Here is a 72,089-nt window from a genome sequence, read left to right as displayed (position 1 = left end):
TATAGTGGTGTGAGTGTGTGGGTGTGGTGTGTGTATGTGTATCAGGTGTGTGCATTTGGAATTGTCCAATGTGGTTGTGTTTTGTAAATGTGTGTGTATTTTGAGCGCAGCGGTGTGTACTGCCAATGGATTACCGCGGTTGAATGACCGCCGCGTTGAATCGTGGGTCATGATAGTGTGGGCGTATTCCTGTTGGCGTGACGGTGTAGGTTTTGCTATCGCCAATTTATCACTGACCTTCGGTGTGGCGGACTTGTGTGGGTGTCTGTTTTGTGGCGGATTATGAGATGTGGGTCGTAATACCTGTAGCAGATTTCCGCCATGGCCATAGTATCTTGACGGCCATCAGCACGGCGGTAAGCAGGATTTACCGCCAGGGTTGGAATGAGGGCCTATATGTCTTTTAGATCTCCTCCTTGTTGCTAATTAGAGGTCAGGCTGGCTCCTTGGAAGAATCTTGGTTTGTGGCAACCGAACATATGTTCAGTTTGCATTTGGTGTAAAGTATATGCTTCTTGCCCTTTTCTGGTAGTACCTAATTAGACTGCTGTCTAGCCTTAAAAATCTTAAACTCCAGGCATAATTCATAAGAGTCCTGTTTTAGAGATGTAGAATGTATCGCATATCACGATTTAGTCGTGTCAATACATATTATGCATTTTCCACAACAATTCTGGCTGATGATGAAAGCAAGACAATTCTGGCAAAGGAAAGCAAGGTTTTCACGCCTCCGCGTGCAAAGATTCACTGCTCTTGGTCCATAAGGTTTATTAATGCACAATTGTTCTACTATTTGCCTTCCAAAGGCCAGAATAGGAATTCCTCGGCAATATCATGATCGTAAACCTGTGCAAATGTACCTTAGTGTTTCCAGTTTTGTAAGTTATGTGCACATTTATTTGTGTAAGAGAAAAGAAAGTATTTTGATCTCATTTCTTTACCGTGGTTTAACTACGCTGTATGCTCGTTTTCCGCACCCAGTGATGGTTGATGAGGTTGCCTTTTCGATTAACAATGGCTGACGTAATCACGCCTGACTGTGTTTGTAAATTACCCATTAACACAAAGCACTTGTCCTTGGAATTCTCTATTAGGCACCCAAGGATCTTGACCCAGAAAGCTCCGAATGAGACCTGTCCGATGTTGCTTTAAAAAGGTCAATTAAGGATGGAATAATACCTGGAAAAGGTTATACTGGAACAAAAGGAGCCAATCTCAAAAGAGCCTCAACAAAGTAAATATAGAAGTAGAAAGCAAATTCGGCCTCTACGTCTCCACACATCATGGAATGAACTTATTTGATTGAATACAGAGGTTTCTGTTCAGTGTTATAATTCGGAGACTGTGTGCTTGTATCCATCTTTGCTGTTTAGGAATAGAGGAATTAGTAGGCTTTTCAGCTAATGCCAATGAGTTGTGACTGGCAAAGTATGGACTCATGATGGATTCGAAAGAACAAGAGGATCTGGCAGGTGAAGAAGAACGTATTCCTTCTTCTAACAGCACGTTCTTGAAGATATGTCTCTGTTAAGAAAGATCGAATTATCTTTTCATGATAAATGTTGTGGACTGGCATACGCATTAGGCTATATTTCTTCATCTTCTGATTAAGAAAATGAAGATGTAGAATTATACCTAATTACTAAAGAGGTGAAAAGTAGTAACACGGGTACAAACAGCACTCTTATTAATTGCATTTTGATATTTGTTAAATACTATTGCCCTGATTTAAGCCAAAGTGGCACAGCGTGCTGCTGCGCCAAAAATAACAGTGCCGCACCACTTTTAAAATGCAGGGATGCGGCATATTTACAGGAATGCATTTCCCCCTGTGCCAGTGATAAATTAAGCTGCCTATGCCAACGCAGGCATCCTTGCTCCAAAGTGTAAGAGCGTCTGCTTTGAGAGGAGTGATTATTTGTGTGCAGGAAGGTGTCCCTTCCTGCACATAAACAATCTATTATGGTGATTGGCATTTCTATGTGTGCTGCAAAATGCAGCACACACAGAAGTACCAAAGTGTCATTTCAGAATAATTGTTCATGTGCAGGACCTGCACATAAACAATTATCCATGGAATTTTGCTTCTTCTATGTGTGCTGCAGAATGCAGCACATAGAAAAAGCAAAAAACGAGGAGGAATAAAAGCCTTCCTTCTCGTTTTGCGATGCTAACGCCACCCTCAGGTTTATGATAACTTGTAAATCTGTGGCAGTGTCAAAAGCAATGATGTTGCTGTGAAAAGCCCACTGCAACACCCATTTCACAACCCTCTGACTCGCACTTGGCATGGGCAGTGCAGGAGCCCCCACACACAGGCCAGTCGCGCATTCCAGTGCCCGAATTACAGGCAGTGGAATGCGCGACGGGTGCTGCTACACCGCTGCACCACCACATTGCAGCCGGCACGATTACGAGCCGGCTGCAATGTTAAGGCCCTGGTCACGGCAGGGCTGGAGGCGGAAACGCTGTTTCTGCCTGCCGGCCCTGCAGTGAACTCCAAATAGGGCCAGCAGTGTTTGGACCGCACAGGTGGTGTCTAGGCAGTTTGAGTTTGGCGGGCGGCATCCGCCGCCCACCAGACTCATACTGTGAGCCACAGTGTGAGGTGTGCACTAAGATGTGCAGTGCAACTACTAAAAGTGTCCGATTGCCTGTCTCTGTCTCAGAGCAAAGCAATCAGGCATGAAGTACATTTGCAATATCTAACTTTATTTATGGCAAAATACTTGAAATAAAAGTGCCACAAAGTGGGTGGACATGGCCCATATGCTCTCAGGCAGTAGCCACCCCTGGTGCACGCATACTTTCTAAAAAATGGGAGGATGACAAAGGTTTTGGTCAAAAAAATGGGAACTGTCCAACTCTTTGGAAGTACCAAACCCTTTGGAAGAGAAATGAAGGGAAGGACAACAGATTACCCTCATTGCTGGACCAATCCATTGATCTAATAATCTAAAACTGGCTTTGAGGGTGTTGACTACCTGTACTCAGTAATACCAGAATCAGAAAAAAAACAATATTAAAGGGTATTAAGATTGCATAACTTGGTATACCCTCTTCCCCATCAATTATGTGAGCAATATATTGGATCAGATAACTATACAATCTCGATTTTTGTTCAGGTAATTACCTCATTATATACATTAGTTATAAATGGTTCCTTTTCTTTTGGCAACAGTAAAGTGCCACAGTTCTTAGATATCTTGGAATATCCTTTTATGTTGTCATCATTCCTAGTGCAATGAGTCCAAAAAGGCTTTAGGCTGACATGCATATCAATTCTTTATTTGTTCATGTAATCTTTTCATACAGGTTTATATTTTTGTATATTCCATGGTAAATTTGTCCAACATAGAATGCAAAACGTCAGGCAGTAGTACATGGGTTCTTTTTCAAAGCTGAAAATACATTGTTTTTCTTTTTTTAAATATCATCCCAAAACATACATATTAAGCTATATTCAATGGTGCATGTAGTCATGTTGTAAGAGGCGCATCAACCTGTGACACTGTAAACTCTTAAAAAAAATTATGAATGGGATTAGTAGTGAGGGAGTGTGCTACAAATGTATTCTATTCTGGCTGATAAATGTCCTAATGGTTTTTGAAGACTCATATTGGAAGAATTAGCATAGTTACAAATGGTGGGGAATGGTGACTACCTTAATACAGGTGAGTACTTTCGCCTTAGTGGAGAAAAAAATATGGACCTAACTTGGGAAATGTAGGTGGTGCCTTTCAATAAAGGACATTCATCGGGATAGAGGTCCTAACATACATATAAGTGGTAAAATGGGTCTTTTAGTCCTGTGGTTTGTCTCAATCAGATAAAGTCTGTATTAAGGCATGGAGCGAATCTGGATTCATCCTCTCCTCCATCCCTTCTTGTGGTCATATGTGCATTGAACTAGGGGCCTCCATCCCATCATATCGGTGGATGTTCAGACTAGTCCTTAGTGTGGTAAAAGTAGTGTTTCTTTTGCGCTTGGAAACATTTATTTGTATGTGAGTTGAACTGGTTATTCAACATTTCACTAACCAAAGTAAGCACAAGTGATGTAGTATTTTGGGTACAGGTTTTGCTTATAGTAGTCATCTATGAGGCACAGTGAGTTTTGTGACCCTCTTACACTCGTAAGTGAGAAACATTACATGGATTTAACCATGCGAGGTGCTCTATCTGGGCTGAGTTTGAGACCACTCATATGGCTCTCCATCTAACCCAAGTTAGCTGAGGCAATGTTGTTTTGCATGAGCTAACTGGTTTTGAGTCAGAGCTTTCATTGAGAAGTGTTTGTTGACTCTTCTTTTTTCCTGTCTGATGTGCATTGTTACTCTTTTAGTTAGAACAGAACTGTCCTTTTTATGACCTGTTTCTGTTGTTCTGAAGTCCATTGACCATTGTGTCCATTGTCAATCTCTGAGTGCCCTTTAGGTCGAGTCTACCATACAGTGAAACTGTCTGATTAGAAAATATTGTGGGCTTACCAAGAACTTACAGTGGACTTGAAGCTCACCTGTTGCTTACGACTGGTTGGCTTAATGTCACTCTCATTTACTTGCTTGTTTTTCAATGTTTTGCCTTGTCCATCTTGTTCCATTTTGCCCCTCCCCTACAGCATAGCCTCTTTACCATCCTCTTTATTTTTCTGACATGCCCTTCCAATGCTCACTTTTAGGGAATTACCTTTTTCTTTTTGCTTAAGGACTACATAAGAGTGCATGTGTTTTCCATCTTGCTTCCTCTCCCTTTCATGCTCCCCAACAGCTCTCAGTGCTCAGTGTCTGTTGTTTACTTATTCTCCAACTCCCACTGCTTGTGTTTTTCTCTTCCTCATGTACCTGTCCCCCACTCCCTGTGTTGCTGTCACCATTGTGTGCTCACTCTCTCGAATGATTCTCACTTTAACCCCCTCACTCAAAGTTCATCTTACCCACACCCTAACTCCACCATATGCTCTTCCTCCCAAGTTGCTCGACCCCCTAATTTCCTAGGGGGGGAAATAAGCCTTGTTTTTTTTAAAGGGAGTCACATGCTGATGTTTGCTTGCCATTTTGTCCACAATATTGTTCATTGGGCTGAATACTTTTACTTTTTTTAGTAAACAATTATCATTGCATGCCACGTGGCACATCCACTGGATTTAAGATCAGCTTTCACACATTCCCCTTATGAAAGCTGTTCTTAGGGGAGCCTGTCAGAGGGTTATGGGACAAAAGAGTAATTTAAACTTACACGTTTGGTTCTGGAAGGCCTGCAATGCCGTTACTTGGAGTGCAAACGCAAACAAAAGGAATTAATTTTCACACTTACCTTCAAGTTCAGAGAATGATTTTTGGGTCGTGCCTAAATGGTTGCAAAGGCATATTTTAGGCTTACCAAGAACATACAGGGGCTTGCAGCCCACCCATTGCTTTCAACGACTGGCCTTCCTTATTTCACCCTGTCCATCTTCTGTTGTCCCTCCCATGGAGCACAGCCTTTTTACCATCTCTTTTATTGGTTGGCTTCTGTGCTTCCTATGCTCGCCTTTAGGTAACTACTTTTTCTTCTTGTTAAAGCAAAACAAGGGGATGTGGTTTGCAGCTGTCACCTTGTGTGCTTTTCTCCACTCAACTCTCTCTCTCTCTTGGCCATGTGCTTCTCTCTCCCCACTTAATCTCTTTTCGCCATGTACTTCTTTCCTCCCACTGGCACCAACTTGCTCTCTCTCACCAGTGTGCTTGTGCTCCCACCTGCACTCACTTGCTTTCTCTCTCGTGTGTGCTTCTGTCCCCACCCAACTTTGCCTGCCCCCGGTTCTTTACATCGCTGTCTTTCACACGCATTCTCTACCTGCCTTGTTGCTTCTCTCCCCGCCTGCCATGTTGCTTCACCCCTCTCCTGTTGTGTTGCTTCAGCCTGGTGTTGCTTCACCCCTACCCAGCCCACTCCCATAACCTTCTCATCCATTTATTTATGTTTATTTACATGCTCCTATTGTGCTACTGTTTCCTTTACTTACCAATTTATCTTGGTTAATAAAAAAGTCTTCTTTTGTAGTCATGTACATGCATGTCTGATGAGTGCACGCTACTACAAAATGATGTGGCAGACAACACAATTGAGTAATCATGTCATTTTGTAGGTTGCAGCCTAAAAACATCTTGGGGACTTTCAGGAAGTTGACCTAGGAATGCAGTTCAATTGAAAATGTGTTGTCTGTAATGGCAGTGTGCCACAAAACCATGCATACTCCGCTCTACGTCACCATGCTCTACTCTGCTCCACTCCACACCACTGCACTCTACTTTGTACCACTCCACTTTACAACACTCCACACCACTGCACTCTGCACCACTCCACTCTATGCCACTGCACTCTATGCCACTTCACGCTTCACCTCTCCACTCTTTCCTATTCAACTCTACTCTATGCCAATGCACTCTTCGTCACTGTTCTCTTCACCACTGCACTCTTTGCCACAGCACTCTACAGCACTTCAGTCTAGGACACACCAATCTACCGTGTACAGCTCCACTCTATGCCACTGTAATGTACGCCACTCTGAAACACCACGCCACTGCACTCTATGACAATACTCTCTATGCCAATACACTTTACTCTGTAACACTCAACTCTGCCACTGCACGCTATATCAATCTACTGTATTCCACTCTAATCTACTCTGCACCATTGCACTCTATGTCACTGCACTCTACAGCACTTTACTCCACTACACTCTATGCCACTACACTCTAGGCCAATCTATGCAACTGCACTTCACCCTGCACCACTCCACGTTACACCACTTCACTCTACTCTGAAATAATCTACTCTGCACTACTGTACTCTATGCCAATACAGTCTACTCTGTCCCACTCCACTCTGTGCCCCTGCACTCTATGCCAATCCACTGTGTGCCACTCTAATCTATTCCACAAATCTGCACTCTATACCACTGCAATTTACACAAGTTAGGTCAAGTTTCATTACAGATTTAGATTTTAAATCGAGATCAACAAAGTATAAAAACAATTCAATACAAATTCATAAAAGAACTAAAAAATGTAAAAAGTTTTTCACACATTAATTCATTCATTGGATAATTTAACAAACCATAGCAGCCTTTGCAGTTCTTACTCCATACCTTTTAAATAATGGTTTTAAAAATATTCATTGTAATGTCCTTAAAACTGGGCAAACAAAAATAACATGCTCAATAGTCTGTATATCTACATGACACAGATTACAAATTATTTCGTTCCTAGGAAAGCCTCTCCAAGCATCATTTATACACAATTCATCCTGAAGAGCAACATGAACCTTCACACCCTATGCTCCAAATTCCAGGTTAAATATGCCCGAGGGGTAGCCAGAAGACATGAATGAATCACATTAACAAAAGTAGGCTTGGCATTACAGATCTTCATATCATACAGCATGGAGGAATTTTTCATATGACACTTTAAAAATGACCTAAGATGAATATAACTCATATGCTGGATGTCTACTATTGACAATGTAAAGTGCTTCAGTGCAAATTGAACATTAAGTAAAATGGCCTAGTACTTATGTATTCAAGAAGGATTTCCAAAGCTATAAAAACACCTAAAGTGTTAGCCTTAGCATGTAAATGACAATGGTACCATCTGGAGATAGCTGCAAATCCTCTAATATACGTACTCACCAATCCTAATTCTAATCGTAAAGCTTCTACCAAGGCCATGAAATTTAAAGTGCAGATAGAGCTTAAAATCTTACTTTCCACCTTATGCATAATGTGCCAACCGCTAACTTTGATTGTTTCAACTGCATAAAGAAGAGTGGAAGGAACCTTAATTTTATATACTGTTAAAATATGTTTAAAATGCCTATAACTTGTTGCCCCATAGAGTGATTTTAGTGCATTTCCATGGGCATAAGCTTCTTTTGAGATATGGGCATTATGATAATTATCAGTCAAATTTGCAGAAATAATTCTGCCTAGATAGGAGTACGATTTTACTATACCCTTTATCTCTCGGACAACCTTTTGCAGGGTATCTCATAACTTAAGTCTTATTGATATTAACCTTCAGGAACTGGGCAACAGAATAAGTTGATAAAGCATCTAAATGCTTCTGAAGTCCTTTAGGAGTCAAATCTAATAAGATAATGTCATCCGCATAAAGCAGAGTCGTCAAGGAGTAACCACCTAAGTTCGGAGCATCCCCCCAATCTTACTCAACACCAAGGGTAAATCCACCATATATAATGAGAAAAGCAAAGGGCCAGTAAACAGTACTGCTTAAGCCTATTTCTAGTTGGACTTTTTGGTGCCATGCCCCGCCTACCCTCTAACATGACATGGCATCAGGTGTATGAAGGGTAATAATAAGTTTTAAAAGGCCCCCAGGAATACCTGTATATGCGATCAAATTCAGTTGAAAAATCTTTAAAAGCAGCGTAGACAGGCATTATCTTCCACTTCACATATTTTTCCATCAACAGATGAATCACCATTATATCACCAAGAGTCGAATTCCCAGCTCTAAACCCAGTCTGTTCCAATGGGATGATATTTTTTTTCTGCCCAGTCTAACAAGTTCTTTAATATACATCTGGCAAAGGATTTTCCTGTACCATCTAATAGGGTGATCTGCCTAGAATTGCCGGGAGAATTTATAGATCCCTTCTTATGAAGCAGCAATATAATACTCCCCCTCCCTGAGCTGGGATCCCTCCCAGTGGAATAACAATAACGAAAAAGCACAAATAGGTAACTGGCCCAACAATCGATATCTAATTTAAAATAGAAATAGGCAATTGATCTGGACCTCTAGCCCCCATGTTTCTAGCAGCCTTAAGTTGACGGGATACTTCCTGTTGCGAAGGGGCAAAAAGTGGAAAGTTCTGTCAGCTACCCCATCAACTTGGAGCTTTTTAATATACCCAACAGACGACTGAGGATTCATGGCATATTGGTGGCTGGTTTCTATTTACGGTGGGTGGATACAATAATAATAATACATATTTTTTTTTTTAAAGAAAAGGCACTAACCTGACTGTGTTGTGTCTCCCTATCCTCATGGCGTCCTCCTCTCGTCAGGTCTCCAACGTGGCCCGGGGACCAGGAAAAAGCGCTACCAAACTCTGAAGCTGGTTTCATGCTGGTAACCAGCATGAAACCAGCGTCAGGACTGGTGGGAGCAGGCTCTCTCAGTGCTCATTAAAGTGCTGGAGGCCTGTGTTTTCTGTAACCCAGCTCTCTTAGGAAAGCTAGGTTAGAGAAGTTTAAAGTGCGCATATCAGGCTGGCTGTCGTAAGATTGCTGGCCAAAGTAACATGCGCACTTTAAACTAAAGTGCACAGCTCCCTGCTGCTGTCATTCAGCTGCAGAGCAGAAGTGGCCCCGCCCACCCTGACACTCTGTTCACAGCAGGGTGGCTGAAAAATAAAATGATAATAAAGAAAGTTTATTACCATTTTATTTTTCAGCTTTGGGGCATTTTAGCGGGCCGATGCTCCTCAGCTCTAGTGAAGGGACCACCCCTGATGGCATATAGGGAAATTATATAATCCTGTCATTCCATACTAGTTATAGTATTTATTTTTGGCTCAACCAGAGAACCTGTGTTTCCCCTAAAATTCTCCAGACAACTTTTGAGTTGTTACACTTTACTGCCTCCGTTAGCTTAATCCAAATATCACCACAACTGCTCCTTTTTAGATTCTTAACCATCCAGTCCTTCTTCTTTTTAGACATGCAATTCATTTATTTCTCTCTTTGGAGTAATGGATGAATTGCATTCTTTGAAGATGATTAATGAATCTATTAAAGATAAACTTTTTTAAGATTATTAGACTGCATTAGATAGTTCTTTCTGATGGGGCCTTCCAAGGTTAAGGTTCTGCACACAAATTTCCTCATTCATATCTTACTCAAAAACATGGATTGGGAGCCAACATGAGGAGGACATGGACTCAGTAATTTTCCTTAATTCGGTGGCGAGCCAATGTTTATCTTTCGTAGTCCACAAAACCTTCCCTTTGCAATGCCAAACAACACCTCCTCATCATCAGATATCTGCTTGGGAAAACTGAGCTCCAGATTCCCTAGGACAGTAGAGAGCATTAAATTATGGTCACTCTAGGTGTTCTTTATTACTTTTAAATCAGACACCCAAAGGGAAACCAGAATAAGAGCTAATAACATAATCAAAAACCATTGCAGATTTTGTTGAGGTTTGAGTATAGCAAGCCGGAGTGTCGCTCTGCAGCCTCTAATTAAGGACAACAAAATTGTGTGTCCTTATCTTTCCCCAGGAGAAGAGCACCCCTTCTATTTGTCCTAGAGGATTGAGGGAACACAGCAGGGATATTGAATTCCTGCTCCCTTTCCTTGTCTTCAAAAAGAACAAGGGAGTGATTAGAAATGGAGGCATTGAAATCTCCCATAATTAAGACCCTAGAAGTCCCCACCTTAGACATTACCATGATAATATAATCCAAAACAAATTCAGTAAATATGTATTTTCTTGACCTAGTAGGATATCCAAATTGGCTAAGATAAAAGGAGCAAGGTGACCTCTATCCCAATTCTCCTCAAGGAATGCAATACAAAGTAATAAATTCGAATGATGACTGAAAACTTGATACACCCAAGAAAATTTCGTAAACAGAAGTGTGGCTATACCACTACTAGCATGGCCACTCTTCGACTTTTCTGCTGGACTACTAATGACATAAACATTTTCAACCTCAAAAGGGGCAGAAGCCCAAGTTTCTTAGAGGCAAATGATTGCGTGATCCCATATGTCTAGATTCCAAATTTTCCCTAAATTAGTCCAGCAGCCAGCAATATTCCAGGAGAGTATTCTAAAATCATCAGACTTACTACTAAACACCCCACTTCAAAAGCCTTGAAGTAAAGGGTTCTCTTGTATTTAAACAACGGGCAAGCGAAGCCCATATAGAAACATCTTTGTTATTGAATAACCATCCTGACTTTTGATCAATGCATTCAACCAGTAGCCTATCATCTTCATAAGACGTTACAGTCAATTTAGCATTAACTTTCATTTCTTCTTGAGACGCTAAACTTTCCTCAAGAGCACATTGCAATTTTGCACATCTCTCCACCACCTCCAGAAAACCTTTCCCTAGAAGAGGAGAGTGAATAATTTATTTTCCTTTGTACAAGAAAAGAAAAAATTCCCATTCATCTGAATCAAATTTACGATTATGGAAGACTTGAAATTGACCCTCACTTTCTTCTCCCTACCAGAATCTAGCAGTTCTACCATTTCTAAATCACTACTCCTAACTAATCTAAGTTCACGTACCTGGGTTAGAAGAGTGATTAAAAAAAAGGAGTCATCATCAAAAAAAGCAATAAAGTCTAAAGATGTTATTTCTTTTATATTATTGAAAGTTGTACTTTGAGAGACTTTATAATTCTGATTGCTATTAAGTGCCTTATCTGAGATATTCTGGGGCACCAAAACTGAAGGGATGGAATCCATAGTCACCAGAGGAGACCCTATCAAATTTCTATGGTCTTTCCTATCTCTTGGTGTAAGAATATTTGGTATTGTAGCCATAGTTTTAAAAGGGTCAATCTCTGACTCTTTGACCAAAGTGACATCCTTTGCCACCTCAAACTCACCAACAGGAACTCTCACATTTTCATTGTTGACATCACCCACACCCCCTTTCACAGAATGAAAAACCAATTGGACCCTCGCTCTGGGGTGGCCTGTACACTTTTCCCAGGAAGGGCTAACGAAGAGGACTCATCTGGGAATTTGATTTTCGTAACTCCTCTTTTCTTAAAGCATCTTAATTTTCTTTTAGCCTTTTTCCCAACTTTTTTTGTTCTTTTCCCTGGAACTACACCTGATTCCAATGATGATGATTTATTTCTTTCACAATTCCCTTTGATTGAAAAATTGAGAATACTTTTACGCCACTGGAATAAGTACGAAGGGACTTTAAGTTCTCTACGCCCTCTAGATCATCAACTGAGGAACAATCTTTCTCCATAAAAAGGAGCTCTAGGGATGATAAATTCATCTCACCATTCCTAGTTTTAGGCTCATCAGCTTGATCTAAAAGTTTCGATGTTGGACAACTAACTTGTACTGCTATATCACATTTTCTGATCCTTTTACTAAAACTCAGCTGCACACCACCAAGACCATCAACACTCTCACATTTCATTGGAAGCTCTTTCAGGATTATTGTTAAGATGTCCAGCATATGATCAGAGCTGTCAGTCGTATTTTCCAGCAGATGCAAAATAGAAGACAAAATTCTCTAGAGACACTGAAGGGTCCTTTACAAACAAACATAGGGCCAGATGTAGGTAGTTCCGATTTTGCGAATCGGATTTTGCAAAATCGGATGCAGAACGGTGTCTCAGACACCATCTGCGATTCACTATGGGGTCGCAAAGACCCACCTCATTAATATTAATGAGGTGGGTCGCATTTTGCGACCCCATTGCGAGTCCCTGCACTCACAGGGATGGTGGCCTGCTGAAGCCAGCAGACCTCCATGTCTGTGACTGCTTTTTAAATAAAGCAGTTTTTTTATTTATTTTGCAGCCTGTTTTCCTTAAAGGAAAACGAGTTGCAACATAAAAATAATACCGAAACCATTTGGTTTTGTTTTTTCAGAGTAGCCAGAAGTCCATTGGACCACTGCCTGCTCTGAAAAAATATTTTGGGCAACATTCACAAAGGGGAAGGGGTCCCATGGGGACCTCTTCCCTTTTGTGAATGGGTTACCACCAGTGTGACACTGGTGGTAACTGCGAATTGCTTTGCGACCGCATTCGCGGTCACAAAGCAATTTAGCATAGCGATGCGAGTCGCAAATAGGAAGGGGACACCCCTTCCTATTTGCGAGTCGCATTCACAATTTGCGAGTCGGTACCGACTCGCAAATTGTGAATGTGCATCGCGATGGGCATTTTGCATGGCGCAAACTGCGATTTTCGCAGTTTGCAACATGCAAAATGCTTGTTACATCTGACCCATAGTCACTAGACGGTTTAACACCTAGATTAAGTGACAGCCCAGGACCAGAGCCTGTAAGAAGAATCCATCTGGAATAGAGATTATTACTAGAAATACTACTAAAAAACTATCTCTTCCTCTGTGAGGGTGACAAAGCATCTGTGGTAGAAGAAGGAGTTGAAGGGGGACCAGCTTTACAAGGTGATATCACTGGGAGAGAGTATCCAAATGTCAGCGAAGCCTGTCCAAGGCAGGACATTTATGGAGACAGCTGGGGCCAGATGTATCATTTCCTACAATAGTGATTACCTAATTGCAATTTTTAGCGAATCGCAATTAAGTAATCGCTATTGTAATGTACGAAACTCCAGGAATTTCATACTGTGATTCGTAAGGGGTCGCAAATCGACCTACCATTCATATTCCTGAGGTAGATTGCAATTTGCAAGCTATTGCGAATGGCTACAATCACAGGGATGGTGGCCTGCTGGGCTCAGCAGACCACCATGTCTGTGATTGCTTTTCAGTAAAGCAATCTTTAGTTTTTTTTAAATGCAGCACGTTTTCCTTAAAGGAAAACGGGATGCGTTTAAAAATGAAAAATGAAAAGTTTTCTTTTCATTTTTTAACAGTAGGGAGTGGTCCGTGGGTCCACTGCACTACCTGCTCTTAAAAAACGTTTTTGCATGCATTCACAAAGGGGAAGGGGTCCCTTGTGGACCCCTTCCCCTTTGCCAATCAGTTACCACCTACCTGAAGTAGGTGGTAACTGCAATTGTTTTGCGACCGCATTCACGGTCACGAAACAATCATAAATACCTCTGCGATTTGGTATTAGGAAGGGATGCCCGTGACACACCCCTTCCTAATACCGAATCGGTACGTAGCCGCAAATCCAATTTGCCATGCGGTAACAGGTTACCAAATTGCAAATTGGACTTGTTACATACCAAAATGCAGTTTTGCAATCGCAAATGGCCCGTCGGGCCGTTTGCGATCGCAAAAATGTTTGATACATCTGCCCCTTAGTTCCTCTCACACATAAACCCAGAAACGTCCAAGCCTGGAGGACCACCATTGAGATGCTCTTTGGTCACTACAAGATGGTCACTATTACTCAAGGTGGGTGATGCAATATTGGATAAAGCCTTGTCTCCCAGAACATTTTTGAGGACTATGAAGAATCATCATCTGTTCTGCTCCATCTTTTACTATTCCACTACTCGGAGATAATATATCAGCTTTTGTCTTCCCCCGCGACTCTCCAGAGTGCAAGGAATAGGATTGAAGCATTGCCTTCTCCTTTATGATGCCTAACAAATGGCACCTTATTTCTTAACGGGTTAAAGTTCGTTTTTTGGCAACAACTTGTATTAATCAGTCTTCCCGACGAGACAAGCCACTTCCACAATAGAAGAAAGTGTCAGACTATACAGAGCCAATCAATGGCAATGGTATGTATGCGTGCAGGAATCCACCAAGGGGTGCAAGCTGCACCGACCCACTGCCGGTTGCCTCCATTCCCCGCAGGGAGCCTGGGTCCTAAAGCCTGCCACACAACTTGATCAAATGTCCAACTGACCAACTGTCAAAAAGTACAGCTGCATTGACTCCATCCGATTCCAACAAGCCTTAAGGTCTTCTGTCAGATCCCACACCAATTATAAGACGGCCTTTAAAACTACCTTTTTAGGATGGAAAAGCAACAATGGGCAATAATGGGCTATGGGCACAGCGAGAAAAAAAACACACCCCAGCAGCCCTCCAACCTCCAAACCTCCACACCTCCAATTGCTTGTCCGGCGGAAACACGTCTGGTGCTTGGCAACTTCTTATAATCCAAGAGGCATCTTAGGCACAACCTCCAATCACCACAGCAGCTCCCAGCTCCTGGCTCATGACTCCCAGTCCTCTCAACACGTCACTCTTGCACACGGGGAATCAATCACTTGCCTGCAGCTTGGCTCAAGTGCAGCTGCAATGCCACAGAGGCAGGAGGTAGGGAATGGTAGTGAGAGGGTAACACGGCCTCTTACTGAATTCACCGCGTGGTAGCCACAGCTGCAGTGCCTCAGTTCCGCCATGCCGTGCAGGTGCAGTTGCGCGTGCAGGTGCAGTTGCGCGTGCAGGTGCGGGTGCGGGTGTGGCACTCACAATCATAATAGAGCTGGATTCTCTAGACCACCCGGACCCACTCCCGGTCCTCGACTCCCGGCTCAGAACAACTCTGCCTCTGCAATTTACACCACTTTACTCTGCGCCATTACACTCTATGCCACTCAATGCAACTGCACTTTACCCTGCACCACTCCACTCTACACCATGTCACTCTACTCTATGCCATTGCACTCCATACCACTCTACTCTATTCTGCGCCACTCCACTCTATGCCACTACGCTATACGGTACTCTATTCTTAGCCACTGCACTCTATGCCAACACACTCTACATAACTGCGCTCTATGTCACTGCACTGTGTGGCAATGCACTCTACTCTGCATCACTGTTCTCTACAACTCTTTGCCACTGAACTCTATTCCACGCTACTCTGCACTACCTTACTCTACGTTACTCCACTCTATACCTCTGCACTGTATGCTACTGCACGATACACCACTATACTCTACTCTGCACCATTTTATGCTGTTCTACTCTGCACCACCACTTTATGCACTGCAGTTTATGCCACTCAATTCTACTTTGCGCTTTACATCACTGTACTCTATGACACTTGATTCTACTCTGCTACCCAATCCCCTCATCACTCAACTCTACGGCACTCCACCCTACACCACTCTTCGTCACTGCACGCTATGCCACTGTACTCTGCCACTCCACTCTGCACCCTTGATTCCACTATGACCACTCTAATCTATGCCACTGCATTCTACGATGCTGCATTGTATGCCACTGAATTCAGTGCCACTGAACTCAATGTCACTGCACTGTACGTCACTATACTCTGCAACACTCCCCACCAATGCACTCTACACCAGTCGACTCTACTCTATGCCACTCCAGAGTATGCCACTCTACGTGACTCCATATTACGCCACTCCAATACACAACTGTCTCTGCCACTCTGCTCTACAGCACTCTACTCCACTCTTCGCCATACCACTCCACGACACTCCATGCAACTCTCCTCTACGCTACTAACATTTAGCCATCCTGAACAGCATCCATGCTGGTGTACAACATGACTAAAACACATTGGCAGAGCCAATAGCTCTTGCATAGGTTAGACTTATCGGTTTAGCCAATACTTGTTTTGTTAGTCATGCTGTACAGCAGCTACGATGCAGTACTGCTTGCCTAAATAAATTATCAAAGCCAATTGTTTTTACGGGAAAAACCTATTATGAATGCTTGTTAATTGTCCAGTTCTGTTTGCTGTAGCAATGACAACTACTCCAAATTCTAATTAAAGGTATTGGGCCTTTTATGCTGAGATTGCCTCTACTTGTGATTTAACATAGATTTTAGCACTTCTGGCTTTATCAAAACAAGAACCTTAGTTACAAAGCTTGCACTGACACACATGGCTATGAAATACATTTAGGACCAACAGACAATTAGCTGATATAAAGCAGTGATGGAAGTTCAATATTATATTAATCGGTCACATGCCTTGGATTTTTTTCTAATTGTATAATTAACAGGTATGAGCTTCGATTTGCTTAGTAAGGGCCAAACTCACAAAGGTGAGCTTACACTTTTGTGTATCTTTACACATTTTTTGGTATTCAGAAACTATGATTTAATAGTAAGTTTACGACTGCAGACGTTCCCCATTCCGTTGGTGCGGAGGATTCTGCGCTTAAAGAGATAACCCTGTTCTGTCTTTTTATGTGCTCCCCAAATACAAAGTCTCCGCAGTTCCAGTGGCATAACAAAACTTCAAGGGTCCCCCTCCAAAGTACATGGAGGGCCTCTCCTCCTCCGGACTCACCCAGGAGCTCTCAGGCTAGGGTACTGTGGTGAGGGGGCCTCCCGGAGCTCAACCACCTCCCCTCCACATACCATGAGGGCTGCGGGGACCTTTGTAACCCCATTGTGCAGTCATAAAGGTACTATCAACTGTGAGTTTGTGGATATAAAAAAAAGTAAACTTGCAAAAAACTGTATGTTTACCTTTGTGAATCATGCCCTGAGAGTTGTTTTTTAACATAGCATTCTGCACCATTCCGGCAAATCTATCAGTCTCATGTGAGTTACCACCTGTAACTGTTGCTTCTATATTAGTATAGCTCTCGGACAAACCATGGTGATGTGGGCTTTCAGACTTGTTAAAACTGCTCTTCAAAAACTTACTTTAGCTTTTCCTTATGGGTCTGTTTGCAGAACACTCCAATAAGCAAAACATCTCACTTAATGAAATTCAGCAAGGTGGCTAACAGCAAACAGTTGTAGCAGAATGTGCTGTAGAAAGCCCTCCTATGTTATCACAAACCAAATATTTCAGAATAATGGAGGTTTTTTTCTGTTGCCTTTGTCAAGTGAAGGACAGCTCTGCTGGCTGTGCTATGATCAGGCAGCTGAGCACGTATGAATGCTTCATCTATTGGGTCAACTGCTGTCCAGGTACAATTTATTGATTCACTCTCCATGGCGAGCGTATACCGAGAATTCTGTCCAGGAAGACCATATGGACAGGACGCAGTGGTGGCTCCTCTGCTATGGTGAAGGAGCGTCACCCGCTCCCCACCTGCTTCCCGCCCCAGAAGCAACAACCACTGCAAATCCTTTAACAATGAAAGGATAATAACCTAAGTTCATTATCCTTTCACTGTTAAAGGGGTAGGGCCATGGGGGTGACAAGCACTGAAGGGAGTGCTCTGTGCACTCCCCTCAGTGCGCATGTATGTTTGGCCAGCTGTCTCGGGCCAGGCCAAACACACATGTGCACTTTGCTCCCTCCAGCCCGGCAGTGTGTTGCCGGGCGGAGAGAGCAGGCCCAGGCTCCCAGTCTGCCTGGGAGAGCCCTGGATGGGTGCTCCCAGCCAATCCTAATGCTGCTTTGAGCAGCGTCAGGATTGGCCGCAGAGCAGGCTGAGAGCCTCTGCCTGATGCTGAGAGTACGAGGATTGGTGGCGCAGCTGTAAGTTTTTTTAACTTATTTATTGAATTTTATTAATCTCCCCTCCCCCTGCGCACTTCCCCGTCTCCTGTTACCCCAGCGAGCCACGACTGACAGGATGTCCGTCCTGCATCCTTTCATTTATCAATGCACTTGCTTTCATAACCTAGACTAGAGTTTAAAAGAATGTTGAAAGGGAGGAGAGCTAGGCGAAATGTTGATTGATAATTTATCTAAAGAGACCAGCCTAAACACCAGGGCTTGCGAAACAGGCCATTTCCATGTTCGTAAGACCCAAGCCCTGAGACTCACATGTCATAGGGCAGCATGAAGTAGCCTCCCCAGGCTCTATGCCTGACACAAGGCTGGTGATATGGCTGCTGTGGTTAGTCTATAATTGTCTAGGCCCAAAGCCCTAAAAGAGGAGAGATTAATGGATGTGTAGTGGAGCTTAAAGGAAAAAGGGGTACAGATATATACCCGTTTCACTCTATGATTTCTGATAAAACTGACATCTATAGCATTAAGCCCCCAGTCTCTAGTGCTTGAGCACCAGACAGCTGCACCTAACTATAGGCAAGCGCATTAATTCTCATTTCCTGAGCTCTCCCTTGTGATGAAGGTTCTCCATGCCCTGAGTAAGTGGTGCTTGTGCTAAATTAAACCACGCTCAAGCCATGAGTGCCCAGCCACTTCTAATCAAACTAAATACCAAGACCTCTGTGGAAATACTCTTCTGTTCTTAAAGTTATGTGCTTATTTGTATTAAGTTTGTTCCCCTTGTAATATTCCAGTAAAGGTTGCTTATAACTTTCCATTCCAGTCTAATACTTTTGGATAACAGGACAATCAGGCAACTTCCCAATGGCAAAAGCATTCCAGGTGATTAAATCACATGTGTCAGAGCAGAGAGTGAAATAGTTTCCATGGCTATTTCACACTTCATTCATTTTAAGTAGGGGTGGATTAAGAATTCCGCTCTGCAGGTGGAGTTTGCAGAGTTTTGCCTAGTCCGTGCTTTGCCAGAGCGAGGAGTTTCGAAAAACTCAGGGAAGTGACACAGAGCGGAATTTTTTCTTTCACGCGGCTCACCAACATTAAATTGGCGAGGACGAGCAAAAAAAATCACTCTGTTGGCAAGGGAGATTTCTGAACACAGGCTATCGTGGCAGGTTGCGCCCACATGCATAAAAGAAGCTGCCGCTCACGTTGAGGAAGATGCCGCTTGAGTAGAAAATCTACTCGAACTGCAGAAAGAAGTTAGCGCCCTCTGCCGCTCCTTGTGATGCCATTCGTGCTGATTTTACAGCCGGGAGAAACTCCTGACGTGAACAGTGCGGCTTACCCAAACTCCGCGTAGTTCCACGTAGCAGAAGTCCGCAAACTCTGCCCAGGCCTAATTTTAAGAACCTGCCCGCAGTAGAAGTGATTAACGTCAACGTGATGATGCACGAGTGTGACACTGCAAATTAATTGTACCATGACTAAGTAATTCTGTTTAGATCATCTGACAATTTTATGTCGAGCCCACTAGACAGCGCATGCTCTGTGTGCGCCGAGGTACATTGTGGCTTACCATGAACTGAAAATAGACGGGATTGGAGCCCGCCCATTGGTTGACTTTCCTTGTCACCCTCATTTGCCATCTTCTGAAGCATATTCCTTCTTCTCTACCATGTGTATGTCCCTCCCATGGACTATTTCCTCTCTTCCATTTAAATGTTTGCCTGGTGTCTGCACTCGATTGTTAGGGAATGTCGTGGGTATCCCCCTGGAAGAACTAGTAGATAGATTTGTTTTGGTTACGGTGGTTGCTTTATTGTCACTGTTACATGTATTTGTCACTTAGTATCTCTCTAATGTCTTTGCGTATAGCTTTTATCTGAATTATTTTCTCAATACAGCTAATAATCCTCTTGTATTGTCTCTTGTAGGTGGGAAGAGGTACTTCCATTCGCTTGCTTTCTCCGGCTAGCCAACCTTGGAGGAATATCGATAAAAGGGATCCAGAGTCAGATAAGTGAGTTTAATCTTTGGGCATATTGGAGGAGCCTACTCCCTATTGTGCAAGCCTATGTGGTTCTCTGTGACTCCCTGCCCAACCCCATGTTGCCTCTCACCCTCTCTGCTTCTGCTCTGCTGACAGTTTTAAAAATTAAAAACAATGCTTTTGGGGGTTTTCATCAGTTTTTAGTACTTATCCGACTGGGATTGGTAAAATGGCTGAGTTATTTTGTAGGCGTGCAAACCTATAAAAGGATGCTGGTAGTTGCTTAAAAGCTTCCTGTTTTGTTTTAGTTTAGCCCAGTGGCGTAACAAAACTTGAGGGGGTACCCCTGCAAAATACCTAGAGTGGGGCCCCTCCCCTCTGGACACAGTGTCCTGTGCTGAGAGCCCCCCTTGGAACTACACCCCGCACCACAGGGGCTGTGGGAGACTTTGTTAAACCACTGGTTTAGCCATACTGGACAACATTGAAGATGCTGTACAACGTGGCTAAAAACATTGGCAAAGCAAGTAAGTCAGAAAGGTGAGCCCTAGCTTGTTCTGCAGTGATGTTCATAATGTCTACTGGGGTCACCAAGGACTGTAGAGCAAAAGTAGTAAATATAGAGGAGGATTGCACCACTCTCACTTATTAAACCCAGGTGTAAGTTTCACCGCTCCCTTCGGTCTACTAATTGGATGTTAAGCAGACAAGAGGCTGGGGCTTGGTCACAATCTCTGCTGCTCATTTCTCCATACAGGAGATAGGAGTGGGCAATGAATCATGCAGACCCCCTCAGCAGCTCTTCGGGGAATACACCCCCCTGTTATGCACAATCCTTATTTCGAATGAAATTACACAAATGTCTATATTTCTAGAATTCCCTGGTTCCCAAAACCCCACCTATGATACTGCTCCGAGACCAATGCCGCCCCCAGGAGCCCTGTCACAAGAGCATGATAAATTGCCAAAAAGCATACCCTGCTCCCAATTCTGCAGTCACGAATCTCGATTACCTCATCCCACCCCAGGCCGCAACAACTGATAGCACTGTTACTCTCAATTGCATAGATTTCTTTCCAGGGAGGCATTAGTTCCAGTGAATTGATCACACTGCGGGAATCTTTCTACAGTGATCTGCAATTAGATCTCTGGTGGCATCCTCCCATCCCCTGCCCCTCATTGCACCAGAACAGAAAACGAGGCGCAGAAGCTCCGGGCCTACAGTTCTGGTTTACAGGACTGACTCACAGCAGGGACACAGGCGTGCACATCAGGGCGCGTGGGGGTTGTTGTATCAACAGTAACACAGTGGGCAGAAATCCCACGGGACCCTGTCATATTCCAACACAATGTTTGCTGCATGATTTACATGTCAAATATTTTCAAGGTTCGGCTCGTTTATGGGCTTTTAGAGCTGGAGCTGACCTTTGGCTCGGCTCTGGCTTGGCTCCCCGTTGCGCTCGAAATACCTCAGCAACCGTGGACTGATTTTCAGGAGGGTGCTTTGAGGCCTAGCTCCAAAATTCTAGCTATGGAGTATGAGATATGGACGAGCTGTGAAGATGCACCGAGAGAAGGGGCGCAGTCGGCAAGAATTAGCCCAGGATTCTGTAAGTGTCCTGTTGCGCACAATGAGATAATCTGTCCAATTGGGTTCAAGTCGAACAAGTGAATATTGGCTTTAATGCATGCTTTATTTCCTCTACAGAGACTAGGGGCCATATGTACGAACACTTTTTCCCATAGACACAGAATGGGTAAAAACCTTTGCTACATCTGGCCCTAGGTGGTGTCTTTGAAAATGTTTACCTTGCATTTTTTACGCCAGTTGTCACAGCGCCTCGCAGTGGCACTAGACAGGAAGCATTGTCGTAGGACAGTGGCAATGCCCTGTGCCAGTTACCCTCTGGACACAGATGAAGAAGATGCCCCTCAGTTACTATGAGAATGTGATGAGAGGTAATGTACACACTTATGCCCAGTGATTACCATAGGCCGAGGTACTGGTCCATGCCCCAAACAAATGAGCTGCAAATCAGGAGGTGGCGCTTTGCGGTTTCAGACTGTAAATAGAAGGGGCCTGAAGCACAATAGGTCTTGTATTCGCAAAGCGCTTTGTAAAGTTTAAGTCCGGGTTCTTTTTGAATAACAGTGCTTCGAGATTCATAATTTAATATTATGAATTTCTATCCCAACCTTGTGATCTATTATGGGTCGCACTCGCACTGCAAATTGGGAACCAAGTCAGGCGGTGCCTTCACCCTATTGCAGCTTGCATTGGTATGCACACATGCTTCAATGCTTGGTGACTGTAATTGCAGTCACAAAGCATGGAATTGGTAGTACCAACCATGGGATGAAGCAACCATTTGCAAAGTGTAAACTAACAAAGCTTGACAGCTTTCAGTATATTTTTACAGGCTGTGTACATCTGGATGAGTTGATCACTGCATGCGTTCCCCGATTGACCACTGCATGCTCTCCCTGATGGACCAATACATATACATACGCTCACTGAGGCACCACTACTTTCATTCCCCAATGCAAAATTTACAAAGGGCCACTGTTATGGCACTACAACTCTGTAAGGGAGAGAAGGGTGCAATGGTGACACCTTTCAAATGTCAGTGCTACAGTGCTGGGATTGCGGTCTTCTGTGTTCAGCGCAGGCCTCCATCACAGCATATGTTATGATTTCACTAGGAGTTGCAAACAAATTCCTACCCCACAAATTATATATATATATATATATATAGATATATGTGTGTATTTGTACATATATATACATATATATATAATTTATATATGTATTTATATATATAAATTCCACTTAAAAAGACAAAGGTTACAGGGACATTATAGTTCAGAAATGGAATTAAAAAAAACTTATAAATTCAGTAAAAAAAAACAAAGTTTACAGGGATGTTATAGTTGGATTCAGATTTTACACACAGAAAACCATTGAAATTCAGCTGTTATAGTTAGAGCTTTTCAAGTAACCTCAGCTCGTACCGTAATGTAGCTATAACTGGCCCTCCCCATGCACAGTTTTCTCATCAGTATTTTTACTGCAAATGTTACAGTGATATTGTCAATGATGTCATAGAAAATGTCATGAGTGATATAGTATCTGGGGTAATTTGCAGTGCATGGCGAGGGTGTGAGTTAAATTTATCTTAGGGCACAAGTGAATTTCAAGTTTTTTCTACAGTAAGTAAGATGCCCATCATGATACACGGTGGGGGGGCTAGACGCAGAGCCTGGCCTGGCATTGTGCTGCCCCTACCCAAGCTTGCTGCTGCTGTCCCCCCTTCTCCATGCCATCTGTTGTCCAAGTCCAGGCCCCTGCTTCCTCATTACAGCCCTGTGTGGCTGTTGTTCTGCCACTGCTCTTTTCACTTGCACTAAACAGTTAACTTGCTGCCACATCCACCTCCTGCCTACCCTCTGTTGTAAGAGTCCGTGCACCAGACCCCGCCCCCCTGCTCTACATTGTCCAATGTGCTTTCACTGTCCCCACCCTCCTGTACTTCATAGACTGTTATGCTGCAACTTTCCTTCCTGTCTGTCCAGTATGGTCAGCTTGTTGCCCTTGACTCTTTCCCCTCTGCTCTCTGTTGCCCATGTGGATGGCCCTGCCATCCCGCTTGTCCTGTGTGGTGTATTGTGCTGCTGCAACCCCTGACGTTTGCCCTGTAAGGTCAGTTTTGGTGCCCCTGCCCATCTCCTTCCTGCCCTCTGTTGTCTGTCTCCATGTCCCCACCCCATTCCTCTTGCCCTCTGTGTTTCAATGTACCATGTGTGCCAACACTTTGAACTTGGTAAGAGTGAGATTTTGAAAAGAGAAAACCTGGGGAATTGATTTTCCCCATAGACATACATTGAAAAAAGAGCATATTTTAGGAAGAAGACAGATAAAATAACGTACTTTTGGGCTTAAATACAGCAGGAGTCTCTTGTCTGAGTTGTGTCTGTTGGCATGTATGGTTGTACCGCCACAGCCTCTTCCTTCTGATTCAATGGTCTGTTATATTGCCGCAGTCTCTCTTGCCTGTCCTGCATTGTTGTTTTGTTGCCCCTTCCACCTTTTCCCCTGCCCTCCAAGGTCCATTGTGTTGCCACTGCCCCTTCCACCTGCCCAGCGTGGCTAACTTGTTGCCTCTGCACCCTCCTCCCTGTCCTCAATTATCCGAGTATGTGCTCCTGATTTCTGCCTCCCCAAAATATTCTAATGAACAATTAAATTGATAACATTCTATAATTATTACAAAAGTGTTGAATGCCGGACGTCATTTTGATGTAACTAAAAAGGTAATTCCGATAGCATTTCATTTAGAAATTATAAAAATGAGAAAGTCTTATTTCCATAGAAATTATGAATAGTGCTGGAAAAAAATAAAATTAGGACAGTTTTCATATAGCCACAAAGCACTTTTAATTATTTTCTATCTTTATGATTTTCATCCAGTTGATCACTTGACTGTTTGTTACATTTGGGGACAGGATGTGGCGTTATGGTCAGAGCTGTAGATTTTGCAACTGGCAAACCATGTTCGAGCTTCGGCATTAGTTCGACATCCTGTGATTTTGAGCAAATCACTTAATCTTCCAATGCCTAAGACCAAAATGAATGTGTTATTGTGTAATGTAACCGATGCTCATGTAAAGCACTTCAATACCTTTGTCAAACGGCACCAACGTTACTGGCCAATGTTATTCGCAAAACAAAAAAACTATTTTCCTATGGAAAGTAGGTCCTAACTATAACTACTTACTGGGGACTGCCAATAGGTTCTTTTTATATATAAATATACATATATTACACACGTTGAAAAGTTTCAAAGAACGCCAGCACTCCAGACAGCTCCAATCGTACTGCATAATTGCTTAAATCAATGGCAACACGTTTCAACCATTGCAGTCTTTTTCCAGCCAAAGTCTTTAACAAAGGCCCCATGCACCATAGAAAATATACTGTATGCTGTATTTACTAGACATAAAAGAAATATATCTAACAAGGAAATACTACCCTACACCATCGTATTTAACATCTTTTTACAAGTTTTTCTCAGTTTTTGATTTAAAAATGTTGTATTCAAATTTAGAATTTTTACTTCTTTTTTAAAACAAATAGAAATAAAAATAAAAAATAAAAAGAACTAATTGTATCCTGCTCCTAGTGTTTTTCCTAAAAGTATATCACACTAAATCACATAATCAGCCATAACATTTGAAGTTAATACATCCATTAATAACATCATATCCATTTGTATAACTAAATTTTTACATCATTAAAGCCTTAAAGCAAATCTGTATTTGTAAAAAAAAGGTAAGGAGGAAAGATATCATTATAATATTCCTCGGGTGCACCTGAACTACTTTTATGTAAGCTATAAGTAACAACATGATTTCAAGAACTCCAATTTATCATAACCAAAATTTACTGGTAATTTTACAAATTAACCCACATGGACAGAAAATTCCTCATCCTGATTCAGACCCCATGGGTATTTGCTGTTTAAACAAATTATATACTCTGATTCCATCCTCCTAAGGATGCGTTCCCTGTCACCTCCCTACAGGGTTAGCAATACCCTTTCAATGCCAAAAAACAACATTTTATGAATTTGGCCTCCATGCACTTGGTTACAGTGGCGTGCTACCAGATAATTCCCATCATTATTTCTGATTGCACGCCAATGTTCCAAGGTCTGTTTTTTAAAGGAAAAATTGTACTTCCCACATAACGCAGCCCACACGGGCAACAGATGACATATAACAATCAATCAAACAAATTTCTTAAGCGCACTACTCACCTGGTAGGGTCTCAAGGTGCTGGGGGGGGATACTGCTTGAAAAGCCAAGTTTTGAGGTGCTTTCTGAAGGTTAGGAGGTCCTGCGTCTTGCATAGGTTGGTGGGTAGGGAGTTCCAGGTTTTTGGCGGTGAGGTGGGAGAAGGATCTGCTGCCGGAGGTGGTGCATTGAATGCGGGGGACTGTAGCGAGGGAGAGGTCGGCGAAGCGGAGCTGTCGAGTTGCCTTGTGGAAGTTGATTCATTCATTGAGGTAGGCCGGTCTGGTGTCGTGGAGGGCTTTGTGAGCATGGACAAGGATTTTGAAAATTATCCTTTTGTTGATGGGCAGCCAGTGTATGGATCTGAGGTGGGTGGAGAAGTGTTTGTGGCGAGGGAGGTTGAGGATGAGGCGTGCGGCTGCGTTAACGATTCGCTGGAGTTTTCTCTGAAGCTTGGCTGTGGTCCCTGCGTAGAGGGCGTTGCCATAGTCCAGGCTGCTGCTTATGAGGGCGTGGGTGACTGTTCTTCTTGCTTCTAAAGAAATCCATCTAAAAGTCTTGCGTAGCATGCAAAGGGTGTTGAAGCAGGAAGATGATCTGGCGTTGATTTGCTGAGTCATAGAGAGGGATGAGTCCAGTATGATGCCAACATTGCGTGCATAGGTGGTGGGTGTTGGGGATGGTACAAGGGTGGTGGGCCACCAAGAGTCATTCCATGCTGTCTTGTTGGGACAAAAGATGATGATCTCTGTTTTTTCTGAGTTCAAATTGAGGTGGCTTGCTGTCATCCAGTTAACGATGGTGAGGAGTCCAGCGTGTAGGTTATTCTTGGCAGTAGCTGGGTTCCTCGTGAGGGAGATGATGAGATGGGTGTCGTCAGCGTATGAAATGATGGTGAGGCCGTGGGGGCGTATGATGTTGGCGAGAGGAGCCATGTAGATATTGAAAAGGGTGGGGCTGAGGGAGGATTTTTGGGGGACCCCACAGATGGTCTTGGTGGCTGTAGACCAGAAAGGAGGAAGGCGAACTCTTTGGGTTCTTTCAGAGAAGAAGAAGGTGAGCCAGGCCAGGGCTTTGTGACAAATTTTGGCGTCAAAGAGGCGTTTGCAGAGCGTTTGGTGGCATACGGTGTCAAAAGCTGCGGAGAGGTCTAGGAGGATGAGTGCAACGGTTTCGACCTTGTCCAATCTGGTCCTGATGTCATCTGTACAGGCGATGAGGACGGTCTCGGTACTGTGTTTTTTGCAGAATCCAGACGTTGAGTATGTTTTTGTCTTCTAGGAAGCGAGACAGTTGTATGTTTACTGTCTTCTCCATGACCTTTGGGGGGAAGGGGAGAAGAGAGATGGGTCAGTAGTTTGTGAGGTCTTCAGGGTCTGCTTTGGGTTTTTTGAGAAGAGCGTTTACTTTGGCGTGTTTCCAAATATCTGGGAAGGTTGCAGTCTAGAAAAAACTGTTGATGACGGCCCAGAGCTGGGGAGCGATGATTTGGCTGGCCTTGTTGAAGATGGGGTGGGGCAAGGGTCTGTTGGGGAGCCAGAGTGGATGGAGCTCATGGTTTTGCCAATTTCTTCATCATTGGTGGGGGTCCAAGTGTTCAGTAGGTTGGTGAGGAAGGGTGTTGTGGTGTTGGTTGTGTCGGTGGTGGTGATGGTGGGTGCTGACGGGGTGAAGCTGTTGTGTATGTCTGCGATCTTGCGGTGGAAGTAGTTGGAGAGGGAGTTGCAGAGGTCTTGGGAGTGTGGAGGGTCGATGGTGCAGGATTTGGGTTTGGTGAGTTCTTTGATGATGGCAAAAAGTTCCTTGCTGTTGTGTGTGTTGTTGTCTATGCGTTCCTTGTAGAAGGACCATTTGGTGGTCCGGATGAGTTGGTGGTGTTTGCACATGGCTGATTTGAGGGCGGAGAAGTTGCTCATTGAGGGTTCTTGGCGTCAGGCTTTCTCAATTTTTCGGCATTCTCGTTTGGAAGACTGAAGTTCTGTGGTGAACCAGGGTACGGTCTTGATGGTGCGGGTGTTGTTGTTTATTTTGAAAGAGGCAAGGGAGTCTGTGCAAGTTTCTAGCCATCGTGTGAGGATGAGAGCAGCAGCATTGGGGTAGTTGGTGTTGGGAAGTGGAGCTCGTGCGAGGTTGGAGGTCAGGTGTTCTTTGTAAATCTTGTTCCACTTGCGGTAGGGGGTAGGATGTTTTTGGTGGTGGGTGGGAGTGTTTCAGGAAGGAGAAATGGACGCAGTGGTGGTTAGTCCAGTGGAGTTTGGTTGTGTGAGTGAAGGTGATGTGGCTGCTGGAGGTGAAGATGGCGTCTAGCGTGTGTCCGGCTGAGTGGGTGGGTGAGGTGACCAGTTGCTTGATGCCGAGGTTTGCGAGGTTGTCCAGCAGGGCCATGGAGATGTAGTTGTGGGTGTTTTCCAGGTGAAAGTTCAGGTCACCAAGGAGTATGTAGTCTGTGGAGGTGAGGGCGTGGGAGCTGATAGTGTTGGCAATGGTGTCACAGAATGGGGGCGGGGTCCTGGTGGTCTGTAGATGAGGGTTCCTCTTAGGGTGGTGTTGGCGTTGATGTGTACCTGAAAGTGTAGGTGTTCTGCGTTGTCTAGGGTGTTGTTGGTGTTGGTGGAAATCTTGATGGAGTTTCTGTGTATTACGGCGATTCTTCCTCCTGGTTTGTTGGCGCGGTCTCAACGGGTGATTTTGTAACCTTCTTGGATGGCTATGTCAATGTCGGGTTCTGATGAGGAGTTCATGTTTCAGTGAGGAAGGAGATGTCGGGAGAGTTTGTGGTGAGCAGGTCCCAAAGCTCGATGGCGTGCTTGTGGACGGAGCGGGTGTTAAGGAGGATGCAGCTGAGGTGATTGGGGGGGGTTTGATGTTGTTGTGGTGCTTGTTGGTGTTGTTGGTGCTGGTGTGAGTGCAAGAGAAGTGGCATGAGCGGCATGTGAAAGGACCGGGGTTGAGAGCAAGGAGCTCTGTGGAGGAGTAGTGGCGCTTGGGGGGCCCGGAGGAGCGTGGACCAGGGGGAGGGTGCTGGGCGCGGTCCAGGCACGGACGGGCTTGCCTCTGGTGCACCGACGGCTGCCATTAAGAAGGGGAGGTGGGAGGGAGGAGCAGCTGGGAGGGGGGAGGCAGGAGGGAGTGGCCAATGGGGGCGCGAGGGGGGCGGACCGCAGGGGACGCAGCGGCAGGGTCAGAACAAACCGGTAAGAGCCGGAAAAAGAAAAACGGGCACAATCAGAGCAATGCGACGAAGTGGAGCAGAAAATGGGCGTAGGCAAATTTTAAAACAGTGTGAGAAACGAAAAACAAATTGCAGGAAATGAAATACAATAGGCAAACAACGAAATACACAGTACAAAGCAGATATGCCTACCAGTAGGCACTAGGGACTTCTCCTTGCAGCAACTGTGGAGTCAGAGACACAGAGGCAGGCTGGTGGAGATGAGTGTACTCCTGGCCCAAAGCAGGTCAGGGGGTCACACTAGGTGCCGCGCAGCGGGTGCCATTAAGAACAGGAGATGGGAGGGAGGAGCAGCTGGGAGGTGGGAGGTGGGAGGGAGTGGCCAATGGGGGCACGAGGGGGTCAGGGACGCAGCAGCAGGGTCAGAACAAACCAGCAAAAAGAGGCACAATCAGAGCAATACGATGAAGTGGAGCAGAAAATGGGCACAGGCAAATTTTAAAACAGTGTGAGAAACAAAAAACAAATTGCAGGAAACGAAATATGATAGGCGAGCATCTAAGTACACGGTACAAAGCAGATACGCCTACACCTAGGCATCAGGGACTTCTCCTTGCAGCAACGGCGGGGTCAGGGACACAGAGGCAGGCTGGTGGAGCCGAGTGTACTCCTTGCCCAAAGTAAAATCAGAGTTGCAATTCAGGAATTTTTTAATCTTGATTTCTTTTCCAGTGGGTAATAAATAGGTTTTACAATTTACCCTATTTTTACAATCCTTACATTTGGCACACTTATAGAAGCCTTGTTGGCTATCTAAAAAGGTCTCTCTTTTCTTATTCAAATAGCTATGTACTAACATATCCTGTAGAGAACTACTCTTCCTATATGTGACTTTTGGGTAAGGACTGACAATTCTGCCAATTATCCTGTCTGTTCTTATTAGATGCCAATATTTTTTCGAAATTTTCACCACTTGATCCGAACAAGCATTATATGTGGTGATACATCTCAAAGTGTTCTCATTTTCCTTTCTACTTTTAGGCGCTAGTAAAGTCTCTCTTTTCACCTTTGCTACTTTCTGACATGCATTCTGAATGTTTTTCATTGGGTATCCTCTAGACTTGAATCTCCCTATCATGTTCTGCTGCTCCCGCTGAAAGAACTGGGACAAGCTACAATTTCTTTTAGCTCTAAGTAACTGCCCATATGGGATACTCCACTTTAATTTCGGAGGGTGACCAAGTGGAGTGTACAGGGATAGAATGGAGTAGAATGTCATAGAGTGCTATGAAGTGTGGTGTACTTTTATAGAGTGGAGCTATATTGAATAGAGAAGAGTGTTATAGAAAGGAACAGCATAGCGTGGAGAGGCATACACTGTAGTGGGATAGAGTGGATGACTGTAAAGTTGAGTAGCGTACAGCGGAATAGCATACAGTGGAATACTGTACAGTGGAGTATAGATGAGTGGAGTGGCATTGAGTGGAATAGCGTAGAGTGGAGTGGTGTACAGTGGAGTGGCATAGAGTGGAGTAGAGTGCAGTGGATTAGCTGTGAGTAGAGTGGCATAGCAAAATAATATTGCAAATGTTACAAACATGTAGAAAAGGATAGGTGCTGAGCTACAAAGGATGAAAAATCAATGAAATGCAAAATTAATACTTAGGCCCATACTTAAACTCCAGTCCACCCACCACTATAGATTTTTGAAAATCAAATTAAAGTACAAAGAAAAATTGGTGCATGCCCAACCAAACAAACAACACCCTTATTCAATAGTTTTGGAACTTGTGTAATTTCACAAAAACAAAGTCCTTAAATCCTGAGGTATATCCAGGAGACAAAGGGAGTGATATTATCACCTCGATATCCAAGTAAAAAGTGACCAGGAGATTTGACAAAGCACTGAGAAGAGCCTGCTGGACAGGATCAGAAAGTTGGAATCTCTGGGGCACTTCCTTGCTGTTTGAAAAAAATGGCTTCTCAATCTAAAAAACAACTTGAAGGGTCTATTGGAGAAGAACATCCACTCACATAACACTTTTTGACCAGATTTAGAGGTATCTGGAGTAGAAAATCTACTCCAGATGCATCCACGCTCGCGAGCGGGGCTGTCTTGGCTGCCATTGTGGCCAGAAGCCGTGCAAGTAAACACAAAGCCTTTTGTGCATGGTCTTGTGCATGGTCGCTAGCAGCCCAGGAGTATCAGGGTGCTTGCAAGAGTGCACCAAAATCCAACCTTTCATGTGTGAGCAAACTCTGCTCTGGATTGTGGAATTCGGGACCTCGGCATAGCGGACTGGATTTCTACGTCAGGGACTAGTCCTATGCTCACTGTGCCACTGGAACCGAGATATACCTGGCTGAAGAGCCCCAATGAGGGAAAAAACAGTCCTGGATTGCTTGTGATCCAGTTCAGGAAGGACCTGGCCTGGCAGTTTGGAGTGAACTGTTCCCACTGGAGCAGGACCAAGGCTGATATTTATATGGGTGGGTCCAAACTGAGGAGGCATGGTGGGCAAAAAACAATGGACTGAGATGCAGCCAGGGTAGCTGAGATGAATTCAAGCATTACATCCGTTACCTTGTTGTTGTTGCACAAATGTATCATTGTCACGCTGGCAGAGCTATATACATAGCCAATTGTCCCCACATCACTAATGGCAACGTACCCAACAGCACTATGCATGCATTGACTTTCGTGCCTATACCTTCAAGAAAGCAGCATAGTTTTGACTGGAATGCCAAGACTGACAGAAGGTACCACATATAACCGGGGCACCACTTAGCAGCTACTTATTTGGCAATCAAAGATTGTGATCAATCTGTGGTGTGAAAGAGATGTGGGTGGTGAATAGCCCTATACTACTATACTAATGTATGAATGTTTATCACAATGAGTCCTATCTCTTTGTTCACATTCTGGGACATGTAGTCATTGTGTTCAGATAGTACAGTGCAGAGAAACAAATACGACTGCATGATTTAATCAGACCTGGCACAGTGAAATTTGAGATCCCATGATAGCGCCGTTTCACTTCCTATACAATGGCCAAATGTCTTTAAAAAAAAAAACATTCTTTCTTGTACGCATGGTTTTGGGCAAATTCGTAGTGATAGCTAAAGGGAAGGCAGGAAGAATGGACTCTGTTAAACCAAACCCGATCTTTTTCTAGAAAATGTCTCCATCTATTCCCTTTACATTTAATTTAAAAAATAAATATCTAATGTATCAGATTCTAATTATTTTTAGCAACATCTTGGTATAAGCCATGGACCTCCGTCAATTTAGGCAGCATACTTTTTAAAACATAGACTTCAGTTGCAAGCACCATCTGACATGGGTCTATTTTACAGTTGTTCCATTCTTGCTGTTCACAGTTCAGACCCTACGGACGTGAATTAACCTATTTTCTTCAAATAATAGTGTTCCTGCACTGTTCTGTATATTGCTAAAAAAGTGGACCAGGACAGCTTACTGCTTTGTGTGCTCATGTGCGGGGAATCGTACTTTAAACCTTAACTTTAATGAGTGCCTTTCAGTGAAGGGAGGACTGACAGTCACCCCTGATTGCAGACACTAACTGGATTCAGACTGCAGGTGTGAATAACATGCTAAGCAGCGGTACACTGGCCAGAAACTACAATACCCATGGAGAGGAACTCTTGGCGGTCCAGAGAGACGACTGCAAACTTGGATCTTTGGGAATAACTTCCCTTGTGTTTCTCACCATCATTAGCTTTGCAATCATAGTAAAATATGCTGCAGTGAGGAACTTCCTACATGAATGTTGGATTTCCCATACCCAGACCCCTTGCCTTCTAAATATTTTTTCTGATGGACATTTAGCTTACAGAAAAGTATCCTGAAAGTTGGTTGGTGATGAAAACAAACTGTCTAACTGATGCACAGATATTTATCTGAATTCTTAAATATTGGGTTATGATTATCTGATCTGTTAATGAGAAGGATTCCCAAAGAGAACAATGTTACACGCAAACACACACGCATGCAGAAAGTATTAGATTTCTAGTATACTTATACTAAAGAGTAGGAAACAACACTATGAAAATTGTATTACTTTCCAGCTCTACAGAAAAAAGTAGAAGCACTGCTCATCCTCCACAAATTAGTGAATAGTGACTAGGTTTGAGGCAGTAGTTCGAAGCATAGAGAGAGGTGTCAGCTCACTTGTTATTTGAGATGAGTATTCATTTTTTTATTTTTGAGGAATTTCCAGTCTCATATGGAAATACAGAGATTTTGTGTTACAGACAGAGCAACTGATATGGTATATCGATTTACAATCGCAATTACACTTAGAACTCTTTGTAACAAGTTTCCTAAGCTATATTTTTTAACTTGTGAAGGTCCACTACAGCCTGTAGGCCTCCTTGATCAGGGGAACTGACAAGGCGGAGTGGTAAGGTCCTGTATCTCTGTTTTCTCTCTTGTCCTATTCCCTTTTCCCTGCTTCTATCACCCACGTATATGCTTCTAAATAGGTTACATTTACAGAAAAGCTACACATTCAGACCATCTCCATCTTTTAAAATCACTATATGGTCTGAAAATACTGTATTTTAAGAAAACACCATCCCCTGTGGTAACTATAAAACCATAAAGGAGAAATCCTATTTAGTGTTGATCAACATTAGCATTGCTATATGTATTAAAATGCCAAACGTGCCACTAATGTACCCTAAAAATCCTGGGGTACAACTATCCATGTGCTTTAAATATTTTTTTTAAGACTATCCAGTTCAATCCTATTTTGTCAAATGTGCTTTAAAATGTAATCTGTGTAATTTCTGGAATTTTGTGTTACACTTGTTATGTGAAATTAATACAATTATGCAATTACATCATGTAATTATGTTGCTATTCATTACAAATTTATAGCCGGGAACAACGCAAACAACCAGGACGCAAGCAGCTGTTGTTCATGGCACTTGTGGTTTTTGTGGGTTTTTTAGCATAAAAAATGATGCAAGGGCTTTTTGTGCTAAAATATATCACTAAATGATGGCTTTGTATTTCATGTAATTGTGCCTGATTTTTCCAAAACGTTTGTATAATTATACAAGAACAAATTACACAATTTTCGCTCACCCCTAGTTATGTCAATAATTATCTTCATAATCCAACGGCAAGAATTCTAGAACCTCTTTGTAGAGTTGCTTTTAATTCTAATGAGCTTTAACCTGTGTTCAATGTACTTAAAAATGAACCATTTGTTAGTATCCTACAAAGAATGCCATGCGGCATTTTGTTGTGCAGTGGCTTCACTCGACCTTGAAAAGGCCGTTGATACTGTGGGGTGCGAGTATTTGTTTAATTTTGGGTGTAGTTTCCTGCCCTAGGTATGATTGTTATATTGCCTCACAATGGCTAGGGTGAAGGCTGGGAAAATAATACCCTGGCAGTAGAAACTGGGTAGGGGCACACATTAGGGTTGCCATTTGTCACCCTTGCTGTTCACTTTGGCAGTGGTTAACATCTTATTTTTAGAGAAGGCTGAGATAGGCAGTAAGGTTGATCTCACAAGAAATGTTGTAAAAAGATATTGTTTTCTCAATGTCTATGCCTTCCAGGGTCTGGTGTGCATGTTATCCAGATCTTATTTTTGTAAAATACTTTCGATACTGACAGTGCTCTAGTGGGCTGGATCGAGACCTAGAATTAAATTGAATACGCTAAAGTTTTCCTATGAGAAAGGATGCTTGGCCGTTCCAGACTTTGAACTGTATTGCTTAGCATCGCAAATGCAGTGTTTACTATTGTGGAGGGACAACTTGCCAATGGAGAACGAAACATTCGGAGGGGATGTTATCCGGTAGAGGACCTGCTATCTGCACACTCAGGTTTGGGATAGGTACTGTAGAAGAGTGGTGAGGGGATCCTTTTTCCGTCAAACATGAAAATATAGTAGACCTACCCAGCCTTCCAGGGTTTGAAACACACAGCCGAGACTGCAGCTGGATCGATGGAGGGTGCAGATAGTTGGATGTTTTACACATTGACAACACGTTCATTACACTTAAGGAGTTGCGGAAGGAATTTTAGCTGGGTCCAATCCAATTTCTCACTTTCGCTAAAATGACTTTCACCACATTGCAAACAATCACAGAGCTTATAGAGGGCGGTAGGAGGGTGTTCTATTGTATAAGGCAATGACACAGGACAAAGTGACAGGACTTTCAGCTGTACGGGTTAAATGGGAGCAAGCATTAGCTACCCCATTAGCAGACTCTGATTAGAGTAAGGCATTAATATATCATAAGAAGGCATCCAGTAATGCCCATTTCCATTTAGTAAAACTCAGGCACTTGCTCCAAGCTTACCTCGAAACATCGCTCCACAAATCTGTAGTAAAATGAAACCAACTCAGACAGATATATGGTCCCAACGCCAATAGGTTATGGAAGGCCTATTGCATATGATTTGGACCTGTTCGGTTGTCTCTATATTTTGGAGTAAAGTGGTGGAGGCCATGATCTCGTACCAGGAGAAAAGGTGGATCAATCTGTGCAACACTGTACATTGGACCTACACCCTAAACCCCAAAAAGTGAAATTCAATAGGTCCTGTCTCCTCCTTGATTGACATTATCGTGCTGAGTTCAGAGGAAGGCTACTGGAAACGCTCTATCTCTGCAGAAAGCTGAATTAGCACCATGAGTGGGCCAAAGGAGTGGTAGTGCAGACCCCACTGAGATTCTGCAGAAAATCCAGATTAACCCCATAGCTCAGATCTCTGAGGGGTTGCCTACAATGGGGTGCAAGATTAAACAATTGTTCATCAGCTATGCCAACAGTGTGTGTGTGCCAAAGGGTTTTTGTGCCTTTTCTTCTGGAACGGGTGGTCACCATTGCTGGGCCCAAGTAAAGTGTTGTCTATCTAGGTATTATAGCCCATGTAGGTAGTTATGATGCAGGTGAACAAGAGAGTCATTTATGGTGGATTTAATAGGGAGCCACTGAAGACCCAGCTAGGTGATATCACAAATGTGTTGGGTTCTGATGCATGCAGCTTTTGTTTAGGGATAGGGAACTTTCCTTGTAGCACGTCTGGGTTTTAATTTTATTCTTAGCTTTTAGACTAGATTGTTTTTTACTTTTGAACTGGAATTCTCCAGATCTTCAGAGTTTGCTAGTACTGTTAAATGTTTTACATCAGTGTTTCCCAAACTGTGGGTGTCGCAGCCGATTTTGGTGGGTCATGAAAGTCCAAGCAAAAAATAAAGATGCCTTTAAATTCTGTATTTCTCTTATCACATTTGCTGTGCTTCCTTTTAACAATGTTTTGCCTTTTTTACATGGGTATTTGTGTTTACAAACTACCCTGACTTTGCAGTAAAAGTAAAGTGAATTGTGACAATCTTTCAAGGGTACAGGAAAAGTGAAAGGAAAAGCTTTGGGGTGTCATGTTTATGTAACACACAATACTATGTAAATGAACTGTACACATTCATCACCTAGAAAAGCAAAACGTAAGCATATTTTTGTACTTCTGAAGTGTGATGGAAGCAAAGATTCTTATACGATAAAAACAAATCAAGACACTTTACCTGGTAATGCACAAATGATAAATATTCACTAAACCCTGATTTCCACACATTATCATTTGTGTACAATATAGTTTTATCAGTGAAAAGTATGTCTGTAAAAATTAAATGGCCATTTCAATAAAAAATATGCTGTCTGTAAATTAAGTGCACAGCCACACGATGCTTAGTTATATTAAAGCTCTGTGAGCTCTGTGTCTCTTTCTAAAAAGTCGGTTGCGGTTGTACAAAGTTTGGGCAGCACTGTTTTACATATTTTATTGCAGCAGTTCATTGTCTCTTGAGAAGAGTTTGCTTTCAGACCACCAGGAGACAGGGATACATTATTAGGTATGTTTCAGAATTTCCCTCATATAGAGAGTCGGAAAGGTATAACACTGTGTTATATTTGTGAGAAGCAGATTAATAGACCCTTAATCAGTTTTGCTTCTTTAAAAAAATTTGGTTTTAGTACATTTTCTGACCTTCTCTAAACGAGGACTTTTGATTGTGCTTCACGTAACATAATCAGGGAGGGGGTACTTCCTGAGCCTGGACCCAGGCCCTACTTACCATGGAAGATTGACCAAAAACCTCACACTCTTCTTTACTATTCCCTTGCCACCTCTGAGGTGGGATGCGTTGATTCTTATCTCTCTTTGTGTTAATCTGTCCCCCTCCATCAGTCTCACCTCTCTCTCTCCTAGTCCGTTTACCTGTCCCCAGGCCTTTAATTTGGCTGGGTACCTCTCGGTCTTTAACCCAGTGGGAATTAGAAATAGGCATTGAAAGGGGTCTCTTTCCAGACCTATATTAATTTCCTTGATTTTACTGGCAAAACTCTGATCAATCACTGAACAACGAATTTGAAAAAAATGTTAAAATAATCCATCTCAGCAATTTATGTCCTGTTTATGTTTCACTAGTTTTACTTTAGCTTGCTTTCCCTAAGAGTGTTAGCTATTTCCAAGATGTTGCATTTCAATTTTTTTGTGTAACATATTGCTCTGGTGTAGTGCATACTTTGAATTGAGTAGCCTCAGGGTTTTTATAATGGGCCACGATTGAAAGCTATGGAGCTGAGGCTAAAGGTATTGCAAGTTTCTCACAGTGCATGTCAGTTAGTGAAAAGGTGTTTAGAATATGTGACCATGCATTTCTTGGCCTCACTGCAGAACGCACAGAGTAATGGCCATTTATTCCAGTTGCAATTGTGATTATGTGCATATATGTGCGTGCAGGAGATGCACACTTGTCAAAATATTCACCAGGCGAAAATAAAAGAAACTGCAGTGCTTACAGGTGAGTGGGGGTGTGGGTCTTTCGGGGTGGTGAAGTGAAGGAGATAAGAGGAAGTGCATTCAGTAGAGAGTAGAAGAGGTGTGCTGAAGAGGAAAGAGGTAAGGTGTAAAATATGCAGAAGAAAGAGATGTGAGGAGAAAATGGCGTAGACATCTAACATAGAGTGAACATAAAGAGAGTGATTGAAACTTTCTGAAGACCACTACACCTTTCATAGGCCTCCGTGATATTTAATTCACAGTCCCACAATTTCAGAATTGAAGCATTTTCAATATTAATTATTTACAACAAAACCATTATTGTTACTCATTTATCTTAAACAGATAAAAATTGACAAAGTTAATAATCCTGACTGGTTCTCAGAGTATGCCTGTTGTTGTGTTATATGTATGGATGCAATAAGAGAAAGCTCAGAGAGGAACCAAAATAATAGTTGATTAAGGGCCATTTGTACAAACACTTTTTCCCATAGACACAGAATGGGTAAAAACCTTTGCTACATCTGGCCCTAAGTCACTATGAAAATCACAGGCATCTAGTTTAGATGTTTGAGCCACATCTGTATTATTACATAGTCCACACCACTTTTTTGAGACCTGTCCCACTCAATTTTTTCATCCCACTTAAAACCCTGACAGTCTCTCTCCTATAATCCCATGTTCCTCCCATATTCCTCCCCACTCTTCTTTTCAATTTTACCAATTCCTCTCTCCAGTCTTTGCTTTCACCCGTGTTTGTCTCCTCTCTGTTTCCATCTCACTTTCCTGTTGTTTCCTTTATCAGTCACTCCCCATCTACTTCCATCTCTCCCAGACGAACATACTCATTCTCTTCCTCTCACTCCATCTCTGCCCTGCCTAACTACGCAGAATTTTAAGCACCCCCATCCTGTTCTTTCTCTCACTCTACCCACTTAATCTGCCCCTCTCCCCCTGTTGCCCTTTTCCCAGCTGATTTATCTGCAGAATGCCTTTTTTAGGTCTCGCCTGCACAGCACTTGCTCGAAGCTTCTGAAATCTATTGCAATCAATGTATCTTAAAAGGGGCTTATATCCCCCCCTTGCTGTTCATTGGTTCCTGTGCTTGACTCTTACATTTCCTCTGTTTCTATTGGCTGTAGCATATTTCCTGTATTTACCAAAGCTTGGTCCTTGGGTGTCTGCTCTTCTCAGTGTCCCAAGGCCCAAGTACTGTATTCATCTGCTTTTGTGGAACTTTTTTTTATAGTTTTAGTCTGCATAGCACTTGTTTAGAAAATGATAAAATCTCTAATCAATTTTGCTCTTGAATTTAACCTTGCTGTCAGGGGAAGTGATGAATTTTGAAGACGTTTACCCTGATTTGGTTTATGAGCTCAGTTAGCATTATAGTTGTTACTCTAACCCCAACATAGTTGCCACAGTGATCTTTGCTGCATGACCCATAGATATAGGTGTCAGGGATTGGAGGGCTTCAGTCTCCTGTTGTGCTTTGCCATTCTTATTGACCCTTTTGGGTCACTCACAACTTACACTTGCATACCCAGCATATGGGTTGGCATTGATGGCGACATTAGGAGCAGCCGGTTGTGTTTGATAGGTACTGTGACTCGGCTGTGTCCGAGCTTGGTTGCATGCAGTGCTTAATTTGTGCTTGTTGTTTCCGGTGCTGAGCACCGGCACTTATTTTTGAGTGCCGGTGCTTAGTCTTCTGCCTTAAGCATTTGCTGCGAGCAAAAGACACATATGGGAAAGACGGAGGCAGACAAAAACGAAAAAGTGCCACGAAGGTAGAAAGCAGAAAGCTGCAGAGTGAGCTGAAGGGGCAGGGAGTGGCTTTAAATGGATTGAAGAGGCCCGAGATGGCTTTAGGATTACGCTGCTTCAATATTCTGTGCTCGCACATTTAAATGCAGCAGCTGCGTGTTTAAGAGAAGGGCTTTCGGCACTGACACGTTTTTATTTACAAATTAAGCACTGGTTGCATGGCAGCCGCATCACACCGAGCGTGTACAGCATGTGAGGCGTGCGTTGGCTCTGTTGTACTGGGAGTAATGGCTGAGTGTGAGGGGGTTGAGCCCATTCGTGGATATGCAGACAGTTACCAAAGACTGAAAACACTGACAACCAGTGGTTTAGTACTGTTGATTTTAGTAATGGCGACCATTGAATTGAACGAGGTAGATCTATCAAATCTTTCTGCAGAGGTGAAAGTTGCAGACCTACTACACAACGTGATTTCTAAAGCAGTATTCAACTGTTGTGTTAACGCGTCTCATTAAGTATTAACCACAGGCAAGTAGCTAAAAATTGGTTTTAAATAATGCTTTTTTAATTTTGGCATTTCCTCTAGTCTAGACCATCAGGCGTGTGTGAACTTGGGCCTTTCTCCCTGTCCCTCATTTCTCTTATATGGCACATGTTTGGTGTAGTTTCATGCAGGCTAAATGCTGCTGTGAAACATTTTATGCATACATTGTATTTACGTTGGCTGGCTATAAAAAAAAGATACCTCTACCCTCCGTGGAACGAGTGTCAATCCACAGCCGTGCTTTCATTCATTAAAACAGCCTTATGGCAAATGTGTGATTCCATGAGCACAGTTTGCAAGAAAGCATTGCCTTTGTCAATAAACAAGTCATAACATTTTAATGGACTTTCAATAGCTTATATTGCACAACTGCTCACTAAGCTACAACTTACAACAAAAAACAGCTTATTATTAATCATATAGGCGAAACCTAATGAATTTACCAAAGCTTGTTTTATTGTATTCCTCGCCCATCGTATATATCTTACTTCTGTTTCTATATCCATAATCCACAGCTCGTTGTTTTCCCTTCTTTTTCTCTGAATTTTGCACTCTTTTCTTCCAGTATCCCTCTTCAAAATATCTGCCCTCTCCTCTTTCTCCTCCATCCATCCCTCCCCACTTGTCCTTCTCGCCACTTCTTTTTCCCGCCTCTCCGTTCTTGCCCACCCCTCCCCCACCCTCGTCTCATTGCCCGTTTGTTTTCCTTTCTATACTTTCCATCTCTCATCTATCGATGTCCCCTTCTCTCCCTCATCGGTTCCTTTCTCCTCTCTTTATCTGTTTTCATCTTCCCCTCGTATGTATCCTCCACTACCTCTCTCGGTCCCCTCTCTCTCCTCATCTCCCACGCCGCCCCTTCCTTATCTCGCGTTGTTTTCCTCTGCCAGGGAAGATAACGCGCCTTTCTCTGGAGGCTTCTCCGCTGCAGGCTGGCATGCCTTCCCCCCTGCTCCCCAACATCTCCCTGGCCCGTCCAGATAAAGGGTGCGGAGCAGGGACATGTCATCTTCTTTGTGGGGAATCAATATGCGGCAAAGTTTATCTGCTCGACATAGCAGGAGCCGCTAATTCCAGCCGCGCGGGGCCCGTGATGAATGCTCATAATCGCGTGGGTGTGTGAGCAAGATAAAACGGAGCAAAACACACACTGCACACAAACCTACATATGCGCACGCACAACCCCAGACACTGAGCCACATGCATGCATGCATGCACACAACCACATATGTACTGTGCTTAGACGGGGTCGCGCACGCAAAAAATACACTATATGTACATAGATGAACCAATCGTGTATAGCACATTCCTTCTCTAATCTCTACGATCATGCCTCAAACAAGAGCTCCCACCTACCATCAACCTTTTCAACAGTTCCTGGGACATTCTTTGATTACTGGGCAGTATCCTAGATAGGTATGTTGTCCCGGAGGGAGGAAGGTAGCCCATGCCTTCCCCGGGGTAGTTCAGCAGGATGGGACAGTCCAAGGTGGCAAGGGAGGGTCTAGGGGTTTCCAGGTGAATTTACGTCAGGTGGCACTGAGGGGAGCCTTACTTTTTACCTGCCTAACATGGCTGCCAATTTGGAACGACCTTTTGGTATGTGGCAACTGTTGTTGGCAGTTTTTGGTGTGACTTGTGCAGCATTTACATAATGTAGTCACTATTGTAATGAACGTGTAAAGGCTGCTGCCTAGGCGGAAGTTATCAGGTTCAATGTTCGTTTTTTTGTGTTGACGTGTTGCAGGTGGGAATACACCGCGCCTGGATGAACAGACAATTTAGGGGGTGGGGCGTAGACAAAGGAAGGAGGGGCTGTGAGAGGAGGGCATGAAGTGATCTGAACTTCTTGCTACATAGCTCTTGGCATCCATTATAGAAATCTCTGTGTTACTTGGGGGGTCATAGGTCTGAATCCTGGCCGGTCCTCTTAGCCTTTCATCTTTCTAAGGTTGCTAAAATGAGTACCATTGAAAAGGGTAATAAATATAAAACTGTTATCAGTATCTAGACAGTAGTAAATGATAGAATGTGATTTGTAAGTCTAGCATTTTATTATAAACTCAGGAGTAGCAGTGGGTTTGGAAAGATTTTTGGGAACAAGGGGATAAGGTTGTATTAGGAAGTTGGGGACTGGCAAAGCAGGCAGGTGAGCACGTTGGACAGAAATAATTAAAAGTGTTGGGGACAGTACGCGGGTGGCATTTTAGGGAGTGGGTGTTAGTATAATATATCAATAGTCACCTGTAAGATGATATGGTGATGCATTCAATATCTAAACCCAGACCTTCACTCATACTAAAGACTAATGGTGGGCTTAATTCGCGTAATTCTTTGTAGTGAAATCATCCAGAATTGCACAGAAATTCCACAAGATGATGCTGAATTACGCAAAAGTAATTCTGCGTTTAAGGCTGTGTTTTTTAGCTCAGGTGCTGAGACTAATCTGTATCGGGCCCTCCATTTTTGCCTTCACATTCAGCGTGAAACAAATCTCAACTCGGCCGCAGTCCCAAGGAATACTCCTTTGTTGTAACTTTGAAGAGACGGCTCTGTTATGTATGTTGCCACAATCAGGAGCTTATCTGAAGATACGATCACACAATAGTGATCTGAAAGCGCACGCCACGGAATCTGCGAGGAGGGGAGAATGGCGGGGGGGGGGGGGGGGGGGGGCAAAGGCGGAGAGCACAGGTTCTAACATATATGCAGTAATTAGATATTGATAAAGCTGCTGCCCTGGCTCCTGCTTGCTAGTATTAGCAGTATCTAGGTATTTTTAAAAGCCCACAATGGAAAAAAAACACATGTTCCCACGGGTTTGATTGAAAGCTCTTAATGGAGCGTCAAAGTCATCTTCAAAAAAGCTGCGGTGCCCATCATCAGGAAGATAGAGGATATGCCAAATAGCGGCACAATTGCAACTGATCAGACATAAGGCAAGTTAGTAAAAGGGAGAATAAAGCATTGACTTAAAGCCCTTCTTTCTCTAAGTTTACTGAGCTAGAGTGTTCACCACAACTGTTGCAAAGTTCCGTTGAATTGTTTTTTTTATGTCTGGTTCATTGAACTCTTACTGTGATATGCTCCCTGCTCTCAAGTCCTGCTTTAGTTAAACACAGGCAACACGAATTTGTCAACAGAAAATGCATAAGCATTCCTAGCCCCTTACACTCTGGCGACCACTAAGCTGTGTTGCGCTGACTCCCTGCACGCCAGGTGCTCATTATCATTGCTGCCTGTCCCTCCTGGAGTTTGTTAGCACTTCATCCAGTATTACTGGTTTCTCACTGTTCTGTGGCTGCCAAGACTTAACAGAATACAACAAAATCTTTAGGGTAAGTAACGGAAATGTGACAACGTATGCTTTCTTCACTGACAATGAAAGTAACACAAAAACACTCAGCTAGGCTTTGGAATGTAGTATGAAAATGTGCAATTAGTAGTCATTAGTGCAGAAAATGTGTCAGTTGAATAAAAATACCAGCATTTCCCAAAATAAAAAATACTTTTTAGATTTAAGATTTCTAAAGGCGCAGACAAATATTTAGCTATACACGTAAATAAATATATTGTTGTTTGCACGTTCCAGTTTATGGTTTTGTGAAGAAGCTGTTGTGAATTCGTGCAGTGCAGGATTCTAGTACCCTGCTTTAAAGAAGTTCTAGTTACACTTCATGCCCACGCCCTTTTTGGAGACTAACCCATCTTTTCCATCCCACTTAAAGTGCTGACCTATTCGGAGCTGGGATCCTCTGTTCAGATGCAGAAGACCTGTGTTTAGAAGAATGATACATTTTCAATTCCTACATTCTAGTAAAGTCTCAGGGGCTTAATAACAAGCCCCTTACGCCGCGAGTGCATCACTTTTTCACGTATTAAAACGTGACGCACCAGCGGCTCAAGGGGCTTGTAAACAAGGCCCTCAATGTATATCTTTTGTCCAAACGCGTAGGCTAGATGGGCGGAGAGCAGACCTGGGGTTGCGAAGGCATCTCTATAGGTTCAGTCAAAGTGGCAATGATTTTAATAAAACACACTCAATATATAGGGTGACCAGAGGTCCCGGATTTGCCTGGACAGTCCCGTTTTTTTCGAAGGGTCAGGTCAGTTATAGCTCTGCACTTGAAATGCCGCTCGTAAACCTGACACTCTATTTTGATAATTCCTATAGTGTTTAAAAGATAAGTGTAGGAAGTTGGCTCTGTATGCACTATTTCAAAGTAAGGAATAGTATGCACAGAGTCCAAGGGTTCCCCTTAGAGGTAAGAGAGTGGCAAAAAGAGATAATACTAATGCTCTATTTTGTGGTAGTGTGGTCGAGCAGTAGACTTATCAAAGGAGTAGTGTTAAGCATTTGTTGTACATACACACAGGCAATAAATGAGGAACACACACTCAGAGACAAATCCAGCCAATAGGTTTTGTTATAGAAAAATATATTTTCTTAGTTTATTTTAAGAACCACAGGTTCAAATTCTACATGTAATATCTCATTTGAAAGGTATTGCAGGTAAGTACTTTAGGAACTTTGAATCATTACATTAGCATGTATACTTTTTACATAAACCACAATAAGCTGTTTTAAAAGTGGACACAGTGCAATTTTCACAGTTCCTGGGGGAGGTAAGTTTTTGTTAGTTTTGTCAGGTAAGTAAATCACTTACAAGTCTCAGGTTTGGGTCCAAGGTAGCCCACCGTTGGGGGTTCAGAGCAACCCCAAAGTTACCACACCAGCAGCTCAGTGCCGGTCAGGTGCAGAGGTCAAAGAGGTGCCCAAAACGCATAGGCTTCAATGGAGAGAAGGGGGTGCCCCGGTTCCGGTCTGCCAGCAGGTAAGTACCCGTGTCTTCGGAGGGCAGACCAGGGGGGTTTTGTAGGGCACCGGGGGGGACACAAGTCAGCACAAAAAGTACACCCTCAGCAGCGCGGGGGCGGCCGGGTGCAGTGTGCAAACAAGCGTCGGGTTCTCTGTAGATTTCAATGAGAGATCAAGGGATCTCTTCAGCGGTGCAGGCAGGCAAGGGGGGGGGGCTCCTTGGGGTAGCCACCACCTGGGCAAGGGAGAGGGCCTCCTGGGGGTCACTCCTGCACAGGAGTTCCGTTCCTTTAGGTGCTGGGGGCTGCGGGTGCAGGGTCTTTTCCAGCCGTCGGGAAATGGAGTTCAGGCAGTCGCGGTCAGGGGGAGCCTCGGGATTCCCTCTGCAGGCGTCGCTGTGGGGGCTCAGGGGGGACAACTTTGGTTACTCACGGTCTCGGAGTCGCCGGAGGGTCCTCCCTGAGGTGTTGGTTCTCCACCAGTCGAGTCGGGGTCGCCGGGTGCAGTGTTGCAAGTCTCACGCTTCTTGCGGGGAGTTGCAGGGGTCTTTAAATCTGCTCCTTGAAACAAAGTTGCAGTTCTTTTGGAGCAGTGCCGCTGTCCTCTGGAGTTTCTTGTCTTTCTTGAAGCAGGGCAGTCCTCAGAGGATTCAGAGGTCGCTGGTCCCTTGGAAAGCGTCGCAGGAGCAGGGTTCTTTGGAAGGCAGGAGACAGGCCGGTAGGACTGGGGCCAAAGCAGTTGGTGTCTTCTGTTCTTCCTCTGCAGGGGTTTTTCAGCTCGGCAGTCTTCTTCTTCTTGTAGTTTCAGGAATCTAAATTCTTAGGTTCAGAGAAGCCCTTAAATACTAAATTTAAGGGCGTGTTTAGGTCTGGGGGGTTAGTAGCCAATGGCTACTAGCCCTGAGGGTGGGTACACCCTCTTTGTGCCTCCTCCCAAGGGGAGGGGGTCACATCCCTAATCCTATTGGGGAATCCTCCATCTGCAAGATGGAGGATTTCTAAAAGTTAGAGTCACCTCAGCTCAGGACACCTTAGGGGCTGTCCTGACTGGCCAGTGACTCCTCCTTGTTATTCTCATTATTTCCTCCGGCCTTGCCCCCAAAAGTGGGGGCCGTGGCCGGAGGGGGCGGGCAACTCCACTAGCTGGAGTGTCCTGCGGTGCTGGAACAAAGGGGTGAGCCTTTGAGGCTCACCGCCAGGTGTTACAGCTCCTGCCTGGGGGAGGTGTTAGCATCTCCACCCAGTGCAGGCTTTGTTACTGGCCTCAGAGTGACAAAGGCACTCTCCCCATGGGGCCAGCAACATGTCTCGGTTGCGGCAGGCTGCTGGAACTAGTCAGCCTACACAGATAGTCGGTTAAGGTTTCAGGGGGCACCTCTAAGGTGCCCTCTGGGGTGTATTTCACAATAAAATGTACACTGGCATCAGTGTGCATTTATTGTGCTGAGAAGTTTGATACCAAACTTCCCAAGTTTCAGTGTAGCCATTATGGTGCTGTGGAGTCCGTGTTTGACAGTCTCCCCGACCATATACTCTTATGGCTACCCTGCACTTACAATGTCTAAGGTTTGGCTTAGACACTGTAGGGGCACAGTGCTCACGCACTGGTGCCCTCACCTATGGTATAGTGCACCCTGCCTTAGTACTGTAAGGCCTACTAGAGGGGTGACTTATCTATACTGCATAGGCAGTGTGAGGTTGGCATGGCACCCTGAGGGGAGTGCCATGTCGACTTACTCGTTTTGTTCTCACCAGCACACACAAGCTGGCAAGCAGTGTGTCTGTGCTGAGTGAGGGGTCCCCAGGGTGGCATAAGATATGCTGCAGCCCTTAGAGACCTTCCCTGGCATCAGGGCCCTTGGTACCAGGGGTACCAGTTACAAGGGACTTACCTGGATGCCAGGGTGTGCCAATTGTGGAATCAAAAGTACAGGTTAGGGAATGAACACTGGTGCTGGGGTCTGGTTAGCAGGCCTCAGCACACTTTCAATTCAAAACATAGCATCAGCAAAGGCAAAAGCTCAGGGGGTAACCATGCCAAGGAGGCATTTCCTTACACAACCCCCCCCAAACGAAAGAGGATGAGACTAACCTTTCCCAAGAGAGTCTTCATTTTCTAAGTGGAAGAACCTGGAAAGGCCATCTGCATTGGCAGGGGCAGTCCCAGGTCTGTGTTCCACTATAAAGTCCATTCCCTGTAGGGAGATGGACCACCTCAACAGTTTTGGATTTTCACCTTTCATTTGCATCAGCCATCTGAGAGGTCTGTGGTCAGTCTGAACTAGGAAGTGAGTACCAAAGAGGTATGGTCTCAGCTTCTTCAGGGACCAAACCACAGCAAAGGCCTCCCTCTCAATGGCACTCCAACGCTGCTCCCTGGGGAGTAACCTCCTGCTAATGAAAGCAACAGGCTGGTCAAGGCCATCATCATTTGTTTGGGACAAAACTGCCCCTATCCCATGTTCAGAGGCATCTGTCTGCACAATGAATTGCTTGGAGTAATCTGGAGCTTTTAGAACTGGTGCTGTGCACATTGCTTGTTTCAGGGTGTCAAAGGCCTGTTGGCATTCTACAGTCCAGTTTACTTTCTTGGGCATTTTCTTGGAGGTGAGTTCTGTGAGGGCTGTCACAATGGATCCATATCCCTTCACAAACCTCCTATAGTACCCGGTCAAGCCAAGGAATGCCCTGACTTGAGTCTGGGTTTTTGGAGCTGCCCAGTCCAGAATAGTCTGGATCTTAGGCTGGAGTGGCTGAACTTGGCCTCCACCTACAAGGTGTCCCAAGTAAACCACAGTTCCCTGCCCTATCTGGCATTTGGATGCCTTGATAGAGAGGCCTGCAGATTGCAGAGCCTTCAAAACCTTCTTCAGGTGGACCAGGTGATCCTGCCAGTAGGAGCTAAAGACAGCAATATCGTCAAGATAAGCTGCACTGAAGGACTCCAAGCCAGCAAGGACTTGATTCACCAACCTTTGGAAGGCGGCTGGGGCATTCTTTAAACCAAAGGGCATAACAGTGAACTGATAATGCCCATCAGGTGTGGAGAATGCTGTCTTTTCTTTTGCTCCAGGGGCCATTTTGATTTGCCAGTACCCTGCTGTTAAGTCAAAGGTACTTAAGAATTTGGCAGCCCCTAATTTATCAATCAGCTCATCAGCTCTAGGAATGGGATGGGCATCTGTCTTGGTGACAGAGTTAAGTCCTCTGTAGTCCACACAAAACCTCATCTCTCTCTTTCCATCTTTGGTGTGAGGTTTGGGGACTAAGACCACTGGGCTAGCCCAGGGGCTGTCAGAGTACTCAATTACTCCCAATTCCAGCAGCTTGTGGACTTCCACCTTGATGCTTTCCTTAACTTGATCAGACTGTCTGAATATTTTGTTTTTGACAGGCATGCTGTCTCCTGTGTCCACATCATGGGTACACAGGTGTGTCTGACCAGGGGTTAGGGAAAAGAGCTCAGCAAACTGTTGCAGGACCTTCCTACAGTCAGCTTGCTGTTGGCCAGAGAGGGTGTCTGAATAGATCACTCCATCTACTGAGCCATCATTAGGGTCTGATGACAGAATATCAGGGAGAGGCTCACTCTCAGCTTCCTGATCCTCATCTGTTACCATTAACAGATTTACATCAGCCCTGTCATGGAAGAGCTTAAGGCGGTTCACATGGATCACCCTCTTGGGGCTCCTGCTTGTGCCCAGGTCTACCAGGTAGGTGACCTGACTCTTCCTCTCTAGCACTGGGTAAGGGCCACTCCATTTGTCCTGAAGTGCCCTGGGAGCCACAGGCTCCAAAACCCAGACTTTCTGCCCTGGTTGAAATTCAACCAGTGCAGCCTTTTGGTCATACCAACACTTCTGGAGCTGTTGGCTGGCCTCAAGGTTTTTGCTTGCCTTTTCCATGTACTCTGCCATCCTTGAGCGAAGGCCAAGTACATAGTCCACTATGTCTTGTTTAGGCTCATGAAGAGGTCTCTCCCAGCCTTCTTTCACAAGAGCTAGTGGTCCCCTTACAGGGTGGCCAAACAGAAGTTCAAAGGGTGAGAACCCTACTCCCTTCTGAGGCACCTCTCTGTAAGCGAAAAGCAGACATGGCAAGAGGACATCCCATCTCCTTTTGAGTTTTTCTGGGAGCCCCATGATCATGCCCTTTAATGTCTTGTTGAATCTTTCAACAAGGCCATTAGTTTGTGGATGATAGGGTGTAGTGAATTTATAAGTCACTCCACACTCATTCCACATGTGTTTTAGGTATGCTGACATGAAGTTGGTACCTCTGTCAGACACCACCTCCTTAGGGAAGCCCACTCTGGTAAAGATACCAATGAGGGCCTTGGCTACTGCAGGGGCAGTAGTCGACCTAAGGGGAATAGCTTCAGGATACCTAGTAGCATGATCCACTACTACTAGGATGTACATATTTCCTGAGGCTGTGGGAGGTTCCAGTGGACCCACTATGTCCACACCGACTCTTTCAAAGGGGACCCCCACCACTGGAAGTGGAATGAGGGGGGCCTTTGGATGTCCACCTGTCTTACCACTGGCTTGACAGGTGGGACAGGAGGTGCAAAACTCCTTAACCTTCTGGGACATGTTGGGCCAGTAGAAGTGGTTGACTAACCTCTCCCACGTCTTGGTTTGTCCCAAATGCCCAGCAAGGGGAATATCATGGGCTAAGGTCAGAATAAACTCTCTGAACCCCTGAGGCACTACCACTCTCCTAGTGGCACCAGGTTTGGGATCTCCTGCCTCAGTGTACAGGAGTCCATCTTCCCAATAGACCCTATGTGTTCCATTTTTCTTGCCTTTGGACTCTTCAGCAGCTTGCTGCCTAAGGCCTTCAAGAGAGGGACAGGTTTCTTGTCCCTTACACAACTCTTCCCTTGAGGGTCCCCCTGGGCCCAAGAGCTCAACCTGATAAGGTTCCAGCTCCATAGGCTCAGTTCCCTCAGAGGGCAGAACTTCTTCCTGAGAAGAGAGGCTCTCTTTTTCTTGTTGTGTTGCAGCTGGTTGCCCAGCTGACTTTCCTTTTCTCTTGGTAGGCTGGGCCTTTCTTCCAGACTCCAGCTCTACTTTTTCACCCTGTGCCTTGCACTGTGCCCTTGTTTTGACACACACCAGTTCAGGGATACCCAGCATGGCTGCATGGGTTTTCAGTTCTACCTCAGCCCATGCTGAGGATTCCAGGTAATTTCCAAGCAAACAGTCTACTGGGATATTTGAGGAGACCACCACCTGTTTCAGGCCATTGGCCCCTCCCCACTCTAAAGTTACCATTGCCATGGGATGTACTTTAGTTTGATTGTCAGCATTGGTGACTGGATAGGTTTGTCCAGTCAGGTATTGGCCAGAGGAAACCAGTTTCTCTGTCACCATAGTGACACTGGCACCTGTATCCCTCAGGCCCTCTACACTTGTCCCATTAATTAAGAGCTGCTGCCTGTATTTTTGCAAGTTAGGGGGCCAGGCAGCCAGTGTGGCTAAATCCACCCCACCCTCAGAGACTAATGTAGCTTCAGTGTGACACCTGATTTGCTCTGGGCACACTGTTGATCCCACTTGGAGACTGGCCATTCCAGTTTTAGCTGGAGTGGAGTTAGAAGTGGTATCTTTCATGGGACAGGCCTTGTCTCCAGTTTGGTGTCCAGACTGACTACAGCTACGACACCAGGCCTTTTTGGGATCAAAGGTTTTACCCTTGTACCCAGGATTGTTTTGTGAAGTGGCTCTGGGCCCACCCTCCTGTGCAGGTTTTTGGGGGCCTGTAGAAGACTCTTTACTATTTTTGTTTTTGGCTGTCTCACCACCCTTCCCCTGGGGAGGTTTTGTGACCCCTTTCTTTTGGTCACCCCCTGTGGAAGTTTTGGACACCCTAGTCTTGACCCAATGGTCCGCCTTCTTTGCCAATTCTTGGGGAGAAATTGGTCCTAGGTCCACCAGATGCTGATGCAGTTTATCATTGAAACAATTACTTAATAGGTGTTCTTTCACAAATAAATTGTACAGCCCATCATAATTACTTACACCACTGCCTTGAATCCAACCATCTAGTGTTTTTACTGAGTAGTCTACAAAGTCAACCCAGGTCTGGCTCGAGGATTTTTGAGCCCCCCTGAATCTAATCCTATACTCCTCAGTGGAGAATCCAAAGCCCTCAATCAGGGTACCCTTCATGAGGTCATAAGATTCTGCATCTTTTCCAGAGAGTGTGAGGAGTCTATCCCTACACTTTCCTGTGAACATTTCCCAAAGGAGAGCACCCCAGTGAGATTTGTTCACTTTTCTGGTTACACAAGCCCTCTCAAAAGCTGTGAACCATTTGGTGATGTCATCACCATCTTCATATTTAGTTACAATCCCTTTAGGGATTTTCAACATGTCAGGAGAATCTCTGACCCTATTTATGTTGCTGCCACCATTGATGGGTCCTAGGCCCATCTCTTGTCTTTCCCTTTCTATGGCTAGGATCTGTCTTTCCAAAGCCAATCTTTTGGCCATCCTGGCTAACTGGATGTCCTCTTCACTGGAGTTATCCTCAGTGATTTCAGAGAGGTTGGTCCCTCCTGTGAGGGAACCAGCATCTCTGACTATGATTTGTGGAGTCAGGGCTTGAGAGGCCCTGTCTTCCCTAGATAGGACTGGTAGGGGGGAATCACCCTCCAAGTCACTATCATCATCCTCTGTGTTGCCATCCTCAGAGGGGTTGGCTCTTTCAAACTCTGCCAAAAGCTCCTGGAGCTGTAGTTTGGAAGGTCTGGGGCCCATTACTATTTTCTTTAGTTTACAGAGTGACCTTAGCTCCCTCATCTTAAGATGGAGGTAAGGTGTGGTGTCGAGTTCCACCACATTCATCTCTGCACTAGACATTATGCTTCTAAAAGTTGGAATACTTTTTAAGAATCTAAAACTAGTTCTAGGTTCTAATTCAAACTTTTCACAAACTTTTTAAACACTAAAAGAAATGCTAAACAGGGACTAACACAAGGCCCTAGCAGGACTTTTAAGAATTTAGAAAAATTTCAAATTGCAAAAACAATTTCTAATGACAATTTTTGGAATTTGTTGTGTGATCAGGTATTGGCTGAGTAGTCCAGCAAATGCAAAGTCTTGTACCCCACCGCTGATCCACCAATGTAGGAAGTTGGCTTTGTATGCACTATTTCAAAGTAAGGAATAGTATGCACAGAGTCCAAGGGTTCCCCTTAGAGGTAAGATAGTGGCAAAAAGAGATAATACTAATGCTCTATTTTGTGGTAGTGTGGTCGAGCAGTAGACTTATCAAAGGAGTAGTGTTAAGCATTTGTTGTACATACACACAGGCAATAAATGAGGAACACACACTCAGAGACAAATCCAGCCAATATGTTTTGTTATAGAAAAATATATTTTCTTAGTTTATTTTAAGAACCACAGGTTCAAATTCTACATGTAATATCTCATTTGAAAGGTATTGCAGGTAAGTACTTTAGGAACTTTGAATCATTACATTAGCATGTATACTTTTTACATAAACCACAATAAGCTGTTTTAAAAGTGGACACAGTGCAATTTTCACAGTTCCTGGGGGAGGTAAGTTTTTGTTAGTTTTGTCAGGTAAGTAAATCACTTACAAGTCTCAGGTTTGGGTCCAAGATAGCCCACCATTGAGGGTTCAGAGCAACCCCAAAGTTACCACACCAGCAGCTCAGCGCCGGTCAGGTGCAGAGGTCAAAGAGGTGCCCAAAACGCATAGGCTTCAATGGAGAGAAGGGGGCGCCCCGGTTCCGGTCTGCCAGCAGGTAAGTACCCGCGTCTTCGGAGGGCAGACCAGGGGGGTTTTGTAGGGCACCGGGGGAGACACAAGTCAGCACAAAAAGTACACCTTAGCGGCGCGGGGGCGGCCGGGTGCAGTGTTCAAACAAGCGTCGGGTTCTCTGTAGATTTCAATGAGAGATCAAGGGATCTCTTCAGCGGTGCAGGCAGGAAAAGGGGGGGCTCCTCGGGGTAGCCACCACCTGGGCAAGGGAGAGGGCCTCCTGGGGGTCACCCCTGCACAGGAGTTCCGTTCCTTTAGGTGCTGGGGGCTGCGGGTGCAGGGTCTTTTCCAGCCGTCGGGAAATGGAGTTCAGGCAGTCGCGGTCAGGGGGAGCCTCGGGATTCCCTCTGCAGGCGTCGCTGTGGGGGCTCAGGGGGGACAACTTTGGTTACTCACGGTCTCGGAGTCACCGGAGGGTCCTCCCTGAGGTGTTGGTTCTCCACCAGTCGAGTCGGGGTCGCCGGGTGCAGTGTTGCAAGTCTCACGCTTCTTGCGGGGAGTTGCAGGGGTCTTTAAATCTGCTCCTTGAAACAAAGTTGCAGTTCTTTTGGAGCAGTGCCGCTGTCCTCGGGAGTTTCTTGTCTTTCTTGAAGCAGGGCAGTCCTCAGAGGATTCAGAGGTCGCTGGTCCCTTGGAAAGCGTCGCTGGAGCAGGGTTCTTTGGAAGGCAGGAGACAGGCCGGTAGGACTGTGGCCAAAGCAGTTGGTGTCTTCTGTTCTTCCTCTGCAGGGGTTTTTCAGCTCGGCAGTCTTCTTCTTCTTGTAGTTTCAGGAATCTAAATTCTTAGGTTCAGGGAAGCCCTTAAATACTAAATTTAAGGGCGCGTTTAGGTCTGGGGGGTTAGTAGCCAATGGCTACTAGCCCTGAGTGTGGGTACACCCTCTTTGTGCCTCCTCCCAAGGGGAGGGGGTCACATCCCTAATCCTATTGGGGAATCCTCCATCTGCAAGATGGAGGATTTCTAAAAGTTAGAGTCACCTCAGCTCAGGACACCTTAGGGGCTGTCCTGACTGGCCAGTGACTCCTCCTTGTTATTCTCATTATTTCCTCTGGCCTTGCCGCCAAAAGTGGGGGCCGTGGCCGGAGGGGGCGGGCAACTCCACTAGCTGGAGTGTCCTGCGGTGCTGGAACAAAGGGGTGAGCCTTTGAGGCTCACCGCCAGGTGTTACAGCTCCTGCCTGGGGGAGGTGTTAGCATCTCCACCCAGTGCAGGCTTTGTTACTGGCCTCAGAGTGACAAAGGCACTCTCCCCATGGGGCCAGCAACATGTCTCGGTTGTGGCAGGCTGCTGGATCTAGTCAGCCTACACAGATAGTCAGTTAAGGTTTCAGGGGGCACCTCTAAGGTGCCCTCTGGGGTGTATTTCACAATAAAATGTACACTGGCATCAGTGTGCATTTATTGTGCTGAGAAGTTTGATACCAAACTTCCCAAGTTTCAGTGTAGCCATTATGGTGCTGTGGAGTCCGTGTTTGACAGTCTCCCCGACCATATACTCTTATGGCTACCCTGCACTTACAATGTCTAAGGTTTGGCTTAGACACTGTAGGGGCACAGTGCTCATGCACTGGTGCCCTCACCTATGGTATAGTGCACCCTGCCTTAGGGCTGTAAGGCCTACTAGAGGGGTGACTAATCTATACTGCATAGGCAGTGTGAGGTTGGCATGGCACCCTGAGGGGAGTGCCATGTCGACTTACTCGTTTTGTTCTCACCAGCACACACAAGCTGGCAAGCAGTGTGTCTGTGCTGAGTGAGGGGTCCCCAGGGTGGCATAAGATATGCTGCAGCCCTTAGAGACCTTCCCTGGCATCAGGGCCCTTGGTACCAGGGGTACCAGTTACAAGGGACTTACCTGGATGCCAGGGTGTGCCAATTGTGGAATCAAAAGTACAGGTTAGGGAAAGAACACTGGTGCTGGGGTCTGGTTAGCAGGCCTCAGCACACTTTCAATTCAAAACATAGCATCAGCAAAGGCAAAAAGTCAGGGGGTAACCATGCCAAGGAGGCATTTCCTTACAATAAGCATCTCTTTTCGAAAAACAAGTTCCATTATCTCAACTTAATATGAGAAGGAGTAGCAGCTGAGCTTGGCATTTAACAGGCAACAAAACATGCCTTTGTTTTGTGGCACACGCCATTTTAAAACAAGTTAAAAAAGTTATTTTGTGGCTTACAAATCAGGCATGATTATAAAATTAACTAGCTCAGTGGTTCTTAACCATTTAACTTTCACATAGAGGACTCAATAAAGGTAGTGGTGGCACAATTGGTTTCTGATTTAGCCACGCTTGGTCTCCATCTGAAAGTTTCTGGGCCTACCCACTCAGCAGGTCACATGCTGCATCTACTTTTCAGCATTCTGCATCCTTCACCTGCAAATCCCCCCAATCTTTGCTCTGGACGGATCATTATTTAATTAGTTTCCAGATTCCTAAGAAAATTGTGATGGAGAATTTTGAAGCCGTTACAAAAAACTTATCAAGACATTGGTGTAAAGTCACTCCTGAGTCATTTGAGAAAGTGTATGAGTCCAATTCAGCGGCTGCTGACTTAGACATGGATCAAACATTACCACAATATCACAGTCTTAACTATGGCACATGATAAGGTTGCCCCCCTCAAATCCTGCTCCTCAACGAAGCTTTGAACTCATGCACTATGGTTTATTGTAGATTTGAAAGCTGGGAAAGCCCCCCTGCAAAAAAACGGAGAGACAATGGCATACGACTCCTACACTAACCAACAAAGAGACTTATTGAGAAGCCTTAAAGTCCGACTATCACAATATCAGAAATCCAAGAAATGTCACATCTCGAAACAAATCAGGAAGGCTGGCAACTCTTCCAAAGAGTTATTTAAAGTACTTAATGCCTTTGTCAACCCCTGGGCCTGCTCACAAGCAATACCCGCATCACAAGAATTATGCAACTCTCTTGCCAACTATTTTGAAGAGCAAATTATCTGATCTACTAGAACAGAACATCTCTGGCTCGCTAATCCAAATTTGTGAGGAGACCAGTTTGAAACTACCTCTTCGTAATTGTGAAGCTATCTTTAGCAAGTTGAACAATTTTACATGACTCAATTCAGAAAGCACTTGCTACGGCAAAATCTGGTTCCCTCGCTGGACATCTGCTCCCTCACGATTGCTGCTATCCTGTCCAATCAGCTTGCTCCTACTATTTGCTCCCTGTTTATACCCTGTGTCTACCCTCGGTCTCGAAAACGGCTCAGATCATGCCAATCCAAAAAAGTCCAATCTGTCTCTGCTGAATTTAACCAATTACTGACCAATCTCACTGCTTCCTCTGCTAGACAAGCTGTTGAAACGTTTAATTAATAAGCAACTTATGGAATATCTTGGGGCCAATAAGATCTTGGACCTATCACAATCTAGATTCAGGTCTTTTCACAGCACAGAGAAAGCACTGGTTGCAGTTACGACCACATTAGCTGCTCTCTCAATGCTAACAGTTCCTTCTTTGCTAGTGCTTCGGGACTTATCTGCAGTGTTCAATTCTGTTTCTTATTCCAGACTGATACATAGGCTCCAGGAAATTCGGTATCCAGGGCTTACCGCTAAAATTGTTAAAGGATTTCCTCACTAATAGAAAACAAAATGTACTTCTGGGGACTTACAGATCCCGTACCATGACACTGGACAAGGGGTGCCACAGGGTTCCAGCCTTAGCCCTACACTCTTTAACATCTCAGTGGCCCTCCTGGCCAAGATCATCAAAGCCTTCAGTTCCAAAGTAATATCTTATGTGGATGACACACAGCTTATAATCACCTTTGATGAAAATCTGGCCAGGGCAAAAGAACGTTTCTCAGTCGGGATGAAAGCAGTAGCCAACTGGATGACAGCAAGTTATCTCCAGTTGAATAGAGACAAGATCATGCTGTTTGGGAAGGCCCAACAAGATTGGGACTCTGACTGGTGGCCTCCTGAACTCAGTGTAGCTCTGACCCCCAAACAAGCTGTCAAAAACTTGGTTGTCCACCTAGCCTATACTCTCTAGATGAAAGAGCAGGTATCAGCAATCATAGGCACTTGTTTTCATATGATGCGTTTGCTGAGGGGAGTCTTCACCTCCTCCCACTCTCAGCAACAAAAACTGTAGTACAGGCGCTGGTCATTAGTCGATTAGAGTATGGTAATGCCTTGGTGGCTACTGCGAATTAGATGCTGCTATCAAAACTGCAAGTGTACAGAATACCACTGCCCATCTTATCAGCAAACTATCATCCTGGGCTGCGTTCTCTCCCTTCTTATACTGAGTTTATTGGTTACCGGTCTGGAAAAGCATAATTTAAAAAATGTGTTGCCTAACATGAAAGTCCTTGATAGGGAAAGGTCCCAGTTACCTATCTACTAAGCTTACCTTCTATCATCCAGTCAGACTGCTAAGATCTAGCAAAAAACACTCTGTTGGTTGTACCACAAGTGTAGAAGACTCAAACAGGAGGCAGGTGCTCTTCCTACCTAGCCCCCTTATGCTGGAATCGGTTACCTTTCATATTCTAATGTGGACGGACCACTCTAAATTTTGCAAATTACTCAAAATAATCCTATTCTAATTCAATAGTTATCGCTTTGTCTGGGGTTTTGCTCTGTGCCAAGATACCCCTTTCAGGGATGATTCACACATACTATAATCATATTAATATAAAATTTAACTGCTGGGGACCCTCACTTAATCATTACTAGAATCCAGGGTCCCCCACTGAATCATTATTGGAATTCAGGACCCCACACTAAGTCATTATTGGAAGGTGGGGATTCAATGATTTGAATGCAAAAAATACATATAAAATACAGAATGAAGCATTTATCAGACACATTTTGATGTGGCGTAAGAAGCTGCTCACTTTGGAGCTGGGTAACCACAGTTGAGTCTCTTGTCGCATGTCTCATGAGTCTCACGTCCTGTTATTCTGGACAAGTCACCTAGTCTCCCCTACAAAATAATGAATGTGTCCGCGTGTAATGTAACTGGTGGTCATGTAAAGTGCTCCAATACCACTGGGACGAGTTCACGCTATATAAAACTGCAAACATAAAAGTATTCAAATGATGAAATATTATATTTAATTCACAAACACATCTAAAAAATATAATTTGCTTCTTTTTTACACACACTTTATTAATCTGTTAATATTATTTAATTTTCTAAGGAGTCGCAGATCCCATGAGAAGGCTTCAAGGACACACAGGGGTCCCCAGATTAAGAATCACTGTACTGGAACATTCTGAGCCCTAACCCTTCATGACTTATATGACAATTTATAATGGATCAGAAGATTTGCATTTAATATCCTCTGTAATGACCACATAAATACCTGTCTAGTGTTGTGCCATTTGTATCACTATTAAAATAATCATCATATGTTGGTAACATTGGGGGTCATTCTGACCCCGGCGGTCAGAGACCGCCGGGGCCAGGGTCGGCGGGAGCACCGCCGACAGGCCGGCGGTGCCCCGCAGGGCATTCTGACCGCGGCGGTTCGACCGCGGTCAGATGCGGAAAACCGGCGGTCTCCCGCCGGTTTTCCGCTGCCCTTGTGAATCCCCCATGGCGGCGGAGCGCGCTCCGCCGCCATGGGGATTGTGACACCCCCTACCGCCATCCTGTAACAGGATGGCGGTAGGGGGTGCCGCGGGGCCCCTGCAGTGCCCATGCTAATGGCATGGGCACTGCAGGGGCCCCCGTAAGAGGGCCCCACTTTGTATTTCAGTGTCTGCTTTGCAGACACTGAAATACGCGACGGGTGCCACTGCACCCGTCGCACCTTCCCACTCCGCCGGCTCAATTCTGAGCCGGCGTCCTCGTGGGAAGGTTGATTTGCCCTGGGCTGGCGGGCGGCCATTTGGCGGTCGCCCGCCAGCCCAGGGCAAATCCCAAAATACCCTCAGCGGTCTTTTGACCGCGGAGCGGTATTTTGGTGGGGGAAGTCTGGCGGGTGGCCTCCGCCGCCCGCCAGACTCAGAATCACCCCCATTGTCTCTAGCTTTTGTCTTATTCTGGAAAAAGTCGTGATGAGATACATAGTACTTGGGGTGGATACAATCACATGTAATTTGACTGTTTCTGAGCAGTAATTTTGCACCAGTCCCCTGCAGTTACAAGTAAACACCCTGGGGTTTTATTGAATACATTTACCAAATGCTGTGAGCAAGTGTAAAGGTATGTGCCGGTGTGGTGGAGAGTGAGGAAGGGGTTGGGGGTACTATGGGAAAAAGAGGAAGCATTTTTCTAGCAGAACAAGTGTAATGAGACTTGGAACTACTGCAGCCAAAGTTTAATTTGTTTTTTTTCCAGTTGGATTTACATACCAGAAACATCATACTTGTTTCTCCCAAACCTAGTAAATCTGGTTGGGGAAAAACCAAACAATTTATTATCAGGTGAGATGAAATAAAAGCATGTAGTAATTTCGCTCCGCTTAGGTTAAAGTCAAAGGGCTATAAATATAGTCCTACATCTGTGTCTATGGAATGTCCCGGTTTTTGGTCTAGAAAATCTTGTCACTCTAACCCATTATTGCACCATAGGAGTGGAAATAGTGGTTGTGTTAGAACTGAAAACGGGATACTAGCCAGCGGCATCACTGAAAGTGGATGTCTTGCACCACCAAAACCTTTTTCTTTGCAAGAATGAGGCTTACCTTTAAGCAAATCTATTCTCATTGAGGCTTCTTTCTGCCTTTACTTTACTGACCCGTGAATATGTCACCACTTCGGGGCCCACATTTAATAACACAAACGCTATTTTGCCTCAGATTGCTGTTCAGTTGCCAAATGACATGCTTATGTTATGGAATGGCAATGAGAAGCCCCCCTCTGTCTTCCTTCGGTAGCTGGGTCTTTCAGAATTTACAGTTGACCATGATGAGGAACGAATTATCTTTACATTATGTTGAACTTGAAATCAATCGTAAATATAGCCCTGTCTACATATCTAATAAACCCATGGATGGATTTCCACTCATTTCCAATTGTTTCCACCCCTGGAGTGTACAAGCTAATCTGTTTGAACAATATTAGAGAATTAAGTTAACTCAGTTAAGAAATAAAAAACATAACCGGTACGGATTACCTGACATAACCTTCAGTCAGGAGACTTTAACCTTGGAAACTCAATTTTCGTCTTTAATAGAGGTTTAAATCACAAAAATAAATTGGTGACTACTAATTGCGTTGGTTGTCTCAAGACTACAACAATAGAAGAGCCTGATTAGTATGTGGGGTATATTCCAATCATTTGGCGTCACAGTGGTGCAATTGAACCCATTATTTACTCAGAAATAACAAGGCAACCACTCAAGTATAAGGATAATAAATGCCACATCACAGAGGTTTCTAACTGCACTAAAAGGAATATCATGTATGACATATTTTACCCATGTGACAAAGTCTATTTTAGCAAACAAATGCAAGCAAATAACAAGAGGACAGGAAGATGCTGATCAACGACCAGGTACAGACTATGGAGACTCCTGTAGCTGAACAATTTTTGACCAGTCATCACATGTAAAGGGATTTCACATGTAGGTCTGTATTTCAAGAAGGTTTACCACTGTCAAGTTATAAAGATTCACATCAGAGGTCAATATGAATGCCACCAAGCAGGGTAAATGTGATTCTGATCCATGTAAGCACTTTTCTTTTCTTTTGGCGCCCCCTTTAATTAAATAATGGCAACTAGCTGATCTGCATGGGGTACAAGATGAGGATTTTGCTGACTTAGGGCCAGATGAAGGTAGACAGCAAATTGCGACTTGCAATTTGCGAGTCAGAGCGACTCACAAATTGCAACTCGCAATTTGCTATGCAGAAAGGTGTCTCAGACACCTTATGCGACTCGCTATGGGGTCGCAAAGACCCACCTCGTTAATATTTATGAGGTGGGTCGCAGTTTGCGACCCCATGGCGAGTCTGGGCACTCACGGGGATGGTGACCATGTCCGTGACTGCTTTTAAATAAAGCAGTTTTTTTTTTTCTATCTGCAGCCCGTTTTCCTGAAAGGAAAACGAGCTGCACTTAGAAAAAAATACCGAAACCTTTTGTTTCGGTTTTTTCAGAGTAGGCAGTGGTCCGTAGGACCACTGCCTACTCTGAAAAAATACTTTTGTGATCATTCACAAAGGGGAAGGGGTCCCATGGGGACCCCTTCCCGTTTGCGAATGAGTTACCATCCACTTCAAGTGGATTTCGCGGTCGCAAATCAACTTACATCGCGGTGCGAGTCGCAAATAGGAAGGGAACACCCCTTCCTATTTGTGAGTCGGAAACACATTTTGCGAGTCGGTTCCGACTCGCAAAATGTGTTTCTGCATCGCGCGCAGGCATTAGCGCCTCGCAAACGGTGTTTTTCGCCGTTTGCGAGGCGCTAATGCCTTGCTACATCTGGCCATTAGTTACCGAACATATGTGGGTCTGGTCTCTCCAGCTGTGAACCTCTTTAGTGAGTCAAGATTCTGGAGTCATAACATTGATTTGAACCTGCAAGTACTTTTCCGTGCTGTGGTCAACTATTGTTTTTCCTATGGTTGCCAGCCATTGCCCCACATGCATGTCCCCTATTTAGGAAAGTGCCCCTTTTTGACATGGTCACCCCCACATTTTGCTTGGTATTTGATGCAATTTAGACTGAAAGGGCACTGGGTTCCTGCTAACCAGGTCCCCAGTGCCATATCTCTTTCTCTAAAACTGTGCAATTGTTATCCAATTGGCAATACCTTTGGTACTCATGTAACTCCCTAGTAAATGGTACCTAAGGCCTGGGTAACAAAGAGGATCTGTAAGGGCTGCAGCATGTATTGTGCCACCCCCAGGGACCCCTCAGCTAGCGCATGCAAACTGCCATTGTAGGCTGTGTGTCTTGGTGCAGCTAAAAGTGAAAACACGACATGGCACACATCCTGTATGCCATAAGTCATCCCTACAGCAGGCCTTACAGCCCTAAGGCAGGGTGCTTTATATTACATGACTTTGTCTGTGTCTTTGTCAAATCTCCAACATAGTGAGTGAACAGGGAAGCAATTTTAAGTGCATGTGCTGGACACTGGTCTGTATGAGTTCCCCAACTCAATAATGGCTTCCCTGAAAATATGGATGTTTGGTATCAAGCATCTCATATTAATAAACACTCAATGATGCAAGTGCTGGATTTATTAATACATGCACCCAGAGGGCACCTTCGAGGTGCCCCCTAAAAAAACCTGCCATTTACCCGTGTGCTGGCTGACTAGTTTTAACTAGCCTGCCACCAACAGACATGTTACTGACCCTCAAGGGTGAGGGCCTTTGCTCTTGGTCAGACAGGAACAAAATCCTACTCTGGCAGGGGTGTTAGCACACCCCTCCCAACAGGGTAACTTGCAAATCTGCATTCCAAGGAACGGGGCTTCAAAGCAGCCCACCGCCCTTTGTATGCAGATCTGGCATCACTCAAAGGAGAGATAGCAACCCCACTGCCTTCAGGGCCCATTTGGCACCACTCAGGTCATACCCACCTTTAAGGTGAGCTATCTAATGTGGATACAACATTTAGAAATATGCCATGTTGGAGTTAGGAACTCTGGGACAGGGTTATGCCCATTTCCCACAGGAAGTCATATAGGGGTGCATAGGGAACCCAGGGATAAGTAGGCCTTTGGCTACTACCCTAAACTCCACTAACACACCTAAATTCAGTATTTAGGGGAGTCCCTGGCACAAGGAAATCAGATCATGTTGATCTGATGAAAAAGGACACTACAGAGGTGCAAAAGGCAAGAATTGAAGACCAGTGTTGGACTCGGCACCAACCCTGCCAGCCTATCTGCTGACTTAGACTACTCTGAGAAAGATGCCTCGTCCTCTGGCTGCTGAAGCTGCCAAAAGCCCAGTAAGACCGCCAGCCTTCACTTCACATATGGAACTCCTGTGGAGTAGCAGATCTGCTTCCCTGCACCTTTGCAGGCACCCAAGAAACACTGAAAAGGACTCCGGACCACCAAAACCTGATGCTGGACAGTACCACTGCACCCATGCCCACTAGCCCGAGTTGAAGTGGACCAACAGTGCCAGCGTGGTCCACAGCCTCTCCAGAGATTAGGTAAATCATGAGTTTCCCCACTGTGACCTTCACCCGACACCTGGAGCCTCTTTGTGAAAGCCCTCCTCAACCGCAACCTCCTCTGGTGACGGCAACCTGACGGTACACTGCATCTCTTCAACCAGATGCCTAGACAGAGGAGAAGAGGACAACTGGTGTCCCTGTGTTCCCCAGGCTCATAAGACTTGGGCCCACATGTTGGTTCATCCGGACTGGTCACCCAGTCCACGCCTGCAGCTTATTTCTGTGGGCTACCCTCCACTGCGACCGCTACTGGTGATGGACACATGACAGTCAAAGGAACCCTCTGCACCTGGACGTCCAGGACTAAGGAGAAATGGACCACTGGGGTCCCTACGTCCCCAAGAGTTGCAAGATTCAAGCCTACTTGATGTTTCACACTGATTGGACTCCCAGTCCTAACCGTCAGCCTCTTTTTCAATGGGACCAATTTCTAGTGACTAATATTGGGCCACTAAGCTGCCCCAGTGGCTCCTGGGGTGACCTGATGGTGTAGCCTTGTAACTTGCCCCATACCTACCTTAAGTCCTGGAGATTGGCCCCATAAATTGCTGCCCTATACCTGTATGTAATATTTTTTCTTCTCTATAGGATAACATTGCAGCTCCCAAAAATTGCACTGTGGTGACTTTTCTAAACTAAACTGTAAAGATTTTTCTTGCTAAACTTACTCACCTGATTGTATTGATTCTGGTGCCAAAATATATATAAAGATACTTGGTATTTTAGTAAATTGGTGTGGATCTCCTTATTGAGTTGTGCATCTCATTTATTGACTGTGTGTGTATTTGCAGATGTCTAACACTCCTCTCTGATAAGCCTAAGGCTGCTTGACCACACTACCCACTAAGAGAGCACCCTGGGATTGCTAGAGCAAGCCCCTGTGCACTAGTAAGGGAACCCCTTGACTTTTTGCACAATATGGGCCTGATTATGACTTTGGTGGAGGGGATTACTCCGTCCCAAATGTGACGGATATCCCGCCCGCAGTATTACGAGTTCCATAGGATATACTGGACTAGTAATTCGGCAGGTGGGATATCCGTCACATTTGGGATGGATTAATGCCCTCCACCAAAGTCATAATCAGGCCCATATTGTGCAAAAAGCCATATATAACACTTTTTGATATATCATATAAAGAGCCAGCTTCCTGCACTCTATCCATGTTGCTCTGTGAACCAACTCACTCAATTCCTCTTAAGCTGTTATTTGTGATGTTTTTACCCACATAAACCTGTAATAATTCATCATTGCCCTTGTAGTGCCAAGTTGAATGGATCCACCCTTATATATATGTTTGTTTTTATCCCTTCAGTAAGTGCTGCTCAACTATAAGCAGTGTTATCAATTCTTGTCCATACAACAAACTCTGCTGTTCATTTCCCTTTGTTGCAACTGGAGATTTTCCCTTCAGGTTTGAAACTTTTCCATACGTTATGGATTTACTTGCTCAGTTGGAACCTTATCAACTCTGAGATGCAAGGCTCTCTCCCTTCATCACATTTCTTTCAGTGAATATTAGTTTAAAAAAAAATCATATTCTCAATGTAATTTTCTTTTTACCTCTCCTCTGTTTATAACTGATTTGTAGCTTCACCATGTGCCCCATCCTCTACAAGTGCCCAAAACCAGCTGCCCTAAGTGGTGTGATTAAAGGCTTCTGGGCTGTAGCCAGACTCTTTGTCCAATTATTAGCAATCATCCAATCCCAACAGTACACACCCTTTTATACTCATTTTACTCAAAGGTTCTGGAGTAGCTCGTCCCACTACCCCTTTTCCTATATTGCCCCACAAAAATAAAATTACATCAATAATTCTAATCAACCCTCCACATGCAAGCAACCCATCCACAGCACACAGCCTACATTCATACATAGAAGAAGGTTGGCCACAGGGCCTGGTCAATGACTAGGCCCAGTGCATACCCCTAAATGCTGGGTTACTTCTCCACTGCACAAGTCCTTCACCCACCCCACAAGAGCCAAGAGCACTGTTGGCCACTGGACCGGCCGCACACCCTACCATCCACAAGAGGGCCATGCAATGTAGATGGCTGGCTGAAGGGCCTTGCCACAGCCTTGCCAGAGGCAGGGCCGTGCACCCCACCCCCCTTCACTGACAGCAACCTGTCCAATGTGCACAGCTGCAGCAGGGGCCAACCCCCAAGCTGTAATTTTCCCTTGCAAGCATCCTTCACTGGTGTTCGTACTGCAGTACGGGAACCAGTACAGCAGACTCCATACATACAAATGATGCTTTCAAGCGACTGCAGCACCATGGTGGAAGGTGTAAACAATTGTGGTTTGGGAGCCACAGTTGTACTGCAGAATCACACTGGGACCTCACTGGGCCCTGCAGCACCATGCTGGGGTACCATGGATACCACAACAAAATGTACATTTTTTAAACAATTTTTTAAACATGTGCGGTCACATTTGGGCCAGACCCACCCACATGAACCTGAGAACTTGGTGTGCTCACCCTTTCCCCATATGTGCCCTTTGAAATTTTTTTTGAGGACTCCGGGACTCTCTTAGTACTGTAATGGCAGCTGTCTAATGATGTGGTAGCCAGTCAATCACAACGTTTGTGTACCATAGATCTGTCTCTGAATCTGAAGTACTGAAATAGCTGACTGGAGTGAAAGCTCCCACTGCCAGTCATAATTCAAGTACTTTTAAAGTTTCAGTCCACAAACACACCATGGTACTAACTATCTTTAACTTTTAACTCTGTAGTGCCTACCTGAGATCCCTTTTAAATGCTTACATCTGAAAAAATACTGAACGGATTTACAACAAATAAAAAAGCATGCTTTGTGGGCCTCTGCCCCTTTCTTAAAAAAAAAATTAAACCATTGCCCTAGGGAATGGGGTCCCTGGGTCTTTGTGTGACACAGGGCTGCATAGTATAATAAGCCAATATACGTCAGGTAGCATCTGAATTACTTAGATTACACATTTTGACATTCTTCACCATATGCAGTAAATGTCCACCTATCCTAGCTTTGTGTCCTCGATATTCTAACAGGGTTTCTAGGCAATGATAAGGTTCATATTATGCAGGTGTAGCTGCAGGTTTATGCATATAAAAGTACCTAGTATTTGCATTTACAGGACCAAACTCACACACATGAGTAAAATATGTCAAAGGGGCGTGCAGCATGTGCATTTAAGTCAAAAGTTAGTTCACCTTTCAATTCTGACCTGTCCGGACATAAGTGAAAGACCTCGGTTAAATCAGAATTTTTTTCTCAGCGGAGGGTGATAGGCATAACCCAAAGGAGACAGGTAAAATAGTCTGCCCCTTCCCCATAAATCACACCACCCCCACCACAGTTCCATAAAAACCAGGTAGAGAGGGATGTAGCCACTATCTCAAAGAAGGGCACACTTTGCCCACTTTACCTCAGAGGACAGATCTGGAATACACGCCCATGCAACAGGGAGGCCCCCCATGAGCTTGCATGGTGAGCAGCCTCACAAGTGGTGGGAAATAAAAACACATCAACTGCAGAAACAGGGGAATAACATAAGGCAGGAAAATAAAGTCTCCAGAGTCAGGCAGCGGACGTTGCATCACAACACTGCTATATTTATTAGATGTCTATGCCATATCTAAGTAAAAAGATCAGATGAACTTGCAACACAGAATCATCTTTAATCTGTTGACCATGATTGCTTGCAGTGACTGAAAGTTTTCACACCTGTGCATCTTAAACAAAAGTGTGCAAAATAGTATATTGTTTTGAAACATTTCATGACACTTCCTGACATTTTCATTAAATCACATAAGAATACACTTTTTGAGCAGACTGTATTTTGCCAGTATGTCACTTGACCTTTTTCATTCTAGAGCACACCTCATGTAAAAAGAAACGTGAGATATTGGCTGGAGACTGATTTGAGCAGTAATGTCTCTTGTTGTGACTTTTTCTAAGTGAACCAGTCTCCCACTTCTGAATGTTAAAAGATTTTTTTCAGTTGAACCCTAACCAGAAATTTAGTTTCAAAAGACAGTGGCAGTTAACCAGTGCCTAAGACTTTAAAGGTTCAAGGCATGCCTCTGTATAACAAAAATATTTAATACACTGTTCCAAATATGTGTGAGACAAATAAAGGATACCTTAGTGGGGGTCCTAAATTTTAGGAGCAAGGCACCTCACACATCCCAAGGGATGTCATGCTTCATCATCGGAGCTGCTCCTCGTCAGACCGGCGGTGCAATGTCTGACGGGCACCACCTCGAAAGGGAGGGCTCTTTGCCGGAGATCTTTTGTAGTAGTGAAGCCGTGACCCCAAATGTGGGAAAGGGTAAAGAAGGAGATCAAAAAACGGGTGATTAAAATTGACTCACTGAATCAGCACAGGATAATGACTTTATTAATCCAATGCAAAAAAACAGGGGCCAAGGTTAAAAAATGGTCACAGAAGTGAATCTGAAGTGATGTTCAGTCACTCTGTATCGAGCTAATCAAAGAAAGGGTGGGGGAACCATCCCTATCGTGGGTCAACATGTTTCGCATCCTGGAGGTCCATATGGATCCAGTGATGCTTCATCAGGACCAATAAACAGCTATCAGTATCTCCTATATAGAAGAGAGGTCTGGAGATATATTCTGAAATTATCATAAAGGTATCCAGTCACTCACATCAAAAAAGAGGAAGGAAATTCGTCTTAACCGTCGCTCTAGAAAATAAAGGTACATGGGTTATTAATATGGACCTTGAGTAATGTCAAGGACGAAAAAGCGTGATGGTGGGTAATCGTGCTGAGTGCTCGTGATCAAAAGTGGAAAGTAAAAACTGAATACTTCCGAGTCATATTAAATTTACCAACCCAATTAGGGAAAAGCGCTTCATAGGGTCACACGGACCTTTGGTCGAGCGCAAAAAAGAATCTGCAGGGAGAATGTACAACAGAACACAGAGTTATTTGTGTAAATAACAAGGATATAGAAATCCCATAAATACAGGTAGAAGGTTACTACTTATATGCTGAAAATCACAATATGCAATGGAGGGTAAGCAACTTGCTACCCTAGAGTACAAAATGCTAGGAAGTTGTAGAGGTAGAAAAACAATTCATTTACGGTGCTAGTCAAAAATGTATAAAATATACAAAATCCATATATATGGAACTAGCCGTTCGTTTACTCCTCGAACGCGCTTGTTAAATAACAACACATGGACACAGAATAGCAAACGAGCGTATTGTAAGCTCGAGTTGGTGTTATCACACGGAGATACCAATATCGACCGCCACGTCATGGGCGGTCGCGGAGGGCAAAAACGAATGCAAAAAAAACCCAAATCCAAAAAGAAATAGTAATGGAACGGGGAAATTAGGGGTCGGAAACCAGTGTTGCTTACTTGTCTTTGCTGCCACCGTTGCAGGTCCATCTACCCGGGTCAGCGTTCCCTGAAAAGTAAAGGGAATCGCGGATGTGCCGGTAATGAATGGTGTAGCCCGGAAATGACAGAATGTTGTCCGGAACTCGGGCGTCATCAGGACGCGAGCGTGGTTGCCGGGGAAATATAAACATAGATGAAGGACTCGTCAATTCAGAGTCCTGAATATTAATGGTAAAAAGAGACAAGGGACTTGCGAGAATTACGGGGATCTGATTCACCTCGAAATGGAAGTATGGAAAAGAAGGACAGAGAGGGACAAAGCAAAAAACCATTATCAGTGAATATTAATGACAATGTTTTTTGATAAATATTTATAAACAAGAAAGCAGCAAGTTGGCTGTATAGTTGACAGTTTGCAATCAAAGAAGAACCACACCACACATCTAGAGTAAGTGTAGCTGCTATAAAAATCACGGGGTAAAAAGAATGTTTACCGAAGTATTTGGTCAGATTGATTGGAGCTGCTACTAGGAATCAAAAAGAAAAAGAAAAGAGAAGAGGAAGTATGCCAAAGTGTTTACTTGGTCAGACTAATCCATGGGATATCATCATTTAAACCCTTTATGTGAGTGCGTAATTTGAAAACCCACCACTGCTCTAGTTCAAAAAGGGAATTGTTAGAATTCGATGGGTTTGTTTGTAAAATAATCCACCACATCTCATCAGGACTATGGCCCTCATTCCAATTCTGGCGGGCCGCGGAGGCCGCCCGCCAGAATTCCCCCCTCCAAAATACCGCGCCGCGGTCAAAAGACCGCGGCGGGTATTCTGAGTTTTCCCCTGGGCTGGCGGGCGGCCGCCAAAAGGCCGCCCGCCAGCCCAGGGGAAAACGACCTTCCCACGAGGATGCCGGCTCGTAATCGAGCCGGCGGAGTGGGAAGGTGCGACGGGTGCAGTTGCACCCGTCGCGTATTTCACTGTCTGCCAAGCAGACAGTGAAATACTTTTAGGGGCCCTCTTACGGGGGCCCCTGCAGTGCCCATGCCATTGGCATGGGCACTGCAGGGGCCCCCAGGGGCCCCACGACAAACCCTACCGCCATCCTGTTCCTGGCGGGCGAGCCGCCAGGAACAGGATGGCTGTAGGGATTGTCAGAATCCCCTCTGCGGCGCAGCAAGCTGCGCCGCCTTGGAGGATTCTAAGGGGCAGTGGAAAACCGGCGGGAGACCGCCGGTTTTCCCTTTCTGACCGCGGCCAAAGCGCCGCGGTCAGAATGCCCCGCGGGGCACCGCCAGGCTGTCGGCGGTGCTCCCGCCTACAGCGGCCCTGGCGGTGTTACACCGCCAGGGTCGTAATGAGGGCCCATGTCTGGCCTCCAGGAAATGGAGGCTCAATTTGGTAGTGATGCGGCTGCACCTAATATTGCTACGGTGTTCATTAATCCGCAGCTTAACTGTTCTGGAGGTCATCCCTACATAGCGCAATCCACAGGGACAAGTAATCATGTATATACAGTTACGGGTATTGCAATTAGTGTGTTTGATGAGTTGCCACGTGCCTATAGGTTCAAGGTCTACAGTTTTCAATTTCCTAGTCAAGATACAGACATTGCAATGACCACAAGGGAAGTGACCCACCACAGGGAGAGTATCCCACAGTGTATTCTGGCGGGCCGGAGGGGGGATGGTGCGTGGTCTAGTATGGACTAATAAATCCTTAATGTTGGTAGATCGCTTGAACGCAAAAAGGGGTTTGGGTATTCGTTCGCCCCCACTACATAAGATTGACCACCTCTTATTCACGATTTTTTTAATGGTGTTGGAAAGAGGAGTAAATGTAGACACACACGTAAGTTTAGGGTCCAAATTGCGAGGAGTGGTGGAGAGCAAGGTGTCCCTATTACAGGACTTAGCCTGTTTATATGCTGCCTTCACCAGGTGAACTGGATACTGACGGTTATCAAGTTTAATGGAGAGATCCTTAGCCTGGGAACTGAACATATGTGGGGTACTGCAATTGCGTCTGAATCGTAGGAATTGTCCGTATGGGAGATTGTCTCTAAGGGCTTTAGGGTGGTGACTATCATACAACAGAAGACTATTACGATCAGTGTTCTTTTGATAAGTATGTGTATGTAGTTTACCCCCTATTATGTTGATGTGGAGGTCAAGAAAAGATATCTGAGTGTCAGACACAGTGGAGGTAAAGCGTAGGTAGGGATTAAGAGTGTTGATCCATGAGGTGAAATCTTCAACCTCAGTAAGGGGACCTTGCCACACTACCAGAATGTCGTCGATGTACCTGCGCCATAGTTTAATGTGTGCCTGAAATGGATTGGTATCTGGCAGTATGAATTGGGATTCAAAATCAAACATGTACAAACAGGCAAGGCTGGGCGCAAAGGTACTCCCCATTGAAGTCCCGCGAATCTGATGAAAAAGAAGATCCTCAAACTGGAAGAAATTTTCTTTCAAAGCCAAAGTTGCACAGTGTATAATGAAGTGAACTGGAGATGTCAAAGGTTGGTTAACTAGTTGGAGAGCGGTTTCCACTACTTGTAACGTGGCTTCCTGCGGAATATTAGTGTACAGGGCTTCGACGTCCAGAGTAATTAGAGCGTGAACTTCCACAGATGAATTAATAGTCTCTATCAGATTCAGGACATCTTTGGTGTCTTTCAGATAGGTGGTGGAAGTCTGTACGATAGGTTGTAGGAAGTGGTCGCAAAAAATAGAAAGGGGCTCGAGGATAGAGCCTATACCTGATACTATCGGGCGGCCCGGTGGAGGGATCTTGTTCTTATGAATTTTAGGGAGGCAGTAGAAGTAGGGAGTGCGTGGATTCTCAGTGTCCAAGAACTCTGCTTCCTTACGTGTGATCCAAGCATTACCTAAAGCCTCCTCTATCATGCTACGTATTTCAACTTGTAGTCTCCTCGTGGGATCCAGGTTGATAGGGATGTAATAGGTCAGGTCACCAAGTAGGTGTAGACATTCCTGCCTGTAGTCAGTGGAATTCATTACCACAGTTGCTCCACCCTTGTCCGCAGGTTTGATATCTATGTTCGTATCAGAGGCCAGTGTTCGTAGGGCATCTCTTTCAATAGTAGAAATATTTGAAAAGCTGTGTTTAGGTTGTAGTCCAGATAAGTCACTCAAGACTGCTTTTTCAAATGCCAACACCTCACAGGGCATTGATGAGGCAGGGGGCATAAATTTTGATGGTTTTTTGAGACCTGAGTCCTTGGGTTGATCAACGTTAGATTTATCATTAAAGAAATGTTGTAATCTAATCTTCCTAAAAAAGTGAGACATTTCGCAGTGGAGACGGAAAGTATCTTCTTTAGGTGTGGGTACAAAACCAAGTCCTTTGTTTAACACCAACGTCTCGGTAGGTGAGAGAGTTCTGGAAGAGAGATTAACCACTAGATCCGATTTGGAGGATTCTTCCCCTGACTGCGGGTCACCATTTGTGGCTCGTCCTGTGCCCAGTGTACTCTTCTGCCTCTTCCTCTCCTTCTGCCTCTTCCCCTGCCCCGGCCGTGGCCTAAAAAAGGCATATATGGTAACATTGGGCGAGGTTGAAAGAAGGGGAAGGGTTGTTGCCAGGCTAGGGGTTGTCCCGGAGGGTATTGTGGATAGTGGTAGAATGGATGATTGCCCTCATTATCCGTGCTCCATCCGTCCGAAGAGGAACTATTACTGTACTTCCGTGGTTTCCTTGAAGATGAAAATGATTCATCCGAGGAGACAGAGTGTGTCTCACAGGTATAATCATCTGTAATATATGGATAAATTTTCTCGCGGCTGAACCGCAAGATGTCTTTCT

The sequence above is a fragment of the Pleurodeles waltl genome, chromosome 11 (assembly GCF_031143425.1).
Source record: "Pleurodeles waltl isolate 20211129_DDA chromosome 11, aPleWal1.hap1.20221129, whole genome shotgun sequence".
NCBI classification, from domain to species: Eukaryota; Metazoa; Chordata; class Amphibia; order Caudata; family Salamandridae; genus Pleurodeles; species Pleurodeles waltl.
The sequence above is the reverse complement of the archived record's forward strand: the minus strand, read 5'-3'. Positions refer to the sequence as shown.